The sequence below is a fragment of the Fundulus heteroclitus genome, chromosome 22 (genome assembly GCF_011125445.2).
Source record: "Fundulus heteroclitus isolate FHET01 chromosome 22, MU-UCD_Fhet_4.1, whole genome shotgun sequence".
Lineage (NCBI taxonomy): Eukaryota > Metazoa > Chordata > Actinopteri > Cyprinodontiformes > Fundulidae > Fundulus > Fundulus heteroclitus.
The window spans coordinates 42,204,367-42,276,455 of NC_046382.1; the positions used below are offsets into that span (position 1 = coordinate 42,204,367).

The 72,089-nt window shown below is 42.1% G+C and overlaps 1 protein-coding gene across 2 annotated transcripts; it reads left to right on the forward strand.

Moving 5' to 3' along the window:
- Nucleotides 1-27,800: 27,800 nt before the first annotated feature.
- Nucleotides 27,801-52,396, forward strand: LOC105933292 (cardiolipin synthase (CMP-forming)). 2 transcript variants are annotated; one of them, XM_036126234.1, is made up of 26 exons: nucleotides 27,801-27,864; nucleotides 28,036-28,158; nucleotides 28,299-28,364; nucleotides 29,795-29,877; nucleotides 29,968-30,117; nucleotides 30,282-30,379; nucleotides 30,457-30,655; nucleotides 34,371-34,456; nucleotides 35,261-35,406; nucleotides 35,510-35,584; nucleotides 35,667-35,805; nucleotides 39,117-39,147; nucleotides 39,296-39,433; nucleotides 39,552-39,612; nucleotides 40,746-40,826; nucleotides 41,209-41,404; nucleotides 41,511-41,724; nucleotides 43,860-44,069; nucleotides 44,183-44,259; nucleotides 47,075-47,198; nucleotides 48,694-48,831; nucleotides 49,392-49,521; nucleotides 49,621-49,706; nucleotides 49,949-50,017; nucleotides 51,347-51,438; nucleotides 52,279-52,396. In XM_036126234.1, exons 1-26 carry the CDS (start codon nucleotides 27,801-27,803, stop codon nucleotides 52,370-52,372), a joined length of 2,970 nt encoding a protein of 989 aa, XP_035982127.1. In that variant the 3' UTR covers nucleotides 52,373-52,396. The 2 variants fall into 2 exon arrangements, with proteins under 2 accessions (XP_035982127.1, XP_021177278.1); XM_021321603.2 differs by lacking the exons at nucleotides 27,801-27,864; nucleotides 28,036-28,158; nucleotides 28,299-28,364; ... (15 more) ...; nucleotides 44,183-44,259; nucleotides 47,075-47,198 and adding an exon at nucleotides 47,669-48,079.
- Nucleotides 52,397-72,089: the final 19,693 nt, after the last annotated feature.

Here is a 72,089-nt window from a genome sequence, read left to right on the forward strand (position 1 = left end):
CTGGCATCACTTTAATCTGCAAAATTACGCATTTTGCGTCGCTAGAATTGCCTCTGTGGCCTCGCTTGTCACTCTTGTGTAGCACATGTGCGTAGGGATATCATATAAAATCTGTGGCTCGGCCTGACACATTCACTTTTAATGTGACACCTTAAGACTAAGCACTTAAAGCACTTTACACAAGAGTCACATCCACACCAACACAGCCACGTTATGCACCCACATGCAGGTCTGCAGACAACATGCCCAGGGGCTAATCAACATTTGGCACGGCCAGCTCAGATCTGACTGCAAGATGACTACTCAACCCTCTAAACCATAGTGACTTATGGTCTATGATGAGTTAGATATGAACTCTGGATAAAGCAGCCATTGGCTTTTTGTAAATTGTGTTTAAGTTAAACTTCAGATTAGAATGTAACTTTTTTTTACTGCTTTGGAAGCAGTTTAACTTTCTTCCCTTGTTTATTTTTTTTATTTTCACCATTATTATACTTATTTATATCACCTTTTGAAAATCAGTTTATACTCCTCATTTCACTGCAAATGAAATCTAGTTTTATTACTTCTACCGTCGAAAGCAATTTATTCTGAAGAAGCGTGAGGGTGAAATAAAAATCCCTTTACGGGCAGAAAACTCCTTCCTCTTGATAATCTATCAAGCAAAACCCAAGGCGCTGATTTATTTGTCAGAGTTCTCTTTACTGAATCACAAAATAACTATTAGCTCTAGTAAACAATAACACATATTGCCCCTGTTTATTCAATAAAACTTCAGCTAAAATGTACATGCGGCATTAAATAAAATCTAAGCATATTTCCTGCTCACAGTGAACATAGGAGGATATAAAACAATCAAACATGCTGCTCTAATCCAATTAATCAACTGATCAGCTGTAAGTGTGAGCACTGATTCAGATGTCAACAATTTTTTTCAGAGTTTACTGCGATTACCCATTAATCAGGGAATGCTTTAAAAACTATGAAAAAATTAAATAAAAAGAACTTCTTCATAGTAAAACTATTGCAACATTTGAGAAATACTATATGATTGCAAGTAGTGTATGAAAAGTGTTATTCTGCTCAGAAAAACACTGGAGAGGCTGACAGTGATTTATATACCAGCCTGATAGCAGGTGGTGGTTCTCCGTTTGTTACCAGAAAAATTCTGACATATCAACGAATGGTTTCCACTAGATCTCTGAAGGTGTGCTGCTGTACCTGGAATCAACACGTAAGTGGCGATGTGGATCCTGAATGTTTATGCAGCACATTTCACATATTCTATTATCTGGGGGATTTTAAGAAATGCCTTTATTGTATGAGGAAAATCGTGAAGCTCAAATTAACACCTTAAACTGGTCGTTGTGCTCCACAAACCAGTCCTGAACTATTTCTTCTTTGTTGCAGGCGAAATGATCCTGCTGTGTGAGGCTACTCTAAACCTACACACTGTAAAAAGCAACGTTCAATTCTCATCAACTCGTTGTTTATATACTCATTTTAAATAGGTGTTTATGCTTAAAATATTGAAGCATAAAACTTAAATGAGCTATAAGTAAGATATTTACTGTAAAAATCAACCTAAATCATTCGCATTAGTCACCTGGGATGAAAGGAACATTCCCTATAATCAATCGGGTCCTCTATATTAACAATGCCTTAGTCACGTTTTTCTCCTTTTAAACCTAGATGTACGGTTTAAAATGACTTCAGTTCAGCAGCCCGTGTTTACTTCCTGATTCCTGAGCCAATCATATGAGAATTCCCAGGATTCCCAACACAGAGCGCAGCATTTGGTGTTTTATGTTGGCAAAAGAGCAGCATCCTGAAAACATGGAAGCCAGTAAGAGAAGCGGACCAGAAATAGAACAGAATACATCATATACCTGTCCTGAACAAGTAAAAATGTAAACACGCTAAACAAACTCCTTAGGTTACGACCTAAATTGCTCCCATCCAGCCGTGCTGCAGAGGGTATTACGCAAAAAATTGTGACAATAGAAAAAAAATTATTATGCCAAAAGCACAGCTGGGGGTGAGGGATTTCATTTCACATACTTTATTCTATTCATCTTATTTGTTTCTATTCAGTGGTAAGTTCCTGTTTTGTACCACTTTAGAATAAGGATCCCCTTGGCTAATAAATTGTTTGTTGATATGTTATTAATTAATCTGTAAACAATTCATAACTCATAAGTTGTCATTATGAATTAGTTAAGGGTGGACAAGTGAAAACTGACCAGTTTTTTGCCAAATAGTAAGCTTAATCTGTTCAAGAATATATTTAATCTAAAGTTGGTTATAATAAACATTTTAGACTAAGTGACTACTTTGTAAGCATAAACCGGTCAGTTTTGTCTCTTGCTCACCCTTAATTAATGTATAATAAACACTTAATGAGTAATAAAGTGTTTGCAGATTAATTATTAACGTATCTGATAGGTGTTTGTTAGTGTTCGGTTCTCTGGCACAAAAGTATAATGAAATCAGCCCTTAAAGGGGTTTGGAATAATAAATTATAGGTGTTGTTAGCCTTGCTAAACTTGCAGTAACAGATGGTGATCAGGTGGGAGCTGTTAGCTTTCTCAGTGTTTTCTTTGTTGACAATTAAACCTAATAATGTGTATTTTTAGAGCAATCATATACCCCCCGGGGTATATGATTGCTGGATCAAACTGAGCAACACACACACACACACACACACACACACACACACACACACACACACACACACACACACACAAATCCTTACTGAGGCCCTGGCCCTGACTTCCATCCATTATCAACCCTTTCTATGGCTTAAAACCAGACCCTAAACCTAACCTTTACCAGTACATACCTAACCCTAACCTAAATTTAGTTGACACCTTAGTCCTAAACCTTAACCCCTAGCCCAGAAAAAAGCAAGGCAGAAAAAAAAGGTCCCCACTTTACATCAAAGTCCTCATCTTGGTGGTAAAATATGGAAAATATGTTCTCATTCAGCAGCAAGTACAAGTATATGCGCACACACACACAAACACACACACACACACACACACACATGCAATGTATCGGTATAATAATGGTCCATTTGTGGGCACTAAAAACATAAATTAATTGGGATGAAAATACAGACTCACTGCACCTCTGAGGTAATGTAATAAGAAATGCAAGCATGTCCAGTCACTGTACAAAGGTGGGTAAAGGAAATATAACATGTTCGTTATAGCACACGTTTACAAATCAAACATCATATCACAATCTCGTTAAACAGGAGTTTAGGGTTTCTGGTCAATCTTGAATCTGTTCCCTTACAGAAAGATGTAATTTAAACTCGTTGGAAAGTAAATATATCCTCAGGGTAGTGGAGCTAGTTAGATGTACTTTGACCATTTTAGCTGCAATAAGCAATTTAAAACAGTTCCAACTGAAAGAGTTAAATTCATACAGCTGCTGCCTTCACCCCTCCAAACCACAATAGGGCACCAAAACAGGTAGAGCCAGCTGTGATTACAACTAGGTCCATTGGAGAGGTCCTTGTCATGTGGGGAGGTTTGGATCACAGGGTTTTTCTACTGGCCATTTAGGATTTTTACAACCCGAGTAAGAGCTCAGCTAACATACTAAAGAAAGTTAGATTGATTTCTTTTCAATGTTGTACCGAGCAATGATGTCCAGGTACAGGGGAAGGGAAGTGTGCAGCTAAGTGTGAAACAGCTAGGAGAATATCTTGTGTTTCCATATCTCAGAATCATCCTTCTCGTTCAGAAAATGCCTAAACTGCTAACTTCGAGTTGGGAGTAAACCATGTTCTCAAGTGGAAGAGCTTTTTGGACCCTAACTCTGACACTGAAAGGGTCTTACAGAAAGACTGCTTTGATTTACAACCAAATTTGCTCTGATACCTTTAAACCCTCCTGAAAAGGTATACGACACCCATAATCACGGATGAAATTAGATTACAAAATTCAAAACATAATTGGGCTGCTAAATGATAAACTGGGGAGCTCAGCTATTTTCAACAGACTTAGGGTTTAGTCATTAACACATTTGCATTGAAAGGAAGCAGATGAGGCAGTTTGAGAATTTGGAAAGGATGCCTTCCTGATAGCTCTCAAGGAAACTGTTTTGGATGTTTTTCTACAAAGCAAGCTGAACAGATCGAAGACTTCCTTGACATACTATACATTAAGGATGGCTTTGAAATACTAGAGTATATGCTTAGTTAACTTGCGAGAGAGATTTCTGCCCAGACTGCTGCCTCTATGTTCCCAGCCCTCCATAAGCCTTAGGAAAGTGATGGGTGATTTGTGAAAGAGTTGAACAAAGTAATTCAAAGAAGAGTAGATGGAAAAAATGGACTAATCTTCTTTGGAATTTAGTACTGCGGTGGGAAATAACAGACAGCAGTCAGACAGAGAAGGGATGAGTGTCAAGGTCCTTGATTGCTCTTTTCTCTGTCCTTAGTGAAGAGACTGAGATGACTGTGAAACACTTTTTAATACAAGCATTGAAAGAAAAGAAGGGAACAAAGCTGTCATCAGTGTAATTTGAGTTCAAGCTGAAGAAGCGCTGCAAGGGAAAGGGAAAAAAAAAAAAAGTCCTTGACATTTCCATCAAACTGGATTGAAGAAAAGGCTCGCTGCTGGCACAAAGCGGCAGGTTTTAGTTTCGTCTGGTGTCTTTATGCATATGTTACCCTCAGATAACCGTTGAAGAGCCCCCTTCTGTAATTATAGTCTGCTGGCCCACTTTAAAGGCAGAAATGTCATTTGGACTTGACAGCAGATTGCCAAAGCAGCTTCTCCCAGACCCTGAGTGTGGGCTGCTTCACAGTCTTCTTGTAGTGATCGTGTTTGTTTAGTCGTTACATCATATCTAATTTTGGGTGTTTAAGGCGGTGTGGGTTGGTTGAAGGTAGTGTGCAATCAACCCACCTATTTGGCCTGGAAGATTGAGCTTTGAAACCCTTTTTTTTCCCATGATAAAACTGTTAAATTAGCTGCTATACACCTGAGCCACCCTTGATCTTTTAAGCCCTCTTTCTCTTTATTCTTTTACCAAAAAGTCCTGGACCTTCAACAAATCAGGGACAACATCTGGATGTGTGAAAGCAACCCTTATTTGGGTTGTCATGAAATCGCCCCATCACAAAATATCCACTGAAATGAACTAACAATTCATAGTGATGTTTAGGGCTGATCCCCCTGCTCTTATGGGCCACGGCCCCTTCCCTTGAATATTATTGTGCCACTGTAGTCTCTTCTTTTGATCTGCTGTAGAGGGAGAAAAAATAAACAAAGTACTAATAAATGCTCAATAAATCTATGAATAAATACAGATTTCTTTCCATTTTTCATGGTTGGTAGTTCAGAGTGACTTGGTCATTTATTAGTTGGCAAGCAGAAAAATTGTGGGTTCCTTGTTATAGATTTGTATTGTTCTTAATTTTAACATGTGAGAAACTTTATCCCATATAACATAATTCTATATAAAAAAGATTTTTATTTCTTCAACTGCATCTATGGCACACATAATCTTGTTTATTTCCCTCTTTTCTGCTTTTTATGACAATATAAAGCTACAGAAAATATGTTATAACATTCAGCGTTTCTACTGAGACTGAAATATATTTTTGCAAAGACTAAACAGAAGACAAAGGGTCTGGTGTAACGGTTTAAGTTACTATTATATAACATAGTAATAGTACATAATCGCCTTACGTCAAACACCGTTTTCTAGAGTCAGTGATTGGTGTTGATTTTGGTGTGCCACCCCAAGATTTTTTATGGCCCCACGTGTGCCTCCCCCTGGGAAAAGATTGATATCATATCTCTCCTGAAAATGTATTTTGATTGTAAAACACAACGTTCAGATAGATACATACATACATACTAACTTTGGTAGCAGTCTGACCCACACACAGAACACAGATAGAAGGCAGTTAGTTTTAGCGATATTTACACAGCTTGACAAATCATATAAAATGTGGGCGGAGCTCGAGGAGGCCTCGGACAGACCCGAACGGGATCGGATCTGCGAGAGGGAGAAGAAGAGATTTTAACTGAGAAACGGAGCAGGAAAGTGAGAGGGGAAACCGATGCTTACCACCAGGTTCGTAAGACCTATCTGGGGGGAGTGGAGCGTGAAGAGGAACCCAGCGGTGGGATTACACTACCGGCAGATGACTGAGAGACAGGAGGGCGACTGAAGGCGGAGAGGAGCCAGAGCAGCCACCGAGGGAGGGAACGAGGAACGTCGTCTGCCAGAAGTCTCAGGTAACGGTGTTTAGGGTAGTGGTAGTGGCCTGAACGAGGAAACACTCTGAGTGGAATCAGAGGCTGGCACCTGGAGCACAAAAAGGAACAGTTAGCAGCAAAAAATGAGAGGCTGCCATCTGACAGTGGCCACAGAAGCATACCACGGGAGGTATGTTAACACACTGGCGACTTCTGGCTCTCAGATCGCTCCCTTTAACTCCCAGCCCTCAGCGCTGCAACGAGCTGCAGGTGTGAGGCACGCCCACCTGTCAGCTGCAAGTCATCTGTGGAAGGAGGAGAGGGAAAACACAACAAAAAATAGGGCAGATCTGCTTACTGCACCGCTGAGCCCTGACAATATGCATGTGGCATATATATATATATATATATATATATATATATATATATATATATATATACATTCATATAACGTGTTCATTGATAAAGCGAGCACGAGAAACTGGAAAATTACCAAGGGCTCAGGGAAGAACTGGACAGAGCCTGGAAGGTGAAGACAACATTAGTGACAGTAGTGCCCGTGGTCATCAGAGCACTCTGAGCAGTAACCCCCACTCTGGAGAAGTGGCTTCAACAGATACCTGGAGAAACATCAGACATCTTAGTACAGAGGAGCGCAATCTTAGGAACAGCTAAGATCCTAAGAAGGACCCTCAAGCTCCCAGGCCTCTGGTTGAGGACCAGAGCTTGAGAAATGGAGAGCCACCCACCATGCATCTTATAATCTGGTGTGGCATTTATATGATTACCATACTTGTGCTTACTGACCGATTTTATGCGGTACAATGGGCTCAGAAAATTTGTTAAAATGTGTAAGTACAACTTTGGTAAGCAACAAAGCTGCTCAGCCCAATGGATATTCGGAGCATTACGGTACACTGTGTCACTACCTGATCAAGACTGCCTGACTATAATGTTGAAACTAGAAGAGCATTCAGGTAAGGCAGCTCACGCCCGGATTACATGCTAACAACAATATACCAAGTAAGTTAATTCAATATAAAAGTTAGGTTTATTTTGACCTTATGTTACAAACAGGGCAGTTTACTCTAACTACTCTGTCCACCTGAAAGAGATGGATAGCTCTCATTCTCATGAGAGTGCCGTGTACACGGAGGGGTGGAGTGATATTACACACTTGGGCAGAATATTTAATGTGCCTCATAATCCAAAAAATGTGGTGCATATATATATAAATTAATTTGCATGTGTTAGATAGATAGATAGATAGATAGATAGATAGATAGATAGATAGATAGATAGATAGATAGATAGATAGATAGATAGATAGATAGATAGATAGATAAAAGTGAGATTAGCACAAATTATACCCTTACAAGAAAACTACTTTTTTAGATGGATGGGTGTCACAAAGCTAAACCCTGGCAGAAAGATGAACGTACGTATTAGGTTTTTCAGGTTATTTCCTGCCGTTGCCATAGTGAACCGTGCTATCTGCATTCCATTGAGGGCTTTTTTCATTCTCACTCTTAATTCAGGGTTGATAGGACGCTGAGTTTAGTTACCTGATTGATATCACATGTTCTGAAACCGAAAAGAATGACTGAGAATGACAGTGTGAGGTAGAACCTTTGAGAGTAGCTGCTTTCTACTCAGGGTAGCTCGGCCGTTCTTTCTGAAATGGGGCACAGGTGTTTTTGTTACTTATTGTTCCTTTATGTAAGGTCCACTTAATCCAATTTACAGTGCACTGTGAAATGTATTTTGTAAGTTGACAAGACTTTTTACTCAGTACACTGGGACTACTTATGTAAATAAAGCATTTATGTTTGACTCAAACAATCAGCAGCTCACATTAATCAACTTCTTATAAAGTCCTGTGCTCTCTAACATCGACTTATTACAGACTTGTAGCTCTCACAGAAATTGATTTTTTTCAACCTCCTTTTTCTGAATACACAATGTATTGACTACTTTCAGGATGGAAGGAGCATTTTACCCAGAATAACAAAAAGTGTTTCTGAATAGGATTACCAACTATAGCTGAAAACTGAATTTTACAGTGTAGAGTTTACTTGCTGTCTGCTCACTGCAACTTGTCTGCCTGTTTCTTTACACCATCCTTGTTTATACCTACAAACTTTAGAATAAATAAATAAAGTTTGATTCTGATTTACCAGAACACTGTCTTGAAGATCCAAGTCTTTGGGGAATTTTCTCTGCACACTGTCAAAACAAAAGTAAAGGTTTCATGTTAGGCAATCCTCAAATGTTTCCCTAGTGGGACAAAATTCCTCCTCAGCAATAAAAAAAGACTTCTCACTTTTCACAACTTGTTGTCGGAAGTTGTTGCTCCAGGAGTTGGCCAAATCAGTATTGAGCCAGGGTGGTTTGGACAGATTTTGTTTCCCCTTAAAGGGGACCTATTATGCAAAATTCATTTTTTGCATCGTTTTGTACTTCAATTTGGGTCTTTACTGCTACTTGAAACAGTCCAAGTGTTGTTTTTGCATTAACCAAAAGGTTTGTTAGTGTCTGAAAAACATCTAGATTATTACATCACAATCAGCGGGCCCTGCCCCTCACTTTGTAACTCAAGCTCTGCACATTACCAAAAGATTTCAACCGAAGAAAAGTTCTGTCCCTACTGTTCGTTGCAAAGTTCCAGACGACGGAGATGTGAGTATTTAATGTGTCTCGTGTGTTTTGTATAACTGCTCGACATGATCAGGATTAGTCATTTAACACAAGCTATCGCTAACAATAGGCTACGGATCGCCCTGTCTGTGTAGAAACCTACCATGCAGAACCTCTTGATGCATCTCTGCTGGTTGAGCAGGAGGCTCTGCTTCTTCTGCTTCTGACTCAGGCTCACAGATGTATGGTTGCACCATTGTGCATAGGTTTTCAGCCATTTTAATGTGTATAAGGTGTGAGTGTAAATATTGAATTGGGGGCAGAGCCAGCTGCAGCTGATTTGAATTAACAGGAACCCTAAAATAGGTGAAACTTGGGAGGTGAAATCTCATTATCTGAGAATGATTTTGTGCAAACAATGTAATGAACAATGTTTTGTATAGCTCATAGACCTATCCTAACTTGTTTAAAAGGGAGCATAACAGGTCCCCTTTATTAAATAAAAAAAATATTTTAAAACAGGTTTTTGAATTTTACCTTTTTATCTTTAATAGTATTTTTAAGAATCTAAAACACTTATGTGTGACAAAGAAACAAAAACAGAAAAACAATCTGAAGATGGAAAGTATTGTTCTACAACATTATGTGTACATTCTCTCATTAAGTGTCAACGTTCACTAGTTTCTGGAGAGAAATGCCACAACAGTTTGGCAGTTCAGTCGTCTTTTGCAGCAAAGTTGCGACAGCCAACCACCTACACACATGCTGCTCCACCGGAGACACCATTGATCACAGGGCTTTGTGCTTGTTGTGGGGAACCAGCTTGTATCAACCGAGGAGATGTTTTTCACACAGTAAGAGTTGCACAAGTGTGTGCTACAGTAGTACTGGAAAAACAAAGAGTCCTGTAATCTGCTTCAGAAATGTTAAAATCATTTTTCAAAATGCTTAGCTTACAAATGATCACTGTGGTTACTTAGGAAAGATGCAAAGGTTTGACTAGTTCTTCACGTTGTTTGTAATGAATGTCAGACAAAAGTGTAACTAAACCAAGTAAAACTACAAGAAAACCTCATGTGGCTGCTAACTAGTTTAGCCACAAGGGAAACAATAAGCCATAAAACTCGGGACAGGCTCTGTGCAACTGTTCGAACACATACATAAACAACATAATCACAATCCTGGATCATTTATCTAAACCTAGCCGTAATCTTGACTGACAAAAAATAGTAAAAGAAATGTTTGTTTAACTTTCCCTAAACTTCTGCTGTCTTACGCCCTCTGTGCTGTGCAGCGCTTCCTTTACATTAAAACCCATATCTGCCAAAACTAAGTCTAATGGAAGCAAGTGTGATAAAAACTTACTATTCTCTGTGATTAACTCCTCACTTGTGCGGCCTCTCCACCCATTAGAAATAAAAAAAAAAAGATCCCACAAATGAATTTGTGTTTTACAGTTTTCATTATCACATGTAGGTCCAATGTTACCACCTTCATCCAAAGACTGGGAGTCATTTTCTGGTTGTATGTAGTCTGTGACAGAGGATGCTTCAGCAGCAGGAGTATGTGATCTCATTGATGCTTCTATTGATTCTGGCTGTAGTCTTCTTTTTTAGCTGCTTGTCTGATCAAATTTGTCCATTAACAGCTTCCCCCTCTTCTGTTCTGGTGACGGCACATGCTTGAAAACTGATGGTACATAGTCAGGTGAAAGTGGATTGTCGCTCTTCTTGCCTAGGACACATGATACATAATTAGTAATAAATCAGTTGGATTACTTTTATATTATTAGGCAAGCATGGCCTTAACATATGCCTTAAAATAACAATGTGATCAAAATACTCACTTGCCTAATATTTCCGCACACTGTACAATGAGAAGTGGAAGGATTGACTATTCAGTCAGGCACTGTACTGGATTATACATAGTGTAAAAGTTGGATTAGGCCTATGCAGGCTGCTGATTTTAAATGTTGCCAATTTTATTTACAGGAAAAGTCATGATCACTAAAATTTTGGTTGTTTACTGTGCAGGCCTTTATGTTATTACGGAAATGTTTGCCTGCTAGCCATGGGCGTAGGTTTGATTTCAACTTTGGTAGGGACACTGGTCTCAAGTTTCATTGGTTGGATGTCATTGGTCCTACGCAATATGCATGCCCCTATTTTTTTATACTTGACGTGAGCATCAGGGGACATTTCGTTTAAAGAGAAAAGCAGCTTTTTTTGCTACATTAATACAAATTTTATAAGCACTATATATATATTGTATATAAATAAAAAGCTGCTCCTTAATTTGTAATTAAAATCAATTAGACATCACCTGAAGCACTGAAGGGCCAGCTGCTTCACCTCCAAGCTGCCCTGCATCATTATTACTGGATATCTGTATTTCCTATAATCATATAATGTTACTATTATACAAGTGTGTTTTTAGTATTAAAGGAATAAATGTAACACAACCTTTTATATCATCCTATGATACTTCCTGTCTGAGTGTTGAAATAGCTCCTTATGTCTCTTTTCTTTTTTGGTGGTATCATCTACAATCACAACACTAAGCATGAGCCTAAGTTTATTCAAATATAAAATCGCTTTTAACAATTGTTAAAAGAAAATATAACACTATCTTATCCGTAATGTAATAATATCCAAAATAAACAGCCAGATTCAAGCATTTTTACCAGACACTAATGTTTGTACTAATTTACTTATGGACTGTGTGGAAATCTATGTAAAATCAAACCAATGTGTTCCTCTGTTTGTACTTTATCCTATTTCTAAAAGTAGAAATAGTCAATTAAATAGCATTATTATTATGTGGAACCCTAATTATGCTTTCTAAACAAAAAATAGCAATGTTTAGGCACCATCTCGTGTTGTTATACTCTATAAAACGAATAACACCTGCTATTTATATCTGAACCGAGTTAAAGGGATTTACATTTCTCAGTATTTCTCAGTAAGGAAAGCTTACATTTTTCCAGCAGTCTTCAGAACTCCTGCCTGACAGAAAATTTAGTTTTATAAAATAAAAAAAGTTTTTTGTTGATAAAATGTATTATACTTCTGAATTAAATATTATTTTAAGATGCTAACGTTGGTTACTTACATTTCTTAAGTTACACAAATGAAAACTACTCTCTCCTGCTTCTTCTATCGCCTGTTATAGCGTAGATAATATAATTTTTTTTTTAATTGGGACTAGTTTCGTAGTCTAATATTCCTTGTAGTAACTGCAGTATTCTAGCGTGAATTAAATTTAAATTTCGCACGGCAAGCATGCACGCACATGCACGCAGTAGAAAACAGCCAACCGGGGAGAGAGAAGGCGGGGCTTAAGGCAAAACAACCAATGAGAGTGGAGTTAAACAGCAGCGGAACTGCGAGAGGAAAATAAGCGACTGCTGTAACAACGCTGTATTGTAAATTATAAACATGTTATTCACATCGAATTATTGGTAGGGACAATTAGGTCGGTCCAAAATTTTGGTAGGGACATGTCCCTATGGTCCCTATACAAACCTACGCCCATGCTGCTAGCGTTAGGAAATAGCTCTGGCTACAGTACTGTTGCACAACCGCGGACAAACCATTTTTTTCTGCATTGGCAAATCATTACCATAAAACTGTAGACGCAAAAATGTGATGCAATAGCTAGCAATACTGTTGTAAAAGCTAAAGATAATGTACATTCGCCTGATATGAAATGTTCACTGTACAAGCACAAAGCATTGAGTGATGGGATCCAGCGTTTGGTTCTCTTCATCGTGCTCTGAGCCTGTTTAATTTTTCCCTCCTAACAGGATCTTTAGGGATGTGATAAAATGCTGTTTCTTTTAACTTCCCTCGGTGGTTTGTGCCTCCAGGGGCAAAACACGAGTCAACACGTCATCTCCAAGGAGCTCTATAGGACCTAACCGCATCATTAACCCAGCATGCATTGCACAGGTGAAAAAATGGCGACATCCATCGGTGAAAAAACGGCAGCAACATGTTCAATTAATCATGAATCCCTTTGAGGTTAAACTGAGGTTTAGACTTGAAGCTAACTGGCTAAGCTACCAGGTAGCTCTCTTCATTGCTGAATTTAATGTGTTTGAGTTGTGTTTTAAGGTAATGACCATAGCTCTCAACTCTCACGCATTGACCGTGTGACACACGCATTTCATCAATTGCACACGCTCACACGCATTACTTTGAAAATCTCAATCTTACAATGAAAATCTCACTCTTGAAACGCACGCGTTCGGACGCTTCGCGTCATGGCGGAACCAATTTGCGGTACAATGGTTTCCGCACGTCCAGTAGTAGAGGGAACACAGCTGCAAGGACCGCCGCCGCGCAAACAAGTTTCCCTCATCCAAAGTGAAACACTTCTACGGTCCGTGTTGCGTGCGAATTAAATGGTAAGTCGTCATGTTTTATTACAAACTGTAACATGAAAGCAAACTGTCGCCATTAGTAAGATGTGAAGTAAGACAGTAAGATAGTCCGTTTAAAATAGTGACCGTCTTGAATCGACCAACAGCACCCCCCCCCCCCCCCCCCCCTCCGGTCGGACCGTCTTGAATCAACCAACAGCCCCCCCAGCCCCCCGTCGGACCGTCTTTAATCGACCAACAGCACCCCCCCTCGTCGGACCACATTCTCACTCTCAACTGTCGTCAAAAGTTGAGAAGTATGGTTATGACAAACTTTATAGCCACTAGGGTTTTAAACACTGATAGGACGTTAGTGTTTGTGTTTCACGGTCCGCTCATTAAACTTAAAGGTACAGTGGAAGATTTCTCTGGAAATGTATGTAAGAAACACCCACGTCCCTTTTTGAATAACCACTAGTGCAGGACCATCTTACCTACTCCTCTTCTCCTCAGGGGGGTCGCGTGAATAAAATCTCCCAAATACAATCCGGCCTTATATCTTTCTTCTGAGGCCTACCTCTTCTTCTCATAAACTTGTAAGAGAGTTTGCTTCTTGCAACTCTCTCCGTTTTCAAAGTATACAGTGAGAGCAGCGGCGCTAAAATGAATTGCTAACACCATGGCTAACTAGATACATATAAACTAAAAGTGTGAATGCGCAGCCAGCAAGCAAAACTCTCAGAGTAAGATTTTAGTTCATGTTTTAATACTCCCAGATGGATCACAGAGACATTTTGGATAAAATAGATCTTTATTAGTCTGAAAGTTCCAGGTGAGAGGAAGAATTATATCTAGGGCTGGGCAACGATTAAAATATTTAATCGCGATTAATCGCATAATTTGCCTGATTACTCGCATTGTATTTACAAACTCCAAGAATGAATTCAAAAGTAGTGTAAAGAGCACTTTTATTTTAATGTTCTGTTGCCATATGAACAAAAGTGTTGTAACATTTGTAGCACTTATCAGTAACACATATTTAGTGTAAAGCTCAACTTAAACATGTAAAACAAAAAATAGCAATAATAATAAATTAAAGCTTATTGCCACTGACAGGGAATTCTCTTTATGCGGAAAAAATCTACCAAAAACAGGCAAATTCTGAGGTAACAGCAGGGAGCAGCATTACCATTTTATGTTCAATACCAAAGTTTAACTTGGCAGTGTATGGAGACAAATTTCTGCCAAAACGTTGCACACAAAAAAAAGTTTTGCACAAAAATAAAACTTGTTTTGCACACAAAAAGATATGTTTCACACAAAAAAAATTGTTTTGCAAACTGTTCGCCAACCTTGCACTCAAAATATCATTTATAAGTTTTCCTCGAGCACAAAACGGTCTCTGCTCGCACAAAACAGCCTCTGCTCGAGTACGAAACAATCCCACTACCGCTGCGGTAAATTTGAGCCAAAAGTCACGTGATGCATTGAGTTGTTGTTGTTGTTGTTCAGACTTCCCGACAGCAGGGGGCACACCCGAAAGAAACTGAAACGCGCCGGTTTGGCTGAAGAAGAAAACGTGACATCACAGCTAACAGCATTAGCACCCCACAGGTAACTTTCAAAGCTTTCCCGGTGAAAAAGTAATAGCTCACTGATAGATCATGTAAGATTTCAGTTAAAGGCACTGTTTAGTTTTATCTCTGATCTAAAAATGCTGTGTAACGGACTTTTGAAAAATAACGTATTTAAACCATGATTTAACTCTCCTTTCAGAATTCAACGTGTTTGGAGAGACGTGTGGTGCGCAGGAACAAACATATACAACAATGTACTGCACTCAGGAGAGGACAACAGTTTGCTCGAGCTGTCAAACATGTTAGATAACTTCTGTTGTCACTATTTATTTATCCCAAGACTACAACTAAGTTTTCACACCATCAGCAGTGGCTGAGATGACCATTCACTCAGAACTGAGAGGAATCTGACACTCAGTCAGTTATGGGAGATGGGAAGCATCCAGCATGGTGTAGTAGAACCAGAAATCACAGAGGTAAGATGGATTTTTTTGTGTGCGTGCTATTATACAGTTTCTCACAATGCATATATTTCAAACCAGAAATGAATCTTTCTGATCATTCCAATACAACAAAACATAGAATACATCAGAGAGGTGGCATTGAAACTGTTTTCTTTGAAATGTGTTTATTATTAAAATAATTAATGGATTTTGGAGTCTTTTTTTCAATCCTTAGCTCCATGAATTAAATTATATTCAGTAAGTTGTAGCAACAGAATCATGGCCTCTTTTTTATTCTCTATATATTTCCATCTTTCTTGCAGGGACTCTGCCTGCCTCATATTGACAGTGGACTGCTGGATGACCCACACTGTGGGGTCACTATTCCTGAAACTGGCAATGTGTTGAGCCCCGAACAACTGGTAGCACTGAGGGCAGCCATGGATGCACTGGGACATTTTTCAAGTAATAAAATCTAGCCAGGAAAATGTAACTAAGTTAGTGTATTCACTGAATAAAAATGTAGAATTGCTAGGATTGTGATAGTAAATGTGTAAGGTACTGTATAAACCTTTTGAAAATGCTGAGGTTATTGAAAAAAAGGGGCACATGGGGCTGTTACTAAAACTGAGGATGCAAACATTGTGAGACAATTAAACAGTCCTTTATTTTCCACATTGCATAATAAACATACCCTTTGATAAACTTTTCATTTCCAATTCTTACCAATATTAATCAAAGTGAATACACCTTTTTCACAAGGATTGCTTTTATTGTTGAAATTAAGACTGAAAGAACTCCATTAATTCTCCAAGTTTTTCCCAGTAAACAGTCCATGTATTAACAATAAAACGGGCTGTATTAAAAAAAAACGGGCTGATGAAATGGATGAAGCCAAAAACAGGACTGAAAAACAATTTCTGCATGTAAGACTGTCAGGAAATTTAGAACAATCTCAAACCTGGCCTTTTTTTTTCCTAACCTTTTTTTTTTTTTTAGCCTAAACGGCTCCACTAAGAGCTATGAAGGACATGCTGCAACAGTTACTGATCAAAGTAGTTAATACTGGGAACTAAAACGGTTACATATTAAGTTATTTTTTAACAAGCCCAACTCCTTGTGTGTTTAAAGATTCCATCAAATCCTGAATTGTTCAAGTCTTGGTAGTCTCGTGATGGAAGTCGACCTGGTAGACTACCAGAAATTATGTAGGAGCCTTCCATCCAGCCCAGAACTTTGATGGCCTTCACCTCATCAGTGGGTGCTGGAAAACAGATATGTGTTATTGTTATGTAAAGGATAATACTGTTAAAGAAAAAAATAAATCACCACTTCGATGAAAACAAACTTTTCAAGAAAATATCTGCTCATGTGGCTAATTCCAGCTGTGGTTTTTGCCATGGCCAAACCAATTTTATTAAGTGCACAACACATATTTGCAATTGGGCACAGATGACCTCATTTTTACTTTGAAGAAATTAAGGAGTTAGAAAGGTAGTGAGATATAATCTAGATCTGCTACTATATGCTTTACTTTTAACATTCATATTTATGTTAGAAAACGCAATTTTTAATTAATTTCCTTACCAATTTTCATATAATCAATATCCACTCGTTGCAATTATTTTAAATTCATTAAGAATTCGTTTTGCACATAAGCATACATGCATTGGTTTGACAGTTTTAGGATAAATTACCAAATCCAAACACCAATTTAGATTTACACCTATAAGAACAATAGACAGTCATTTGAAAACAACACAAAAACCACATGATAATCTGTTAACAATGCATTTACCTGGGTTTCCACTCAGGTACTATTTATTTGACACAGCACAGTAAAAGCAGAAGCCAACCACAGTGGCTGCATTACAAAGCAAAAGTTGTTTTAGCATGGCGTTCAACCTAAGGCAAGCTTTCATGTTATTTGCTCTAAAAAGTAACATGGTTCCTTACTGTAACACAGCAGGGCCTTTAACTGAAATCTTACATGATCTATCAGTGAGCTATTACTTTTTCACCGGGAAAGCTTTGAAAGTTACCTGTGGGGTGCTAATGCTGTTAGCTGTGATGTCACGTTTTCTTCTTCAGCCAAACCGGCGCATTTCAGTTTCTTTCGGGTGTGCTGTCGGGAAGTCTGAACAACAACAACAACTCAATGCATCACGTGACTTTTGGCACAAATTTACCGCAGCGGTAGTGGGATTGTTTCGTACTCGAGCAGAGGCTGTTTTGTGCGAGCAGAGACCGTTTTGTGCTCGAGGAAAACTTATAAACGATATTTTGAGTGCAAGGTTGGCGAACAGTTTGCAAAACAATTTTTTTGTGTGAAACATATCTTTTTGTGTGCAAACAAGTTTTGTTTGTGTGCAAAACTTTTTTTTGTGTGCAACGTCTTGGCAGAAATTTATCTCCATAGCAGTGGTTACAACTAACTTGTTTCTGTCATATTCGATGCTGGAAGAACTTTAAACTGAAATGCTTGCTAACTCGATATGCTTGCGTTTATTTGACGTTAACACGCGTTTTTTTGTTGTTGCTTTCTCGCGTGCATATAGTGAATGGCAGGGGAAAAACAGGCAAAAACACATGGATACTTTGAAACGAGAAGCGACTTCACCGACGGCGTCGATGCAGACCCCCCTCCCCGCTCCGCTCCGCACAAAACTTGTTCCGTTCGCCAACTCACCGCCTCGCCTAAGCAAATTCCTGCGGGAAACACCGCCTTCCGCATGTCGGCTTTGTTTTTTTCCGGCCAGCATTTTTCTTCTTCTTTGAATCCGGGGTTTGGCTGACAGCGAGGTTATTGGCGCATTATCGCCACCTACTGTTCTGATTCAAACCCCTACACCGCAGCAACAGACCTTCACAAAATAAAAGCATGTGAGCAACATGCGTTAATGCGCGTTAAAGAAAATATCGCCGTTAATAGTCTAACGAGTTAACGCGAAATTAACACGTTAACTTGCCCAGCCCTAATTATATCTAAACTGAAGGATCTGTACGGTTCTCAGTCTGACTTTCTGCCAACAAATCAACCTACAAGTCCTCCTTTTATTAGTAAAATGAGCAAAAAAATGTTCTCCCTCAGCTGAAAGTAAAATAACACACACACACACACATACACACACACAGACACACACTGAATGACATATTTCACCTCTGACACACTGACTCTTTCAAGACACATCAATCGTTCTGTCGTGTCAGCAGAAGCGACACGCGTATTGAACTTTAAAGCCTTGAGCGCCAGCTCAAGAACAAATAGCTGAAAAATGAAATCCTCTTGTTTGCTTAACTCTTTTGGATCCCATTGATCTGCTCCTGATTGATTATGTCGCCATCAAACGCCATGCTGAGAGTCTGCGCCTCTTCATGTTCTCCAAATCCATCTCTCGGCTGTGATTGTTTGCCCCTGAGCTCCTGCCATCAACTCGGCTTTCACGATTACTCTTATGAAAACACTGAATACAGACGCACCCCTACACACAGGATGGCGCTTATTTTGGTCTCTGCACAAAGATAACACTAGAGACAAATTAAGGAACATGTCAAACTTTTTTCATTTAGTTACCTGCTTCCACTACAAAGGTTCTTTCTGACCTTTGCAGCACCCTGCTGCAATACAGTTGATCATCTGTCTCCTTTTTCTTGTGTGTGCACCCTGGACTATTACTACTAACTACTGCAGGCCACACTGGTTCAAATATTGATTTTTTTCCTCTCTGTTCATTGTGTCTCTCTCTATCCCATCAGAACATGTGCTCGAAAAAATGTTGAGATCGCTCGGTTTTCTGTGTGAGAGCAGGTTTTAGTTTAGAAATGGTCTAACTTTTAACAACACGTCAAGCTACTTTTTTGTGTGTCAAACATTTTGAGCCCTAGCACTAAAATCATTTTGAATCCATGACAATCCATGAGAATCTTTTCACTTTGATGAATTCACCCAGCCACCCAGGAACTTAATTTGCCAATGTATCCTCATACAGCGCCTAGTCACAAGCAGGCATGATCAGTGCCTTCATACCCTTGGTGTTTACAGCCACAGACTCCAGTTTGTTTTGACTGGGATGTTACATAATAGAAGGAAACTATTAAAACTGTGGTGAGAGCTTTGTTCAGTCCACTTCACTCTGACACCCTAGTAACAAATCCCAGGCAACCACCTCAGTATGATTTCAGCTGTTTGGTGAAGGCCTCACAGATTCTTTAGAGAACATTAGTCAACAAACAGCTTCAAGGTAAGGCAAATTTATTTATATAGCACAATTCAGTACAGAGACAATGCAAAGTGCTTTACATTATTAAAATATAGGAAAATAAAAACAGAATAAAAGCAAGTTGGAATAAAATGTAGAAAAATTGAGACGAAATAGAACACGGGAAAATGGAAACTAAAACCAAATATTAATGATTTTAAAAACAGCTGGACTACAAACTTAAATTCATGATGTTTTAGCTAACAGTCTAACTAGAATCAAAGGCAATCCTGAACAAATGTGTTTTAAATCTTGATTTAAAAGAACTCAGGCTTTCAGCACTTTTACAGTTTTCTGGAAGTTTGTTCCAGATAAGTGGAGCATAGGAACTAAATGCTGCTTCTCCGTGTCTGGTTCGTGTTCTGGTTCTGCAGAGCAGGCTGGAGCCAGAAGACCTGAGTTGTCTGGAGGGTTTATACGCTGATAACCAAGGAACACAGCTGACTGGTCAGGGAGAAAGTACCCCAACATGGCTGCCCTGTTAACTGCTATTTACTACTGTTAACTATCCAAGGTGACTCTGTAGGAGCCACAGAGATGATCAGATCAAGTGGGAGATCTGTAAACATGAGAATCAATAGTGGTGAAAATTATACAAGTTCTTTTTTTACAAGTACAAAACTGGAAAGTGCTTTGTGCAAAAGTATTCAGCCACCCTAATCAAAAATGTGTTAAACCACCTTTTGCATTTATAGCTGCAAGTCTTTTAGGGTACGTCTCTACCAGCTTTGCACATCAAGCAACTGAAGTTTTTGCCCATTCTGTATGCAAAACCACTCAAGCTCAGTCAGATTAGATGGAGAGCATTTGAACAGCATTTTTCAGATCTCACCACAGATTCTCAATTGGGCTTAGGTCTGGACTTTGACTGGGCCATTGTAACAAATGTAGTAAACCATTTCATTGTAGCCCTGGCTTTATGTTTAGGGGTCTTTTGCGGACTCCAACATGTTTTCTTTTCTGTATTTAACTCCATTAATCTTCCCATCAACTCTGACCTGTACCTCCTGAAGAGAAGCACCCCCAGAGCATTATGCTCCCCGATAACTACAATGCTCTTTGCATGTTCAGATTTTGCATAATTTATGTGAGATTTCCAACAAATCTTGTGATCGGACAACACACCCAAACATGTGATTTGATTAACTCTCTCTTTGTCAGTATTATCTACCTTAACTTGAACTTGGATGTCACTTTTCCAATTCCCAAAGTTTTTTTTTTTTTGTTCAGAGTTAAAGACTTACTTATTTCAGATGTGGTGACCTCCAAGAGCTGTTGTATAGAGTCTCCTGAAAAAGGATGCTTGTGTCATCAGCAAATAAAATAAATTTTAACTTTTCTGAAACCTTAGATATATCATTTATATTTATAGTACAATACTGCTGGTTATTTAGATGGAGGAGTGGCAACATTGTTTAGTGATTCACTAAAGTGTAAAAAGATGTTTCTGGTAAAATTAGACTCTTTTGAATATTTGGCTCTCCAGGTAAAGAGCCCAGTATGTTTGCGGGCCTCCTAAGTCCAAATCAAACTTTTTAAATTAATTTAACAACCTCCTATCTGTGATATGTGTTGATAATGACTGTTTAATTATTGTAGGAGACTTCAACTTTCACATAGACAATACTGAAGACAGAGGTACAAAAGAACTGTGTGACACACTTAGAAACTTTGGTTTAAGTTAACACGTTAAACAGCCAACGCACAAACAGGGACATATTTTAGACTTGATCATCACTAAGCATTTCTAAACATTTCCAAGGTCAATGTAAGTGATGTTGCCCTATCTGATCACTTTTCTGCCTCATTTCCAGTGACTCATTTAGCCAAAGGGACATCGTAAGAAAACGCATCTTTAAAGGACAATGCCACGTAAACTTTTATCCAAGCTTACTCTGATACTTCAACCTTATATTGCAACTCAGTAGATGAGCTTTTAGATAATTTTCAGTCTAAAGTCTCAGATATTATTGACTGCTTTGCTCCAATTAAAATGAAGGTTGTTTCTGGGAAGAACAAATATCTATGGAGAAAGGCTCCAGCAGTTAGAGGTGAAAAAAGGGAGTGTAGAAAAGCTGAACGCAGGTGGAGAAAGAATAGACTCCAGGTTCACTATGACATCTATAAAGAGAGACTTTACAGATGTAATTTAAAACTGAAAAATGCAAGGGAATCTTTCTTCTCTGAGATTCAGTCAAATAAAATACAAAAAGAAATCGTTCACCAGCTAAGTCCCTCCTCCTGCTGCCTTGATGTTCTACCCACAGCTTTGTTTAAGAAAGTTTTGCCTGTCATAGCGTCTGATTTGACTCAGATAATAAACACGTCCCCTATTTTTTTTTTCATAGTAGGTACACCTGGTCTGGCGTTCTGTTAACTGTGACATCATCCAGAGAAGACGGCTCACCCGCTACTACCATCTAATGTAGAACAGATTACTGGATCAATGTGTGCTTCTGTGCTTTTTTGTTTCTCTTGTTGTGTCTCTGCTCTGTCTTCTCTAACCCCCAGTCAGTCGAGGCAGATGACCGTTCATACTGAGCCTGGTTCTGCCGGAGGTTTTCCTTCCCGTTAAAAGGGGAGTTTTTGTTCCCACTGTTGCTTCATGCTTGCTCAGTATGAGGGATTGCAGCAAAGCCATGTACAATGCAGACGACTCTCCCTGTAGCTCTACGCTTCTCCAGGAGTGAATGCTGCTTGTCGGGACTTTGATGCAATCAACTGGTTTCCTTATATAGGACATTTTTGACCAATCTGTATCATCTGACCCAATCTGAATAATATGATTGAACTTGATTTTGTAAAATGCTTTGAGATGACATGCTTCATGAATTGGCGCTATAGAACTAAAATGGAATTGAATTCAATTGAATTGTCAGGTGTTTTTCCCCAGTTCCTTAAAACAGCATATATCAAACCACTGTTGAAAAAGAACAATTTAGACAAATTACTATTGCAGAACTACAGGCCCATATCAAACCCCCCATTTATCAGTCAGATTATTGAAAAAACTGTTTCAACAGTTAAACACCTTCTTAACAATGGCCAGCCGCTTTGATGTTTAAATCATACTAAATCAAGAATAAAATCACATTTGTTTAGAATTGTCTTTGATTCTAGTTAAATTGCTTATTTATAGTCCAACTGCTTTAAAAGTCATTATTTACTTTTAGCTTCTAATTTCCCATGTTCTATTCTGCTTAAATTTTTCTACATTTTATTCCAACTTGCTTTTATTCTGTTTTTACTTTCCTGTGTTTCAATCATATAAAGCACTTTGCATTGTCCTGGTACTGAAATGTGCTATACAAATAAATTTACCACACACACATATATATATATATATATATATATATATATATATATATATATATATATATATATATATATAGTCATTGATTAGTTTTAGCCTGGCCTTTTGTGTTACTTTTCAGTTCCTCCTCCCCTTCTCACTCAGCTTACCCTTCACTCCCTCTGCAATCAGTCTCACCTGTTATGGTAAATGGACTGAACTTATATAGCGCTTTTCCAGTCATGCTGACCACCCAAAGCGCTGTACACTATAGCCACATTCACCCAGTCGCTCTCACTAACACATTTATACACCGAGACGCAGCTCGGTAGGCAATTTGGGGTTAAGTGCCTTGCCCAGGGGCACATCGACATGTGGCAGGGGGAAGCTGGAATCGAACCCACAACCTTCAGATTGCCAGACGACTACTCAACCCACCAAGCCACAGTCGCCCTGTTGGACATTAATTAGTCAGAACTCACTCCACCTGCCAGCCTCCCTACATAAACCTCCCTCAGTCTTCTCTTCCCTGCCAGTCTGTCATCAGACTCCACTCACTCACTCACTCACTCACTCACTCACTCGCCTGTCAAGCTGATTTGCACTGCTTGTTGTTGGAATCTTGCCACCTCTGTTTCTCAAGTTAAGTCTCTGCCTGCTGCTGGATTCTTCCTGTCTCACCTCTGAGTCTCAAGTTCACTCTCTGCCTGTTGCTGGACTATCTGCCACCTCTCTGCCTCAAGCCCTGCTAAACTGTTGTATTTACCTGCCTCACCTGTGCTTCAGCTACAGCAGTGGTCCCCAATCCTGGTCCTCGAGGGCCGGTGTCCTGCAACTTTTATTTGTTACTCTGCTTCAACACACCTGAGTCAAATAATAAGGTCATTAGGAGGACTCTGGAGAACTTGACAGCACACTGGGGAAGTAAGTCAGGTGTGTTGGATCAGGGACACATATAAAACCTGCAGGGACACCGGCCCTCGAGGACCAGGATTGGGGACCACGGAGCTACAGGGTTATTCTGTCACCTCTCTGCTTCAAGCCTCTGCCTTCTGTTTGATTTACCTGCCTTGTCGTCTGGATCTCCTGCTGCCTCTGTTCTCCAGTAGTCCTGCTCCCAAGAACTCGTATCGGTCTGTCAGCTCCTGCTCACATCTACATCCCTATTCCAGTTCAGTCCTGCCTCTCTGGTTTCAAAACCATCTTTCTTCAATAAAACTCACAATAAACCAAGCTCTGTGTGTGTGGTGTGTCCGGGTCATCAGAACAAATTCTGACGTGTGTGTATGTATGTGTGTGTATATATATATATATATGTGTATATATATATATATATATATATATATATATATATATATATATATATATATATACAATCATTTCTCCTGTATACCCCCCTATGGATAGTGCCACTAAACCGGTCATGCTGCAGCAGTTCCCCACAGTTTCTCCAGATCCTTTCACGCCTGTTAAATGAATTTAGATGAAACCTGCTCTCATCTGTGAAAAGAACCGGGCTCCAGTGCCAAACTCTGGTGTTCTCTTTCAAAGGCTCATGAAACTCCATGGTGCTGAGCAGTGAGCACTGGGGCTACTAGAGGACATCTGGCCTTCAGGCCACCTTCATAAAGTCAGTTTCTAATGGTTTGTTCTGAGATATTCACGCCAGCTTCCCACTGGGGGGTCACTTTGTAAGGATCTGCCAGTACTCACCCTGTTCCTCCTTGCTCAGAGGAGCAGGTACCAGTCCCACTGAAGGCTTTAGCACCTCCAACGGCCCTTCCAGCTCTCCTCTGAGTAGCCTCCATCTGTAAAATCCTTCCTGTTTACAGGGTCGTCTTATTGTTGTCCCTTTAGTGCAGCTGTTGTTAATTCCATTAACAACAAAACAGCCCACACTGATTAACAACCACGTCTACTACAGATCAATATTACACACACTGAATAATGATCCGTGTTGATTTTTTGAGCAGTGCACAAAAGCAGAAGAGTTCAATACTTTGAGAATGTCATTATGAAAATGTCCAGAAGATGGAGCCAGACGCCTTCATAAAATATGGATTTCTTTTCCTATCTACAGACCTTCAGTTCTAATGTGTTTTTTATGATTAAAATGTATTGTTGTAATAATTGAAATCGAATCATCAGACAACATGATACTGCAGGTGTAGGAAAACATGTCAAATTGACAGTTAGCAATATGCTGTTCAGCTGATACTGAAGTAAATCTTCCTGCTTAATGAACGCCCCAAAACTCAGACCTTCATGTAATTTGACTCATTTAAAAGATATGTCAGCTTTAATCAGCTTTATTTGCCAGGTATGTGTACACATATGAGGAAGTTGACTCTGGACCGTACAATGCTCACAAAGTTCTCACATTTATAATACTACAATTATGCAGTAATAAAAATCAAAGAGTCTGCAGTATAGAGAACGCATATAAACACGCTATAAACAATCAGACTCCCTGAGACAATAATGTAACGGTGCAATGAGCAGAGTGCAAATGATGCAGGATTACATATTATTACCATTGTTATTATTATGTACATGTTGGAGGTGAAGAAGGAGAAGAAAAGGAAGAAGCTTACATATCTGATGATCCGCTTTCAGTACACAGCAGAAACAGTGGCTATTGTCATTGGGTCACAGGGGTCTGAATATGGAGCCAGATGGTGGTGGTGGTGTGCACTGATTCAGTACTGGAAAGCAAGTCAACAGAATATAACAGAGAGGACATCCCTATTGAACTCTACAGCCTCTACAAATACATTAAAGTGGGATTGACACTGAAGATCATGCAGATAGATTAGCAAAAAGGGCATTAGAGAAAAATCAGTTAAAGTTCCACTTGGCAAAGGTGAAGGAAAAGCTTTGGTTGGCAAAAAAGGAATAGAAATTTGCCACAAAAAAAAAAGATGGGATTAAGATCAGAAAGACCGAGAGTGTAAAAATAATGAAATATGTAATATTAAAGAGTCAAAGAGATGGAAACAGAATGGAGGAAGCAACCATAAACAGAATGAGGGCAGACCATACAGGGCTAACAGCCCTTTATTTAGAATAGGGAAAAGGAATACTGTCAAATGTGAGAGCTGCACTTTTAAAAACATACAGGATAGGACGAGACATAACTAGAAACTTATGGACGGTAGGTGGCGGTATGCGCCTCATTGTTGTTTGAACTGGAGCCATAAGCCGAGAGAAGAAGACGCAGAAGCCTGTAGTCAGAGTGGAGGGAACTTTGACAGGTTAGCTAACAGAAACGTTTGGGATGAAGCGCTTTGTGGTGAACTTTGGTCGCCTGTCAGAGACATTACAGAGGCTCACTGAAACTAACCGGAAGCTATAAACGTCCTCCTCTCATGTTCCTTCCACTTTTACTTGTTAAAATAAGGTAATAACCGATGTTTCTTGACCGGTAGGCTCTAACTGAAAACAAGCGTTACAGACTGACTCTGTAGCTGCTAGACTATTATAGCAACTATCCAGAAGTCCCAGCATTTATTTCTGCTTTAACATTTGACATATAAATATATATATAGGGAACTGTAGAATATCCAACAAGCTGAACTAAAATCTAACGTCAAATACATTATATGGGGTGTTCTTTTCTGTTGAGCCTCGACTCTAAATATGGAGAAAGTGATAAAGGGCCAGAGATGATGTGCTCTTCAGACTCCTGATAAGTAAAGTGCTTTATTTGTTAATTATCACATAGAGGGATGGAGGGTTAGCCTGGGCACGAAGGTCATATTAATTATCCAGGTTTTACAGGCTGTAGTGCTAAGAGCTGATCTGCCTTCAGGCTCACAGTGTCCTCCTGTGGGCTGTGGAATGTTTACTAGCCACAATATTCCATCAGATCAGGGTGCTGGGGGTGGCTCGGCTCCTGGGGGCCCCGTTCTTTCAGAAGTGTCTGTAGAAGGCGTCCAGATGTCTGTTGGAGGTGATGGGAACGTCTGAGCTCTATGATTGGCCTGGGAGACTGAATATCTCTGGTGAATCGTCTGACGTATCCATTATCAGACTGATAAGCTGATGTAGCGCAAACAGCCGTCTTCAAATGATGATTTCATTACCTGCGGCTAAAGGCCATCCGAACTAACCTGCCTTACATGGAAGTATCGCCGCCCTGCTTGTTAAAGTCCCAAATGAACGGAGGGCTCAGAAAGGAGGCTTTCTGGAATGGGAAACCTAGACTGACTTTGAGCCTGTGGAGTGGCTCTCATCTCGTCTTTGATAAAAAAAAATGTTGGGTCTATTTTTAAAAGCAGCTCCGTGCCAGAAAATGGATCCATTTCAATGTATGGTAGCGTTGCTGAGAACCAGAGTTGGCAACTATTCAGCCAGAATTATGATGTAACTTCCCAGATGGCTTCATTAAGTGTCTGATTCTCAGACATTTAACCGAATAGTAGCGATGATCTATGAACGGTATACGTTTGGATCCGCATGCATTATGCTGACCTCTGTGGATTACAGGAGCTCTACCTCAAGCTGAAACGTGTGCACCAAGTCTCCTAAATGTCTTCTTTTATAGCTGTATGACCCTGAAAACAGCCCCAAACATTTGGATGTTCTTGCCGATTGTGATCTAAACTTCGGTGTGGTACTGGGGGTGAGTGGCCCACCTGTGATATGTTAACAGGTAAATTAACTCGCTGACAAAGCAACAGGGTAACAAGCAAAGGATGGTCCGATCTGGACATAATTTGGGCAAACAGCTGCCCGGTACAACCAGCAGGCCTCCTCCATGCCACTAATGCAACCCTATCAAACTCCATCAGGGGATGGCGGGCTTGGCTGGTGCGTCTTTGAGCCGTTCTCCGTGTCCCTGACCCTCACCCGCCGTTTTGACGGACTGTCAGATGCTTGGGAAACCGCCTGATAGCTCTTGTGGAGTCACTAGATGCACCATCTCCTTCCTGACGTGACCTATTAACAAACCCAGTGTGTGTGATGTGTTCTTTTAAAGGTTTTTATAGAGCCTTCCAACACAATGAGTGCAGAGGGGTCCCCGAGAGGCTCGTGGAGAGGTGGGAGCAGAGGATGGAGAGGATCTGGTAACGGATGGAGAGGCAACGGCAGTGGATGGAGAGGAGGAGGAGGAGGAGGTGGAAGTGGAGGCAGTGGATGGAGAGGAGGAGGAGGAGGAGGTGGAAGTGGAGGCAGTGGATGGAGAGGAGGAGGAGGAGGAGGTGGAAGTGGAGGCAGTGGATGGAGAGGAGGAGGAGGGGGTGGAAGCTGGAGAGGACAGGGAGGGTGGAGGAGATCGTGGAGAGGTGGCTCAGCAGCGACAGGAGGAGGAGGAAACCGGGGAGGAGGGTCAGGAAACCCGGCTTTCAGCTCCCAGAGAGGTGAGCCACTGTATTTAACAGCCATTTCTCCTTCTGACGTCGTTTTTGCTAGGTTAGAATAAATCAAATGTCCTTTCAGCCTTGAGTTTCTATCCAGTGTGACAGTGAATGAGCTCATGCAGACTGCTGTACTGTTTCAGCGCCCATCCAGACTACTCTCGATGCTCTGTGTCCATACAAGGGATGGGCTCTGTACTTCACAGAAGGTATGTTGAGGGATGTGGGATTATATAACCGAGGGCTGTGCAACAAAGTGACTTTTATAGGCTTGCTGCCAGCAGTGCCTCGTAAAGCCTTAGCGTTCTTTGCAGTTTTTCACATTTTGGGCGTCCCAAGTTTTCCCACACACACAGAGCTCAGTGGATCTGTTTGGATTTTTATGCAATACACAAACAAAACGCAGGGCATAGTTGGCAAATTCAAAGAAAAGGAAATCTTTGCAAATAAAAACTCAAAGAGTGCCCCCCCCCCCAGTCAGTGTGTTGTGGGGTATGTCTTTGCCAGCTTTAAGCATCCTAACATTGCTCTGATATGGATTTTGAAATGTGTTTACATTTGTAGGTGAGACCACATTTAATCCAGGGGTTCCCAAACTTCTCCTGGTGGGCCCCCCTGTGATTTAAAAGAAAGTTTTCTCTCCCCCCTCCAACCAATCGTTTCTACAGCTGAACAGAGAAACGCCAACTGCAGTAAAACCTATAACAATAATATAAACTGCAATCTTCTTTAAATCACAAAACTACCACTTTTGAAGGGTTATTGTTTTTAAGTTTAGCTGCCTGTTGTACTGCGTAACTGAATTCAACATTGCTATCAATAGGGCTGTATGATAAATCAATAACAATAAATATCGATCGATAGACATATATCGATGATAGAAAAAAAGGGTCAATAAAAACTTGAATGAAATAAAAGTTTGCCTTCCTTATGCATTTTAGCCATGTAGGCTAATATTACAATCTTTACATCCTCTCAACCAATCACAACCACAGACCCAGAAATGCTCCGTCACAAAGCTCCGCCCCCTTCAAAGAGTTCAGAGAGCACACATTATTTTTTTATTTTTTTAAATATTCAGTTTTGGTAAAATGTTGAGTTTGAATTCAGTGTTTGTGTGTTCTGTATCTAAAAAGAAGTTGCTAAGCAACAGTATAAAATAGCCAGGGCTGCACTTATAATATATGTTTTCAATTTGTTGATAATTATTGATATCGGTCGATATTTTTATTTTATCGATATGCTTTTTTTCTATGTCGTCCAGCCCTAGCCATCAATATATAACTTTTAAATAACCTCAAAATTGATAATTTTTCCTGTCCATTTCTACCATGCCCCCCTGCAATTACACTAAGTCCTCCCTAGGGGGCGTGCCCCCCACTTTGGGAACCACTGATTTCATCATTTAATACTAGTGAGTCTGAATGAAGAGCATAGAGCGTTATCTGTGCAGACGACTTTAATGACTTTAATGACTGATTTTAAAGTTACACCGGACCCACAAGTTCTCGGTTTAGTAGAGCTGGTCTGCAAAGAAAAATATTTTTCATGCAGCAGCTATACAGTGTTAGTGTGATACTTTTATTTGTTGCTAACTTTTCTAATGTTTGGAATGTGTTTTTTTTTTTTTTCTGCTAAGGTTTCATAGAGAGCTCGCCCAGCGTGGAGAAGATCAAAGTGTTTGAGAAATACTTCGTATCTCGCATCGACCTGTACGACAAAGTCAGTCACGTGTTGTTCTGCTGAATGAAGGGGGGGGGGGGGCGTTGGGGTGAACAGACGAGTCAAGAGAACGGTGCCGTTTGTCCGCAGGACGAGATCGAGCGTCAGGGCAGCGTTCTGGTGGACCACGCAGATCTGACTGGGGACCAGCGTGTGCGTGAAGCGCTCCCTGACGTCGTGACAGACCTGCAGGAGCAGCCGGAGGTGATGCTGAACTGCCTGGGCGTGGCCATACATCAGGTGAGCGCCAAAACACACGCTTGTTTTTTTTTTTTTGCCGCCATAGCGTGTGACGTAAAGGTGGTTCCAACTCTGAAATTCATTCACGCGATGAATAGAAATAGATTTTAAGCCATGCAGTTGGCGAGGCTGGCGTTACGAGTGTGTGTCTGTGTGTGACTCAGGTGCTGACCGCAGATTTGGAAAAACAAGCCGCTGAGCTCCACGACGAGGAGCTTCCTGTCGCTACGCCAATCATCAACATTCCTCATATCAGCGTGAGGTAACGGCCACGCCGAGGAGCAGGAAGGGCTTTCGCCGGCACCAGCCCCCCCGCTGAAGAATCCCTTTCCCTCACAGGTTGTACAACTACGAGCCGCTGACTGCGCTGCGGACGCTGCGGGCCAGCGTGTACGGCCGGCTGGTGTGCGTGAGGGGAACCGTGGTGAGAGTGAGCAGCATCAGACCTCAGTGTACCAGGATGGCGTTTAGGTGCCAGACCTGCGCAGGCACGCTGACCCTACCGCTGCAGCATGGAAAATATGCAACACCCACCAAGGTGTGCTCACACACTTCAGGGACCTGGGGTCGGTTTCACAAGTTTGCTTACAAACTTAATTCTGTGCAACAGGACAGAGTTTTACTTCTTTTGCCGCGTCTCAGTCACAGGGCAGCATTGGCGTAGCAGCATAAAGCTTAAGCATTGTCAAAAGGAAATATCTATTGCCTGGTGCGGTGTTGATAATTAATCATTCTGAGCAACAAAAAGGCATTTTAAAAACCGCTGACGCTGTAATAGAGAGTTTGTTTGTGATGGACTCAGTGACTTCTAGGTGCTCCAATCATCAGCTCTCCTCTATCGTGCTTGATAGGTGGTATGGGCTGTTTGGGTTTAACCAAATGTGGTGCTGAGGGTTATGACCAAACATCTCTGCTTTACCTCCTCTGTCCAAATAATGTTTTAGAAGTCGCATGGCGCATCCGATACAACCTTTCTGTTCGAAAAAATAAAAGAACTCTTGTCAGAGGCATGTCAGTGTGTTTCTAATCTGAATAAAGCCAGGTGCATACACACACACATTATGATCGGGTTAATTGATAGTGTGCCCATATAAATGGTACAATCCGATGATTTAATCCGAATACTTTTTAATCCGATCGTGAAATTTTTTGCATGTAAACATAGAATCAGAATCAGAAATACTTTAATTATCCCAGAGGGAATTAGAGAGTCACCGTCTCTGCAATTTGGTTCAGCATTTCTTGATCAAATACTAACTAAAAGTGATATTTCGTATATGCTTGACATCTATTATCCACCCATCCATCGTCTTCTGATCATCTGAGAAAAAAAAAGGACCTCTCTCTACCCGGCGACACTCTCCTGCTCATTTTGGGGGATCCCAAGGTGTCTTCCTCCGGGTCTTCCTCCAGGTGGGACTTGCTTGGAAAACCTCCAATGGGAGGCAACCACCTCAACTTACTCTTTTTGTCTTTTTTTGGAGCAACAGGTCTTCTTTGGGCTCCCGCTCAGTGACAGAGCTCCTGAATACAAGAGAAGCTCATTATTTTGGTCCTGACCCTTATGTCTTGCTCATAGGTGAGGACCAGAGAGTAGACAAATTGTAAAATCAAGAGCTTCACTGTTGGATCAGCTGTGACACCGCAGAGTAAGGCCGGCAGTAGTGCGGATACAGCACCAGTCCGTCTATCCATCTACCCTGCTTTCACTTGTGAACAAGACAGGTAGATCCCTAAACCGCTCCACCTGAGGCTCTTTGAAAAGACCACGAACATCAGGGACATGCGGTTCTACCAGGGCGGGACCGTCCTGCTTGGATCAGTTAGAGTAAACGCCACAAGTCAGCAGAATTGCCATGTTCGACTGCTTAAACCACACATTTCTGCTTGTCCAACGGCCATCTAAATCCTGTCCAATCGTAGTAGTTGAACACCCCTTGATAAAAAAGTTCTGCCAGAACATGGTGTTGAGAACATGCAGGGAGACTCTCAAAGACAGGGCTGAGAGAACAAAATGACGTCCTTCGCTGCGGGAGCGAGAACAAACGTCTCGTTTCTCATGGCGTAGCAGCCTTAAGATCAGACTCTTATTTCAGCTGTTTGACCCACAGCAAGGCACTGCTTCGCTTCATGCTGACGGTCATGGCCTGAAGACGACAACAGAGCCGCATCAGCTGCGAAAAAAAACATAGATAAGACGCTGAGGTCCCAAACAGACACCCTCCTCCCCACGACTACGCCTAGAGATCCTGTCCAAGAACACAGATCAGTGACGAGGGGCAGCCCTGGCAGGGCCCAACCCGCTCTGGGAAAAAGCTTGACTTGTGACTTGTGCCAAGAATGTTGAAACAGCTATTGCTCTGGGCTCGCAAGGACTGCGTAGCCCTTAAAAGCAACATATCATGTACTCCCCTCAGCAGCTGTGCTAGGGCAAAGATCTGATCCATTGATCCAAGGCCAGAACAAAAGCCACAAAGCTCCACATGAAACAATCAGCCTGCCACTCCTTTTTCAACACCTTGGTTTAAGCTTTCTGAGGAGTGTGAGCCTTCATAGATGGAACACACTCAGCCTATTGGGAGCACCTCCCCAGCATGGTCCCAGCCAGGTCTCCATGTGACGTTAAAGAGGCCCCATATCAAGAATCTTTGCTGTCATTATGTTGTTACCATGATGAGATTTGTAGTAAGATACTGGCTCAGATTGAATTCAGATTACACATAACACACAGGCACAAGACATAATGTTTCCTAACTTTTCTTTTTCTCCACAATATGTCTACAAGTCTCTAAGTATTTACGTATTTAAGCCACATAAAACTGTAAAAGATTCCCTGAATCAAGCTGGACTCCATGCATGTAATTCTGTTCTCTGGTTCCAGAATCAGCCTTTAGTGCAGTGCTTCTCAATTATTTTCTGTTACGCCCCCCCTAACAAGAAGAAAACTGTTCGCGCCCCCCACTCCTCACCATGACTATCCATCCCTGCATAACATTTTATCCTTATTAACATTAAAGAAAAAAAGAAAGACATATGGTCAAACTTTCAAAGAATAACTTTATTAAATCGTGTTTTAAGAAATTAAAAATAAATAAATCCTTGTTTAAACTGTAAACATGTTTGACCAACTAATTGCACCATTGCAAAATTAAATCAGATCAATAAATATTTAATAATTATAATAACTAATAAACTACAAAAACTAAAAAAATAATAACTAATATATATTCAGTTCAGCAACATTAACTCAGGAGCACAATATATAAAACACTTGAGCCTACAAAACCAAAATGAATTAAACAATTTGTGCTCATTTTTTCTTTCTTTTTTTGATCAAAATGAGGAGGCAGTATCAGCTCCTCTGCTATGGTGTGGGGTTTTTTGCACTGCGCAATTTGGTACGCCACCTTATATGATGCTAACAGTGCTCGGTGGTTTACTGAAGTAGCCTTCACAAAGCGGGATAACTGTTGGCAATATTCAGCACGTTTTCGCTGAAAAAACTCTAGCGGCTTATCGGTGTGATTGGGGTGTAACATATTTAGGTGACGCGCTAATTTATTTGGCTTCATGCTGTCCGCTGCGAGCATTTTTAGACACAGCAAACACAGCGGTCTTTCCTCTTCTCCAACTGTAGTCACCGTGAAGCCAAGCGCTAAATACGCTTCGTCGTATTTCCTCGGCTTAGCTTTCGGGTGACTTTCTTTTGTCTCATTATCTTTGTCTCTCTCCGCTTTCCTTTTCATCCCTGTTAAAAACTTTTTCATGTTGGGGGTTGTTATGTTGAATAACGGAGGCTGTAGACAGAACGCAGACGGAGCTTTCTGTTGACTCTACACTGGTAACTAAGGCAAACCTGTAAGTCGTAAAATGTTGCACTGTCGCAAATGTGACAAAAGTAACAATGAGAGCGCCACTGCCCCTACTGTAGTGGATGCGCAATTACACTTTATACTAGTACGGCCAAAAAAAAAAAAAAAAAAAAAAAAAAGCCTGTTCCCCAGGGTCACACGCGCCCCCCCAGGTATTGCACCGCGCCCCCCCTAGGGGGCGCGCCCCACCATTTGAGAAGCACTGCTTTAGTGACACAGTTGTGTGTGTGTGTGTGTGTGTGTGTGTGTGTGTGTGTGTGTGTGTGTGTGCGTGTGTGTGTGTGTGTGCGCGTGTGTGTGTGTGTGTGTGTGTGTGTGTGTGTGTGTGTGTGTGTGTGTGTGTGTGTGTGTGTGTGTGTGTGTGTGTGTTTTATCGCGCAGTGTACCCAGCCTGGGTGTCGAGCTCGTTCCTTCATCCCCCTTCGCAGTTCTCCTTTCACAAAAACAGTAGACTGGCAAATCATCAAGTAAGTGGCTCCTGATTACTTGTCCGATTGAAATGTGTTAAACTGTTGCAGAAATCTTTCAGTCACTGCAGACTTTGTGGTGAGACGTAACAAGAAAGCAGCTCAGCAGATTCAGGCTGTTCTCAGGCTTGTTTTGGTTGTAAACTCTGGAAATAACGTGGCTGTTGTGGATGTGGTTGAAGGGTTTCATGAGTTATGTTGAACGCAGGTCACACTGCTTACATTTTATAAAGTATTCTGGAGCGTTTGCCCACTAAATGCAAAGATAAAATTTTGAATATTTAAAAATAGGCCGGCATGTAAATCAGGCACATTCATTTTAGGAACCAGAAACCTGTCTAGAAATAATGTAATAATGCAGTTACAATGACGTGGAAGGCCACTCGGGAACAGAAATACGGAGGCTGCATGAGAGTGAAAATCTTCAACACAAATCTTGACTCTTTTCAAACATTTTAGAGACACATCTCATTTTCATAATAAAAAAGTCATTTGTAACAGAAAAAAGAAGAGTTTTAAGCTGTTGGTTTAGGCCCACTGAGAATCTAACAGGTACTGCTGCTACAGACTTATTGATGTAAAACGACAAAAACTGCCTGAAAACACAAGAAAAAGAGCAGAAACATTTGAGAGGAATAAAATGAATGTTTATGGTGAATTCAGGAAAGTTACCGTATAAGGTTCATTTCCATATGAAATAGAAGAAATTGACTTTTGTGTTTTCTTTTATTAAATCCCACAAACAAAATGTAATGCATGCCCAATCGGTTTGTCGAGCTCTTGAAATGACGTTTCTTGCCTCAGGGTGCAGGAGTTGATGGGCGGCGAGCAGAGGGAGACTGGACGAATCCCTCGCACCGTGGAGTGTCACCTGACCTCTGACCTCTGCGACAGCTGCGTCCCTGGAGACACAGTCACTGTCACAGGGATAGTCCGAGTCATCAATGACGGTAATATTTGATCATAGCTACACCTGATGGATAGAAGACAGTCTCTGTTCCCGTGTACGGGATAGTTCCACCCAGAAATGAACCATCTGCTGTCTGACTGCAGGCAGTTCCAGAGGAAATAAAGATCAGTGCATGTTTCTGCTCTACATCGAAGCCACTTCAGTCAGTAACACTAAAGGTACCGTCAGTCACCTTCTTGATTTGTGCAGGATTTCTCTCTTAAGAGTTCAGCACGGATTTAATCCCAAGCGATTGTTTAGGTCAGCTGTCTAAATCTGGAGGCGAGGGGTCTGGAGGATCAAGAGAAGACCGGACTGGAGGAGAGGAGTTCAGTCTGAAGGAGCTCTATGCCATCCAGGAGATCCAGGCGCAGCCAAACTTGCTTCGCCTTATCGTACAGTAAGTTGCTCGCTCTGTCGAGGACCTCTGACTGTGTTGTGCTGTGTAGCATTATTTTACTGGTTACCATCACATCAAACAAAGTATTTTCCAAAGTGTCGATCATGGAATGGGCAAAGCTGCCTGGCTCTGCGGTACTCTGTCTTTTTTCCAACACTTCTGTACAAAACACCGGGCATTTACTGCCCTATGGCAATCGTCGAGGGACATTTAACCAGCATGTGTAAAACAGGAAAACATGTTTTTTCTACTCAGCAATGATGAAGACGATCTTTTATTTATGCTTTTCTGGTAAGAAATAATGCACATTAAATGTATTCATTCATTTATTTATTTAACAGACACAAGTTCCACATAGACACAATAAAAAATAAACACCCAATAATAACACAACAAAGATCTTAAAAGACTTTCATACCAGTGCTTCCACAAAAACGACTGATAGCGTTGTACACTGACTGAGGGGTGTGACATCATTAAAATAAGATTATTCTGTGAGCTACATGAACATAAACGTATACATCGGGTTTTTCATTAGTACCTAGAATGTCATGACCTGCATTACAAAACATTTCACTTGCCCTACTGAACCTGGGTTTCTTGAGCAGGATTCTTAAGGAGTCATAATAAGCAACCTTAAGCTTCTGCGTGCTTCTCTTTTTAAATCTCCACCACAACAGAGCTGTGGTGTACAGTAAGTTTTACATAAACTGATCTTTACCTCATTTCAGCACATCCTCAGCAGAGGGTTTGCCTGTGCAGACAATATATACAACAGTGCCTGATATCACTGATGTTACAACAATAAGTAACCCTAAACGTCATGATTTATTCATTTTCTTAAAGAATGATGATAGAGGAGAAAAGTGACCTGCAGAAACACTCAGCACTGTGTTCCAGGCTTCCAGCAGTGTTGCCACGTCCGTTTCTTATCAGCAACTTTGGGCTTGTTCATCTATACTGTTTACAAGGTAGAGCTAATAGAGCTGGTTGCTTTCTCCTGCAAAAACTGGCAAAACCGGAGTGGCTTCCTGATGCAAAGTTTTATTTTTATTTTAAACGCTGCTGTCGGGGCACAGGGATAGAATATTATTCTACTAAGCTTCCACTGCTTTGTAAAAGTTTAAAAGTCATTCATCCTGACCTAAAACAGCTATCCCGTCAAACAGGCAGCTCTGTGCATGTTGTGTGTGTGTGTGTGTGTGTGTGTGTGTGTGTGTGTGTGTGTGTGCAGCAACTTTTTTCTGAAGACTTATGACACAGACTGAGTGGCAGCCGTTTGTTAGTGGCTAGCGTTAGCCTCCTCAAATCCCCTTAACAATGTTTGTTTAATGGAATATGAGTTTGCGTGGCTAACTCTTTGGTTAGGAAGCCATTGTCGCCCCTCCCACCCGAGTGGTGAAAACGGGTCACCACTCGGGTGTTATCTGCTAGACTGTGTCCAAGACCGTCCATGTGTACATGCTGCCTTGAGATAGCTGACCCATCCCCATAACAATCCCTTTATCCATATCTATGTATGTCACATCTCTGACGTACATGGTGCCTGGATGAATCATCTGTTATTTTCCCCATAACTGCTTTTAGCAGCTTTAACAACCTGTAGCTTCATGTAATATCCAACACAATCAGATGAACAATATGATAGTCAGCAGGAATCAAAGCCAGAACAGTGCGTACACATGGCTTTTCACTGCTGTGTCCAGTACAGCAGCTCCCCTTAAAAACACTGCAGCAATGGCTGGATAAGATATGAAGATGTACAGGAGCTAATGGAGCTATCTGCTTGTTTTCACTCAGCAGAATGAAAACAGTGATCTGTGACTGCTGTGGTGGCTGAGTGGGGGGTAGATTTATTAGAGTCTTTAGTTTGCAGAGCTTAATGTTGTATTACAGACAGGCATACACAGGGGCGCCAGTTTCAGGTTCATTAGATGTGAGTGTGCGCACTTCATGGTGTTTACATTTATTTTTTCTAATCGGGTAAAATTACTCAGCTCTGAGACACGTTTTTGTTTTTTTAAGTTTAGGATTTAACTTTTTTCTATTTTATAGTACTTTAATAACAACAGATAAACTTTTCTGTTTTGGACTTAACATAACGCAAGACCTGTATGGATCTGTTGAGTTTAAACTAGATGAAATGTTAAACGTGTCATACATTTTAAAGTAAAGTTAATAGGGGATAAATTGTGAGGTTCTCGTTAGGAAGCGGTTTGTTCCTCTGTTGCAGTGAGGCTTCCTTTCTGTTTCAGATTAGTAGACGGTGGAGCAGTGGTGGCGCAGCATAGAGCGTGTGAGTCGTGTAGGGAGGCCTCGGTCCTCAACGCGGCTGTCCCTGGTCCACATCTGACCCGTGGACCTTTGCCGCATGTCTTCGCCTCTCTCTCAGCCCTGTTTACCAACAGTCAGCTTACAAATAAAGGCCACTAGTGGCAAGAAAAAAATAATAATAAAAGGAATGCTTGTATTCAGCATCTTTCTGTAAAAAGGGAACCAACATTAAGTTATATTTTCTTGGAATTGGTGTATTTGTCCTTGATCTGAGCAGCAGGTGAATGATCTACCAATGGAATAAGATTTTTGCGCTTAAAATAGGAACAACTCATCTCCATCATCTTATTTCAAGTCTAATATATAGAATTATCTTATTATAGGGATCAAAATACTCATTTCATTAGCAGATAATCTTTGCCTGCTCAAATTAAGGGCAAATACGCTGATTTCAAGAAAATTGTACTTACTTGTAGTTCCCTTTTTGCAGTCTTGTTCCTTGTTCTGGTCCTACTGACCCGTGCCCCTACAAATGAGGCTCTTATGCAAATGTGATTTATCTGTACTCAAAGTTCTTAGACACTCTGACCAAAACCCAGAATACAATTTTATTTAACTGTTTCCTAGAAGCAAATAGGTGTAGAATAATTAAAGTTTTGGGGGGAAATTTGCAATTTCAAGACTTGATTCTCTGTCCCATGGTCCGTATATCTTTCTGCTGTTTTTCTTTTCTTTCTGCTCATCTCTTTGTCCATCAGTCATCAAAATAGCACCAGATAACAACACATAACAGTCTCAATTAAATACAGTCATACAGACAGACATATTTAAAGTCAGTTAGCTGTTGTACACGTGTTTTAAATCTTGATCAGCTGTAAATTCCAGATTTGCTCTGAGTTCATTTTTGACTGACGGCGTGCAACATTTTACTGCCACTAATCCGCTGGCAGATGCAAACTCCTGACGTTTCTCCTTCAGTTGAAAAGTAATGTTGATCTTGTTTGTTTGTTTTTTCTGTTTTTTTTTACTTCTTTCAGCTCTTTGTGTCCTGCCATCTACGGCCATCTGGTGAGTTCAGACTGAAATGAGACGTCCTGGATGTCAGCTGTGCTGCTCTTACTCAGCTCATCCTGGGTTTTGTTCTTCTCTGTCAGCTTCTCAGAAAGCGTTTTTCCCCCTCACCTTCTAATAAATTTATTTCCCTGTGTGTTGGCAGCTGGTGAAAGCTGCCCTTGCTTTAGCGTTGTTTGGAGGCAGACAGAAACACACAGACAAGAACAGTGTCCCAGTCAGAGGAGATCCACACATCCTGATAGTGGGAGATCCGGGACTGGGGAAGAGTCAGATGTTACAGGTACGGAGGACGAAGGGCTTTGGCCACACTCAATGATCCCTTCATACCAGCAGTGACTGAGATGCTTGTAGTGTTAATAGAATTGCTGTGTTTTCTGCTTTTGTTTTTCCTTTTTCAGGCGGTGTGTAACGTGGCTCCCAGGGGAATCTATGTATGTGGCAACAGCACCAGCACCACAGGTGAAATGGCTTAAAAACTGTACCGTCACAATAAAAGAAAAGTACACGCCTTTACAATTCCAGGCTTAACTTTTAAGGACAGAACATTATTTGGTCCTGTCCAGATTATGAAATTATTTGAATCTGACCACAAGTGTATAAAAACAAACAACAGATTTTAGATTATTTACTGAACAGAATGATGCCAAAATGGAAAACCCATGTGTGAACTATTAAGTGCTCTGCATGCACTGATAACTTATAGATCCACCTTTGGGAGCGATATCAATGCGTTGAAGGCTGTTCTGGGATCTTTGTTCTGATCCGTTGTGTTTGGAGTTCTCTGAACACGGTACCGTTCATTCTGGCCAAACATCTCCGCTCTGGTGTCGTCGGGCTGAAGGACGTTGTTCCAGAGGTCAACGCCAGAGGTGGTTCATTCTGAACTAGTTCTGAAAACCAGAGTTGTGCTGCCATTTTGTTCTCAGACAGAGAATTTCCTAAAATAATTGCAACCCTTCTAGAATAGCCACATTGTTTGTTTTCTAATCATCCTATCACTGCCTTCAACCTTTAACACTCTGAGGCCTGAAGAGTCTGGAACGGAGCTCTTGGAGTTGATTTACTCGATTTCTGAGCTTTGCATGGTCTGACCTTGCTGGCAATGATTAGCAAGTGTCTTTAAATGTTTTCTCCTTATGAATAATCGTCCTCTCAGCAGAATGATTAAAACCCTTCCAGAATGGAGGAGTAGCAACAATAACATTCCCAGAGTCACATCTGATCCCTTTATTTTATTAAAACACGCCTTTGTGCTCCGGGGCAGAAAACAGCCCAAAAGCAGAGCGTTGATAGCGGTGGCCTCAGCTACTCTCCCTCCTACATCCTGTGGAAGCAGCAAGCCTGTACTTTGTTTCTCCCACACACCTCGTTCACTCTGCCTTCATCTTTGTTTAATGAAAAATGGCCGCCACGTAAAACCTGTTGTATGTTTTATCCACTTGGTAAAGAAACGGGCAGTTTTTTATGTCCGGTAAGAGGATGTACTTTCTTTTTCCCATGACTATATCTTTTTTATACACTGTATATTGTGTATGTTCTGGTTACAATATAGTCTGGTTGAAACTGTAACATTCTGGGGTTTGTTTCTGTAGGCCTAACAGTGAGTTTGTCCAGAGAGGCAGGGACAGGAGATTATGCTCTGGAGGCCGGCGCCTTGGTGTTGGCTGATCAAGGTAGTAAAAATAGATGTATTCACAATGTTTTGTGCATCTTGAGCCATCGTGATATTCTTAATGTATGGATATAGAGATATATACGGTAAATATAATTTAATGCAGTTACAATTTCTCCACTTTATGTTACTTATGTGCTTAAGTAGTCTATTCAACAGGTAAATCTTATTTTAGAATAGTATTTTTGTTTTTGGGCTCTGACAGCAGAAATAAATGTATTGCAAAAACCAAAAAGATTATATTGGTATTGAATTTGTAAGTATTTATTCTTAATAATTGCTGCAAACTATAAGGTCAGAGTGTTTGACTATATATTGCCCATCACTAGTGGGCAGTGTGGGTCTCAGATGCACTTTGTGGCTCCTGCTTTCTCTACTTTTAGGCCTGTGTTGCATTGATGAGTTTGATAAGTTGGGGAACCAGCAGCAGGCTCTGTTGGAAGCCATGGAGCAGCAGTCAGTGAGTCTGGCTAAAGCTGGGATCGTCTCCTCTCTGCCTGCCAGAACATCTGTTGTTGCTGCTGCTAACCCCGTTGGCGGCCACTACAACAGAGGGAAGACCGTCTCCGAAAATCTAAAGTGAGTTTGCTCAGCGGCCACCAAGAAACGTCAGTCCTGTCTGCAGCTTCTGGAGGAGGACGTCTTTGCAGACGAGCTCAGTTATTCACTAGGTGTGTGTCCCTAGAATGGGCTCGGCCCTCCTCTCCCGCTTCGATGTCGTCTTCCTTCTTCTGGACATCCCGGATGAGTCACATGACCGCCGGCTGTCAGAGCACGTCATGGCAAACAGGGCGGGGAAAGGCAGAGCCAGCAGCGCTACGGTCTGCAGGACCAGCGATGACATGGAGACCTCCATCCTGCTGCAACACTCGACCCTGCCGCTGTCTGAGCGCCTGCAGGTAAAACCGCTCAGCAGTCTGACCGCATGGCACAAACATCTGGCCTTCATTTATCAGCTCGCTCCAGATGTTCCTCCCCTCACTGAAAACGTTCAGATGTGACATTTCAGAGGCCCGTTCGCTCTGTTGGGAGGGAGTTATGGGGATTCTGCATTTTCCTAGTAAACATCATGCCACCTTTTTAGTTTGGATATCTGACTGAGCCTGCACTGCAAAAACGGATCTAAAAATAAGTAAAATGTTCTTAAAGTTAGTGTATTTATCCTTGATTTGAGCAGGTAAATTATATTATCTGCCAATGGAATGAGTATTTTGACCCCTAAAATAAGATATTTAGACATCCTGCACTTGAAATAAGATGATGGAGATGAGTTGTTCCTATTTTAAGTGCAAACATCTTATTCCATTGGCAAATCACCTTATTTACCTACTCAAATCAAGGACAAATGCATTCATTTTAAAGAATATTTTACTTATTTCTAGTTCCGTTTTCACAGTGTGAAGGTTAAGACCATTCAGAATCAGAATTATGTTCACTGGCTGAGAACTGGCAGATATGTGTATCCGTGCCATCTGCCAGGAAACTAACACTGCTTTTCAGATAAAGAACATTAAAGCTATTATTGAACAGGAAACTGGGATTTGTACGACATGTCTGTGGTTCGTTTAAGCTGTGAGGGAGAGAGCAAGGCCTTAAGCAGACACCAGGAAGGCTAAACAAAACCTTTTCTGAGCTTTCAGCTGCCGTCTGTCATGGAACATGATGGATTAGAAATGTTGGCAACTATGTTCATATTTTCTAGGAAGTACTGTTAAATGATAATGCTAGCAGTTTTAAGGCTGCTTCACATGGCAGGATTTTTAGCCCGATTTTTTCCCCCCGATCTTCCTCTTCCGACAGGCTCTGACCATCACCGTGGCTCTTAAGATAATCTTACGAGATATTCCTTCCTTGTGTGGTGTGTTAAAAGTGATCTGGACCGCCCCGACCTCAAATCAGGGATATCCAACATGTTGGATTGTCTTGGCTCGATATCCTAGCGTGTGTGATGCCCCCCGAGGATAAACGACTTGTTGAATGTGACGTGTAGCCAACCAGGAAGCGCGGTGACGTAAACCCTGAGGGGAAAAAAAAACGGCTCACCTCCACATCTACGTGCAGCAAACATAGAACCCCTGTTCTCGCTGTCTCCACTGCTTTAACCAACGCCTTTTCTTGTTAGGATTTTTTTCCCTATTAAAATCAGTCCACAAAATATCCCCATTATTCTTCCTCGTCGTCCATGTTTATTTTCTCTGAACTCACGTTTGATCTCGAGAGGCTTCACAAGATTTCCCGTCTGACACCTGATTGATCCTGAGTGAAATGTGTGTGTGTGTGTGTGTGTGTGTGTGTGTGTGTGTGTGTGTGTGTGTGTGTGTGTGTGTGTGTGTGTGTGTGTTGAGATTGATGTTGACCGGACACAACGCGCTCTACGAATAAACCTGTTCTAGCTAAGATTCTTTATCATTACGTGTGTTGTCTCTCAGGCTTTGAAAATATACCAGCTATTTTAAAATCCTGCTTGTGAATCAGCCTTTACTTGCTAATATAAGATGCTATATTTGTTTTTAATTGTTTGGAAAAGCCTGTTGTACTTTCAGGCAAAAGTTGATGTTTCCGATGCTCCAAAAAGCTTTTGTTTCAGCAGCTGGTGTCAGTCCAGCTGGATGTTTAGGAAGCTTCTGTAGACCTTCTGCTCTGATCCAGGATGTTTCTCTGTTTGCTAGTTTTATTATTTAAATCGCCTTGCCCAGTCACAGGGTGGCAGCTTTAATGGTGACTAGAGGAGCGGTTGAGCTAGACTGCTTGATCCCAGACTTCTTGTTGTGGAGCTCGGTTGTCCTTCGTTCTTCTCCAAATGTTGCTGTTTCTGTTTAACACCAGAGCGGGGTGTAAGCTAGACTGTAATGGAGGAATCCTGAAAGGCGGCTTTCATTTTGCAAAGGATGTTGATTTTATTTCTACTCTTTGCCTTCTATTGAGAAATTCCAACACTGAGCATTAGAGCAGAGAGGTCGGCTGAAGCCTAACCGTTCCTTAGTATGAGTGTTGATTTTGTTGGGTTTTGTCTTTGTGCTCCATGACCTACAAGGTTCCTGCAAGCGAATCGGTGGATGTGATTCCAGCGTGTTTGTTGAGGAAGTACATCAGCTACGCTCGCCAGTACGTCCGACCCACGCTGTCTCCTGAAGCAGCCAAAACCCTCCAGGACTTCTATCTGTCGCTGAGATCCCAAGGCCACTCGGCCGACGCCACGCCCATCACCACACGACAGCTGGAGTCCTTAATAAGACTCACTGAGGTGGGCTTCTTTTGGGTTTAGATGATGATGGTTATAGTATACCTGAAAACATCTTCTGCTGAACTCCCTGAATGTGTTCTGGTCTTTTCTGGTGATTGTTTGCCTTCATGCAGGCAAGAGCCAAGTTGGAGCTCAGAGAAGTGGCGACAAAAAGTGATGCTGAGGATGTGGTGGAAATCATGAAACACAGGTAACTGCGGCAACGGCATCTGCGTCAGGAGAGGAAGAGAAGGGACTATAACAAGTCGAATGCTTTACTTCTGTGTCTCACTGGTTAGCCAGTTAAACAAGTTCACCAATCCTAAACGCCTCTTTCTAAAGGTGTTCATATCCTTTGAACTTTTTTCTTGAAATTTTATGTGACCAAAGAAACATCTGGAATGCGTGATGTGTATTTGTCTTCAGACCCTCTGAGTACAGAAGGCTTTGTGAATCCACGTTTTGCTAAACTTAAAGCAACAAGTTATTTTGGGCAAACCTTTAGCAGCTTTGTACATGTAGAGACTGACATTTCTGCTGGGCTGCAGCTGGGCCATTCAGTTTTAACCTTTCCATTGTAGCTCTGGCTGAAAGTGTGGGTGGGTTGTCTTGCTGCAAGGTGAACTTTTGCCCACGTCTCAACCCTTTTTGGATCTTCTTTCTGGACTTTCCTGTGTTTAGCTCAAACCCTCCTTCCATCAGCTCTGAGCAGCTTTGCTGTACCAGCTGAAGAAACGCATCCCCACAGAATGATGCTTCCACCACCATGTGTCACCACGGAGATCTTGTGTTCAGAGTGATGTGCGCAGTTAGTTTTCTGCCCTACATAGTGTTTTGTTTCACAGAACCACAGGATTTATACTGAGGTTAAATTACACACAGGTTTGGCCCTGTTTGCTTATTACAGGACTTTTAAAGGCAATTGTTTGCACAGGATTTTATTTAGACGTATAAGAGTAAAGGGGGTTGATGCAAATGCATTCCACACGTTTTGTCTCTCTATTTGTGAAAAAGTTGGAGAACCATGAACTATTTTCAATTCTCTGGTTGTAACATGAGAAAATGTTGAAAGGTTTAAGGGCTATGAATATTACTGCAGTGTAATATTTCATTCATTTGTTGTCAAATCTCTATATTTTCACAAAGGCATTGTTAAATGTGGCCATTTTTGCACTATTATGTTTGAAGTAAAAGCAGGATTGTTTCTAGAGTTCAGACCTGTCTAGTTGTGCATTTTGCTTTGATGTAAATGTCTCTGCTTGTGTTTGAAGTCTGGCAGATACATATTCAGACGGCCTGGGAAATCTGGACTTTGAACGCTCTCAGCTTGGCGCTGGCATGAGTCAGCGCAGCGCCGCTAAGCGACTAGTCAACGCCCTCCACTCACACGCCCAGAGGACCAATCAAAAGCAGTTTGACCTACAGATGCTTCGATCTATAGCCGACAAAATGAACATAAAGGTGAAAAAATCCTGAAAAATGATAAATTAAAAATAAATTGGTTTCTGATACATCTGGTAAAATCTGATCCTAGCTTGTTCTACAGTTCTCATTCTCTGTTTGCTGTAAACTTTATGCTGTTGATCCCTTCCAGGTGATGGATTTTCAAGGTCTGTTGAATTCCCTCAACGAACAGGGTTTCCTGCTGAAGAAAGGGCCCAAGTTGTACCAACTGCAGACCATCTAACTGCTACACTACAGAAGACACGGTTTACTCAGTGTTCAGTCAGCTATCTGTAAATACACCAAGGGTAAAACCTCCATGGGGACAAGATTCTCTTGTAACTAGAGGGAAGGCTGATGATCTCAGGAAAATTTAACAGTCTCTAAAGACGGCAATAAGTGAGGTAATCCAGTTATAAACTGCAGAATCTGACAGCAATCCATGTCTTTGGCCTCAGCATAGCTGCAAATGTTAATAGATCTAAAAGGAAACGGTAAATATCACAGGTGAACTGGATGAATATATGTCATATATATATCACTAGATTTCAAAACAACTCGCCTGAGACTGATCCTAATTCACTTTATCACTTTGTTTATTTGTCACAAACCCAGGTTCTCAAATATGAGACAGTTTACTTAACTGAGGAGCTGTGTATTATATTTTACACACCGCTGACTTTACAGCACAAACGATTCACTTTAATAAGAAGGTAATCCACATAAACTCTTGTATCTGTACAGTGTTTTTATTGCTTAGAAGCTTTAATTACTCTATTTTCAAAAATGTAATTTGTCTTTAAGTAGATAAATGTGTAAAAATGTACAACTATTGTTTCTGTTTGTATAAATTCAACATATGGAAAAGTATAACCTAAATAAACATATTTCAGTTATAAACTAATATTGTCTGTATCGATCATTTTCTTTATGCGACACTTTATTTTGAAATGGGTTTTTAAAATACTCTCATTTTGTAAACAGCGAGTCTGTCCTAACCGTTTGTGCATAATTTTTATAAGAAATGTTTACCTTTAACTATTTTAAAAATGTTTACTTTGTAAATATACAATAACTACAGACGCAAAACCTGAACTATTTTGAAGCCCACCTAAAAATGTTTTAAGACGCCGTGTGCCGGATCCGTTTCCGGTAACATGGCAGCCTGCTTGCCCATCTTGCCCTCGCGAAGCTGCCGTCGGAGTCAGTAACCCACTATGAGCGCGCGGGGACACGACACACGGGCAGCCGGTGAGTAATGCGAGCCCCTGGAAGATGATTGCGACGTGTCTGGGTCGGATTTCTGCTCCGCTGTTTCGCAAAGCGGCGAGCATTCCTGAGCGCTGGACGGGCGTGTGTCGGCTCGGGCCCGGAATATGGCGGCTCGGACAACCACCTGCCACGGTAAGCGCGAGGCTCACACAGCCTCGGCTTAGTGGCTCGTGGCTCTTCAAGCTCAAGTGGACGGACTGCCGGGGCGCGTGCTTCAGCAGGAGCATCCAGGGAGGGAAACGGCCCGGACTCGCGCGCGGATCCGAGCTCGTGCACCGAGGAGGTCTCGGAAGGTCAGCAGCCGCTTGGAGACCGCTGTCGCTGCCCGGAGGGCGAGGACTCAGCAGCAAGAAGACCGAGGAGGCGCCTGACAGCCCCGCAGCAGCGGACAAGGACACGGTACCGGGAGAGGGACTGTTCAAGTTCAAAGAGCTGGTGAGTCCCAACTAATGGAGGCGAACATAGCTGCCAAACCTCCTTCTTCAGGCCACAGAGCTCCTGCCAGGGACGTAGCTAAGCCACCAACAAGGTGCACAGACAGCCGGTACGGTAACAACCCCATTAGACACAAATGCCCACGCAACAGTATATAAACGTTATCATTGTTGAATAATTTATATTGTTCTTGTTTTTATTTATTTTTATTGTAAAAGTAATGCATTTCGATGATATCCTTTTGTATTTGAGCAGCAAGGTTGAGCTGAAGAGACGATGGGGAAGTTTAGGCGTCTGTCTGCTTGTCCCAGCCAACAGTGTTTTCTCCCAGCAGGGTAGTTGATCTAATCTGCATATCGGGGATAAGCATTCAGGGAAGAGACACTGTTGTTGATGTGGCAAACATCTTCCAGATTGGACTGGAGGTCCCCTCCGCTGAGTTAAGGTCCTTATCTACAGGTCTAGGTTGCCATAGATGACTAAGTCTGTTTCGTGGTTTATCACGATGCCACTCAATCTGCTGATTTAGAGGCTAATCGGGATCTGTTTTTGGACAACTTGACCTTGCTGCTGGTTCATCTCGACCTCCTTTCGGCCCAGATGACGTCTGCTGAAATAACCGCTCCGGAGAGGGACGCGCTCTCCGTGAGACGCGCTCCCTCCTCAGTTTGCTGAAGATATCGCTGGAGGGAGGGTCGGCTATAAGAGCGCTCCCCCTGCCTGTGCCACGTCTCAACGGGAACGCAGACCTGAGGAGGGCACCTCCGCCGGACGCTTGGCCTGGACGGGATCCGGCTGCAACTGGTCCAGATCAGAAGGTCATGGCCTCGCAGAAGGGAAGGAGGAGAGCACCGCTGCCCATCGAGCTCTTCACACCCAAGGTGCTCGAGTGGAGGACCCCGGCTCGTTTGGGTTTATATCGTTGATTAGCGGGGCTAGCTTTTGCAGATGTTTAGTTAGTGTCTGTGACAGGAGTGGGGTTAAAGGTCGCGGATCACTAATGTTTCATAGGGTTTGTCAGAACAGTAAGAGAGTTTTAGTTGTCTGAGGTGTTTTTTTTGTTGTTGTTTTTTTCAGAGGTGTCTGTAGGGAAGGACCACCAGCAGTCATAGGGATCAAACAAAGAGAAAATCCTGCTGAGCAGTAAAGTTTTAGGGAGGAGTGTGGAAGAGCCGGGCTCCTCCAGGTGATCTGGGCTTTTGGAGCCATTTAACTTTGACTCTTTATAACAGCAGAGAATCTCCAGCTGGGACTTTGATGAACCCTGTTTCCCCCAGCAGTGCAGCTGCAATGTTCTCTTATTTTTGCTCCTGTGTCACCAGAACTCCCTGGTTATTAAAAACAACTTTCAGCTGATAGGACTGGACCAAACGGAGCTTCGTTGGTGCGCCGCTGACTGCCTCCTGGAAAGCCTGCAGTGATGACGGATTTTTGTTTGGTGTTTCCCTCCGTGAACTCCCAGCTCTGACCCGTTTGCATCATCTCCTCTCTGCAGTACGAGAACCCGTGGACCGTGCCCAACCTGCTGTGCGTGTGCCGCATTCTGCTGGCCCCATACCTGGGTTACCTGGTCACCCAGCAGCACTTTGACCTCAGCCTGGCTCTCTTCACCCTGGCTGGAGCCACCGACCTGGTAACCACTTTGTCTTCAGTCCCTTGTTTATGCCAGTCAGGGATTCTAACCAGCCTGTCCACATATTTACCTCCTTGGTAAATTAGGAAATAAGGCAGTGGTTCCCAAAGTGGGGGGCACGCCCCCTAGGGGGAGTTAATGTAATTGCAGGGGGGCATTGTAGAAATGGACTGGAACAACGACCAATTTTGAGGTTATTTAAAAATGATATATTGATGGCAATGTTGAATTTAATTACACAGTAAAATAAGCAGTTAAACGTGAAACAATCACACTTTCAAAGTGGTAGTTTTGTGATTTTTAAGAAGATTGTTTTATTGTTATAGGCTTTTCTCTGTTCAGCTGTAGGAGAGATTGGTTGGAGGGGGGCGGGAAAACTTTCTTTTAAATCACAGGGGGCACTAAGAAAGGTTTAGGAACCACTTGGCTAGAACCCGCCCGACAACATGAAGTTGGTTGGTTGTTCGGCCCGTCAGAACTCTGCAGCTCTGACCCGATCTGTCCGCAGCCTGAAGTTTCTGCTGAATATTGTCACGTCCGTGTCTCTGCTCCCGTTTCAGTTGGACGGCTTCATCGCCAGGACGTGGCCCACCCAGAAGTCGGCCCTGGGCAGCGCTCTCGACCCGCTGGCCGACAAGATCCTCATCAGTGTTTTATACGTGAGTCTCACCTACGCCGAACTAATCCCAGGTACACCACCCGCCCGCCTCCCGCTCTCTCTGACTAACGCTCCCCGAGCCTGACGGCCGCGCAGCCGCCTCCAAGCTAACGTGTCGCCTTTCGTTGCAGCTCCGCTCACGGCTCTGGTGATCTTTCGAGACGTTGGTTTGATAGCCGCCGTCTTCTGGGTCAGATACAAGACTGTGCCTCCGCCGGTGAGCTCTGCCGTCATTGGCGCCGCCTCAACCTGGTTCTGACGCTACACTGTTTGATCAGCCCTTCCTGTCGTCTTCTAGAGCAAAGAGCTCCACGCCTTGCTTTTATTACCTAACCTTCAACGTCCTTTGTCTCGTGCAGCAGTGTTTGTGTTTGTGATGTTGATGTGGAAGCTCAGCAGAATTATGACTGCTGGGCTTCAGCTGCATCTCCTCACCATGTGGTGTTTCTTGTCGTTCAGGTGACCCTCAGTAAGTTCTTTAACCCGTGCTACACTACAGCCCAGCTGAAACCCACCCTCTTCAGCAAGGTGAGCCCTCCATCGCAGTTCCATCACTCCGCTTAACTCGCTGTCTGTTTTTATTCCTTCTCATTAAAGTCAGCCTGGAGGAGCTGCTGAAGCTGGCACCAGCGGTTCATCCCTCCTTAGCAAAGATGACTTTGACTAAAAGTGTGGCTGTGACCCGTCTGAGGCCTTTAATCCAAAACCTTTAGTGCCTTCTTTTTATGTCCTCCAGCAGCTCCTCTCCGTCCGTCCTGTGAGAGGGAAAGAACCGCCGGTGCCCAACTGTCCAGGCGTCTGTAGCGCTGGACGCTCATTACTGGAGAAAGTTGTGTAAATGAATCAGGCAGCGGCAGAGAATGGCAGCATTTAAAACATAGATTCCCTTTAGTGGATCAATGTCATTTCACATGATGGAATATGGATCTAATGGATCTCAGTTGAATGTGCCGCTTGTTGCTGAGTAGTTTCTCTGAGGATGAATGCTGAGTTTGTTCTGGGCCTCTTGTTGGGTAGAGTGGGTTTAGAACCAACAACTTCAGGGGGTTTAACCAGCTAGGTGGGAACTGAAGGTTACATTTGTTGGGGATTTTCTCTGGGTCCAGATTCTAAAATATAGACTCATGGAGAAACGATCCTGAGAAAGTAGTAGATAAGCCCCACATTTGGTGTAATGCTGTGTGGGGATGTGGCCTTCCCAGTGGGAACAGTGGTTGTAATGTGTTTTTACTGCTGGGTTCCTGGTACTGACCTGCTTTTTAAGCCCAGTCCGTGTAGGTAGAGACCGTTCTGATGTTTGCCATGTAATCAGATCTCTGCTCTGGGTTATTGTCCTGATGCTCAGTGGTCTGTCTAGTTGTTGTTTTGCCGTGAAGTTGCAGAAGTCATGGTTTCTGCTTTATTTCGTCCACTTTGTGCAGAGCAGCGACGGCAGCTGAACAGATTACACAGCACACAGCAAAACACGTTTCCACCAGCTTGGCGGTTCTGCTGAGAAGAGTGCAGCTGTGCAGTCAGACCTATGGCAGCGGCTCGGTGCTGGTGTGTGGGTGCCCTGCTGTTGGCTGAGGTGTTAAAGCACCTTTCTGTGGGGCTGTGTGTAGAAATGCTGTAACATCTGTAACATCTGCAGCCACCTCTGGCTTTCACCTCATTGGAGTTAGAGAAAGCCATTCAGTCATGACTGCTACAACCCCACATTCAGGACATTTAATGGCTTTCTCGTCCCTGCCTGATTAACCTGAGACTAGTTAACAGGAGAACGTCTCATCTCCTGAGCAGAGACCAGTGAAGCTAGTTTGTGACGGGGATCGGGTGAACACAACAGAAGTTCTCAACCTTTTTCTTTTTGTTCAGGTCAACACAGCCATCCAGCTGTGCCTGGTGGCCGCCTCTCTGGCTGCTCCGGTCTTCCAGTTTGCCGACAGCGTCCTGCTGCAGTGTTTATGGTAAGCACCACACACCGCTGTCCCCCTCCTCCCGCCGGGTTCCTCGTCTGTAGGAGGAACACGGACCAGAGACCAGCAGAACGCGCCGCCGGTGCCAGACTCCTAAATGTCAACTCATCTTAACAAATCCAAATCAGATTTGAGACGAGCATTTTATCGTTACTTTGTGACCTACGTTTGAATACTGAACCCAGTGAGAAACGGCACAAAGAAGGGAAAAATAAAGTATAGATAAAGCAGCAGGAATGTTAGTCCTAGGGACGTAACAATCAGAACGAGACGATGAGACGAGAAGCCAAAGCACGTTTTCCTGCAGTGAAACATTCATCATATGCAAGCAGAAACAGCCTAAACGTTCCTCTTTTTATGAGGATACGTAATGATACGGTTTGGTGATCTATTCCGTTTTATTCTGAACAGTTAAAATAACAGCATGTACTAATATAACAGGAATGGATGTTGCACCTTCATGCTGAGGTCTGCTGCAGCCTGCAGACTCCCAGGACCGTATCTTCAGTTTTGTTATCCGTTTTCAGTTTGGATCAGAGAGACAAACGTTTCTCCTCAACACTAATAAAATCAGTTAATTAAATTAGTAAAGTAAATTTAAACTTGAAATGGTTGCCTTTTTTATTAAAGAACTTTAGAGAAACATGTACTTTTCCACCTTTGCATATGAATGCCTTGCTTCTGGAACGATGTGTGCTTGGCACCACCACTAGGGGCAGTAGTCCATCAATCAGATAATTGGCTAGAAGTGTTTCATAATTTCTCACTACATTCACAACCTGAATTAAAACTGCACCTGAACTGAAACCTGTCCCGTTTATGATGTTGCAGGTATGTAACAGCTGTGACCACAGCAGCATCCGGATACAGCTACTGGCATTACGGCCGCAAGACTGTTCAGGTGCTGAACACCAGGTCTCCATGACGCCCGCCACCACCCCCCGCCACGCCCCCCCCCCCCGCTGGACGCCTGTAGGATCCCAGAGAGAAATAGAAGCAGCTCCTGCAGGGACACCGGCCAAAGCAAATGTAGAACGGACAGACAGACAGATGGAGCGTCGCCAGGAGCTCTGGAGACGCTTAGATGTGACGAGGCTTCACGGGTCACCATGGCGATGACGCACGGAGAGCGAGCGAAGCCGCAGATGGTTTATCGCAGAGACACTGAAGCGGCGGCCGTGCCAGCGGGCGCGTCCAGAGCCACGTGCACAGATGGAAGCTGCAAACATACATAAAAATAGAGGCTCCGCCCACACCCTGACACGCGCACGTCCGCCCATCTGGCCGCACACTCCTGTCCTTCCTGGTGCGTGTCCTCCAATCAGCAGCCTGCGCCGGCACCCAAACCGTTGTCCCGTCAACGTCATTTTTGTAAGCCAATGATTTGAGATTTAAAGAAATAGAAAAGCCGCTCCGCTGTGTGTTGTCGCTTTACTGGACGTACGAGCCGTCTTCGTTGTGACGAGCCAGAACTCTGACAGCTGAGCCATTTACCGCCAGCAGGCAGGTTTAAATAAAGTCCATGAAAGGCAAAGACCTCCCAGGTCCTGCACGTCCTCTTCATCCTCATCAGTTACTAATAGAGCGTCACAGCCTCCAGTTGGTTATCTAGGCTATTAATGGCCACCGTGTGCTGTTATTTCATCAGCTTTGGCGTCTGCATAGGAAGACGCGTTCACTTGTTATCCTGGAGGAGCGGACGTCTCATCTGCTCCGTTTAGGCCAGAAAAAAACAAAGGAGCTGTGTAAATGTTCGCTGCTTATTGGGATTTCTATCTCATTTGGTTTTAATTCAGCAAATCATGTTAAATCTCAGCCCGTCTAGAAATGTGAGATCTGAGGGCATCTTATTTCCCTGTTCAGCACTCTACCCGTTTCTTACCAGAATCTCAGCTTTTAGATGAAGCGCCACGTATCAGTCGGGCCGCGGGGAGCTTTTATTTTCTTGAAAACACGCCTCTGGTGCTCGTTCCTGGTCCTGCCTCCCGTTACACAGGAACATTTTAGGTTTGCACTCTGGTGCTTTTTACTTTAACCATGGTGGAGGTGTGACGTGTTTTTTTATTTTTTTTTTATTTTAGGTAATCAAGAGTACTTAGTTGTGTTCATCAGGTCTCTCTTTATTTGGAGTCATTACGTTTGTTTTTCCTTAAAGCACCAAAGCTACAGGATGGATCTAAGCAACAGGTAACATTACCATCGCATTAAACGAACAAACAGCTTCATTCAGAAGACTCAGATGTATTCACACACAATTAATAGTTCAATTAGAAACTTTTTTTAAACATAATTCACAGGTTCATATTTCACCTCAGCTTAATCGTTGTGGCAGTTCTCCGTCTGAAAGGGCGCTGCTTTAAAAAATGGCGTCGGAGCGTCCCTGTAGAGACACCTGACAGGGATGTAAGGAACATCAGCTTTAAGCTAAACATCCTGTAAAAGAAAAATGTAACTGCCATCATTTTAAAAGATTCTTAAAAGGCATCAGCATCCAAACTTTCCACGGCTCATTTAAACTGAAGGATTCTTCTGTACCTGCTGCATAACTTTACTGTGATGTTTGGAGTTCCTGGCAGGAAAGGCGATCGCCTCCTGGAGTTGGCTGCCTTGAGCTGCCACTGAAACATTTTCTCATCCAGTCTGTGACCTCTACTGCAGCTCTGACCCTCATCACTGTAGGCGAGGGTTCCTGTTTGTCCTGAGGCCTAAATTACAACATGAACATTTGATAATAATCTGCCATCTTTATATCAAGTCATCCTTTAATCATTTAAAATTTTGTTCAACATCAACAAACTGCTTAAGGCTGGTTTATAATATTTAGAAAATTGCAATTCAAATGCAACAGCAAAGGAAAGCTGGTTATAACGGCACATCTCTAGTTCAGAAAGTAAAACTGATACACAGTGGGGAATATTTCAAGTCTTTATGTCAAATGTTAGGATTATTTCTTCCAGGTAATAATACCCCAAACTTATTCCATCAGGTGGGTGTTTTAAACAGAAATGTCCGGCTGCTGATCAGAACCTGGTCGGCGCTCCTTTTCCATGAATCACTGCATCAGTGTTCTGGCCCAGCCCGTTTGCTGGCCAATCAAGTACGGTACCGCTGTGGTCACTGGACCAGCTTTTGGTACCTTTGGCAGTGTGGGCCGGTACCAGGTCCTGCTGGGAAATGAATTCAGCGTCTGCGTACAGCTCGTCAGGAAAAGGAAAGATGGAGAGCTCTAAAACGTCCTGCTAGAGGACGTGTTGGTGGACTTGAGAAAACCCAGTGGACCAGAACCAGCAGATGACACTGGACCACAAATCATCCCTGGCTGTGGAAACGTCCCACTGGACTTCCAGCTCTGTGGATTCTGTGCCTTTCCTCTCTTCCTCCAGACTCCGAGACCTTGATTTCCAAACCAATTGCAGAATTTGCTGGTATCTTAAAATACTTTTTGACCACTAAGCATCGGTCCAGGTCCTTTTCTGCTCAGCCCAGGTAAGATGCTTCTGACGCTGACTGGTTCAGGAGTAGCTTGACATGAGGAACATGACTGGTCCTGGTTGCTGGCTCACTTTTTCCTCCCTCAACCCTCTGTGAATGTATTTAGTTACAGAACTCTGAACAACCGGCTACCTCAGCAATGACCTGTGGTTTCCTCTCCTGGTGAAGACTGTCTTCTGGACATGTGTCCAGTCAGCAGCGCTGTCCATGGTGCTGTCTCCTACTGACCCAGACTGAGGGACCTGTAGAGCAGGGCTCACCAACCTTTTAGAAACTGAGCTGCTTTGTCGGTACTGTCGTATGAAGGGCTACCCGTACTGACCTTTGAACTGGAAGAGTCAGAGCTCACCTTACGTATGTAATATAAACATGTTTTTAACGCATTTATCATTTTATGAATGTAAGAACAAGTATGATTAAAAAGGAAGAGCAACTGAATAAAATAACACCAGATGCAGATCACTGGAGGGTCGTGCTATATTTTGAACATGCTTGAGGGCACCACATGTGGTCCTGGGGGGCTACGTGGTGCCTGTGGGCCCCATGTTGGTGACCCCTGGTTTAGAGGCTCAGAAAACTTGCAGGTGTTTGGAGTTAATTAACTGGTTAGTGCATGACACTGAGTTTCAAGCATGTAAACTTCTTCCCCATATTCTAATTCTCTGAGCCACTGAGATTGGGCTTTTCACTGCCTGTAAACCAGAATCCCTAAAATAACAGGAAAGAACAGCCTGGCATATTTCACGCCAGGTGTAATGAACCTGTTAATCATGAGTTTCACTTTCTCAACTGAATGACCAAAAATATTTAACTTTTTGTGATTTTTTTTTTTTTACCTAAAAAAAAAAAGCGTACCTGTATGCTCTACAAAAAATAACTGAAAATGACTGAAACCTGTTAATGCTCAATTTCTTAATCACTGTCTTTTTTTTGTTGTTTTTTTGTCGCTGTAGGTCATTTGACACCTTGGTTTGGAGACACATTCATGTGGTTATTATCATGAAGCCATAGCTAAATGAACAGGTTATAAGCCATGAACCTCCCATAATCCAACAATGTCCCTGGCTAATAACCAAGCGCATCCTTCCATAGTAAAACTTGCTCAACAGCTGCTGCCGCAATTCTCAGAGCAGGAGTCCAAGTCAAATCTTCTAAGTCTTTTATTCTTGTGACTTAAAAGCAACTAGCATCAGTCTCGAACTCTAGTCTCCACATTTGGTGAGCAGACAAGCAACTTTGTCCCAAAGTGGTAGACCATGTAAAATCACGGAGCGGCGCTAGATGTTCAGATGCATTGTGCAAAGAGGTCGCCCACTTTCTGCAGAGCTAATATACACACAACTCCAAACTTAATGATTAGCCGGGAACATTCAGGTCTTACTTCACCAAGTGCGATTAGTGATGTAAGGTGGTAAGCATTAGATGCAGTGTTGTCAGTCACAGCACTAGGCGTTAGAGGAGGGAAGAACGCTTCTGTGGAGTGACAAATCTGTGTCTGGTAACCTAGTGGGCAAGTCCGGGTTTTCCATTTGCATTATTGTGTTGTGTCAAATGTAAAGTAGTGTGCAATTCTTGCCGTTCTTCAGGAGTTGGGAATCAGCCTCTTGGTTCCAGTGAAAGACAGTCTTAATGTTTTCATCATTCCAAGACATTTTGGACACTTTCACACTCCCAACCTGGTGAGAACAGTTTACAGATGACCCAGTGCCGTTCCAACATGACTGCGCTCCGGTTCACAGAGCAAGCACCTTAAGGACATGGTGAGTGAGTTTGGGGTGGAACAGCAGAGTCTTGATTTCAGCACCTTCAGCAAGAGTTAGAGGGGAGAATGCGAGGCAGGCCCTGGTCATCCAACATTAGTGTTTGACCTTGCAGATGCACTTGTTGAAGAACAACCTCCAATAAACACACTTCTACACCATGACACGGCGTCTCCACAAGACCTGAAGCTGCCATAGCTAGAAAAAAGTGGGCTGACTTTACATTAAAGCCTATGGATTAAGAATGAGGTGCCACTCTAGGTGTGGAAAGACATGTGACCTAAAGCACCTATTCATACCGTTATCTGGGAGTGTTTCACAATCCTTCTGGCAGATCTTAAACCGCATACCAGAAGAAAAATAGAAGAATGATATAACCAGTCAAACAATAGGAAGGCTACACCCCCCCCCCCCCCCCCCCCAAAAAAAAAAAAAAAAAAAACAACACACACATACCTCTATTTGACAACTGTGGCTCTACACAAGTTAGACTTTAGACTTGAAACAGTGTCAGTGAGGATGTATTCCTTTGGTCACATTTCAGCAGAGCAGATTTCCTCATCCCAGCTAAATTGCTCCCACTTGTAGTTCAGTGTAAAACCAACTGATTAGTATTTCTTGGCCTAAAGCTTTGGTTTGTCAAAATACCACGATTATACCTAGCACATTGAGACTACAGAACCTTCTGCTTTATGCCAACTGTTAAAAACATTTAATTATGCGTTTGCTGTGTAGAAGTCAGAGATGTTCTCCCAACTCTTGGTCAGTCTCACCTAGAAATCCATCTGTTCTGTTCCAGCCTCAGAGGTTTGTTGGAGAACATTAGAGAACACTCAGCAACATGGAGACCAAGGAACACAGCAGACAGGTCAGGGAAGATATGGAGAAGTTTAGAGCAGGCGTAGGTTATAAAATCATAGCCCAGGCTAGGAGAGCATTAATCAGAGCTGCAGCCCAGAGATCCATGTTAACTCTGGAGGAGCTGCTGGGATCCTCAGCTCTGCTCTGTAGACCCATCCGTCTGTCCATAGTATTCGAGATGACCTCCAACCAAATATGGGAAAAACACAGCTGTGATCTTGTGTCTGACATCTTACACTGAATGAAGGATATACAAAAATATCAGATTAACTGATAAATGAAACTTGTGCAATAGATGAATACATGTTACAGACTTCATGTCGTACCCTTCTGGTCCCATTGAAATCTGAAGGTGGTTCTCCGCTGTAGGCCTGATTCTCCCTGTCACACACACAGCTTGCATTTATGCAGCCCCCATCATATTATTACTTTGCTGAACCACCTTTCACTATAGTAAAAGCTGGATGTTTTTCAGAGTTTGTGTCCACCACCTTTGATCACTCCTCTTTGCAAAACAGCCTAAACTCCATCAGATTGCATCTGGAAAGAGAAGAAAACACCACAGATGCTGAATTAGATTTGAGCCATTTTAACATAGGAATATGATTTACCCGGTTACCTCCCTTTAAGCCTGTGTGCTGTTGCGATGACCCAAAGAACTGAGATTTTGCACAGCTTTGTCAAGTTGTGACCCAGTTTCAAGCCTCCTTCCAGGGTCACCCTCTTGTTAGGTCCTCCAGTCGTCAGCTCTGACCATCTTATCCTGACTTATTCCCTGCGGAAGGTAACAATCCTGCGAGGCACTCTAGAAGTGGGAATTAGAGAAACCAGTATGCCCGCGGCCCTGAGACCAGCATTCTGCTGCCCGCTGAGGTTTCCCCAGAAAGGAACAGCAGTCAGCCTTGCTGCTCAGCGCAGTCAGTCGTCTTTTAACACTCACTGCTTAGATTAGAGGCCAAGCGGGAACGTGCTGATGGGATGGGGGTGCTCCGTGGTTGTGGGTGCTGCTAGTGGGACTGTGAAAGTCCTCTGTGGGTATGAGTGGAGTTGAGGGAGACGTGTGAGGCAAGCTGTTGGAGACGTCTGGATGTCTGTGATGAGCTCAAACCTCCGTGCTCCAGTCTCCAGCCATATCTCAGCCTCTGATTCTTCTCTTCTTTGAACCCTGCCATCCAACTTTACCACCTCCTCACCCTTGGTCAGTCCTTTTGAAACTTGGATGCTTTTTTCTTGCAATAAGATTTCACATGTCAGACTCAGTGTAATCCTCGTCTCACTGGAAGCCAATCAAGTTCAAAATTACTCAGATGCATCTGAAAGTATTTAATAGCCTTGATGGAGCAGTAGCTGCTTTGTGAGTCACTCTCAGTAGAGTCATTTTGATCCTGTCAGCCTTTCCCAGCAATGTCAGAGTACAATTCCTTAAGCAGAGACGGAGAGTAGGAAAAACATTTCAATCCGTCAGTCAAATAAGATCCGGCATGCCGACACACTGAGGAGCTGCAGAACTGAGCCGCTGTCTGAGACCCTGCAGCACAAACACGCCGGGTTTCAAACGACATCATAGCAAGAATCAAAACACCTTGAAGGTTTTCTAACCGAGATCCTTGATATCGTAACAGCGATGCAGGAAATAATGATTTCACACTCGTGGCAGAAGAAGCTTTGTTCCATTTTTAATTGGCTAGAATGGCTTTTTCTACGAGCAGGGATCCTCTTGGGGAACATTTGGCGCTCCGACTTTGAACCCAGCACACTTTAAAGGATCTCCCAAGGTCCGTCTGATGGTTCGATAATCTCCGGCTAGTTCTTCAGCTGCTTCAACAGGATTTTAGCGGAGGAGCCGGCGAGGTCTTTCACATTTCACTGCTCGGCTCTCCAGAGCAGGCTTTAGATCTGTTCCCTTCTGTCAGCGCCTCCCTCCAGCTACCGTCTCCCTGCCTTCAGTCGTTCTTCCATCAAGCTAGACGAATCCTGTCTCCTCCACACCTGAGGAAAGCTTAGCTCTGCGGAACACGGTCTCAGGAGACTTTGATCCAGGCTATTAAGGAGAGCTGGAAATAATAACTCCAGCCTAAAAGATGGAACGGCATACAGCATGTCTGCAAGTGTGCCCGCTGACATGAAGTGAGGTATTTCTCAGGGTAACGCTTGTTTCTAGTGGTTACGGCTTCCCTCACCTGCCAACCTGCAGAACTTAAGAGCATCACTTGTGGTCTGAGGATTATTAAGGAAGCTGAATCTTCTGCAGTTTGACTTCCTAAAGTTCTGGTTGTTTACAGTTTCCATGGAGGACGTTTATCAGGACATACCTCAGTAGATCTTTTCAAAAAACTTAAGTCCATCAACTAAATGTAAAAACTTTTGAAAGTGGCCACATCTGCATTCTTTTCATACGATGTAATATAACAACTTTCAATTCAATTTTATTTATATAGCGCCAATTCATGAAACATGTCATCTCGAGGCACATTACAAAGTCAAATTCAATCATATTATACAGATTGGTCAAAAAATGTCCTATAAAAGGAAACCAAGTTGATTGCACATATATATATATATATATATATATATATATATATATATATATATATATATATATATATATATATATATATATATATATATATATATATATATATATATATATATATATATATATATATATATATATATATATAGAAGGCAGATACAAGTAGTGAAATCAGCCAGAATACATTTCCATGCAGCACAGGAATGAGGCATCTTTTCTGATTCACGTTCACAATAACAGAACTTAACTTTTTTCTGCCGCATACAATATGGCGGTGATGTTGACGTGCGAACCTGCGCCCTATGACGCGTCTATGTATATGATGTCTGTGGGTGTACCTACTATGAAGAAAAAAAAAAGTAAAAAAAAAAACAAAAGTTCTCAAGAAACATGTGAAAATAATGTGTTGCATATGAGTAAATCATATGTTAATGTATGTTTTCCATACATGTTTTCAATATCATTTTCATATATTAAAAAACTATGGTTATTGCACAGTGGAGAATTTAGCCAGAGATTCTTTATCCAAACTTAAGTGAGCTAAATGGCAACCATCCACTTTTCCACAGGCGTTCAAAACGCTGTAAATGCAACTCAGATAGGTAGACCATGTAACCTCAGACATTGTCCACAGCCCAGGTCGACTGTATGTCGGCTCCTGAACATGCATTACTGTAAATTATTAAAACAAGGAGCTCATTTTGGGTTTCTGAGCTGGTAAGAAAACTTTCTAAACACTTATTAATGTAAGAAATGAAATTGCACGTCAGTGAACAAAATTTACATTTGTTGTAATGCAAAGCGTTGTGCAACACCTGTTATCACCTTTTATCTATTTTGGTAAAAATTTCAAAATAAAAGTTCTGCAAGCGTCGCTATAATGCGAAAAAACAGCCAAGTGTTGATATTTATTCTCAAGTATAATGTTCAATTTATGTCACGTGTTTACCATGGGACAAGTCAAGAATACTTAAAATACTTCTAAAACATTTGACAAAAATAGGAAATTTAACAATCACCTGCTTTTTCTATACTATTTCTATATCACTTGGGTTGTAGTGTATTTATGTCTTACATTTGTATTTTCTGTTTCTTGCATTAGTTCAGTTTCACTGATTATTGGCCAGTCATATCAGTTTGACTTTACATTTTTCCACCAAGGATATTGTATGTGAAATTACTGTCATATATTGTTCGGATAAATACCCAAATAATATCTTTCATTTTGTACCAGCTTTAGCACCAGGTTTTACTGTCCGAACGATTACGTACAAGTGTCCACTAAAATAGATCCAAACTTTCTAAGATTCATATCTATCTTTTCCAAATGGGCAGGTTTAAAGCAGGGTTGGGGTATAAAACTGTATCCCAAGTTTTGAACATTTCCAGAACCACTGCTCATTTACTACAAAATGGAAAAAGCAGGATAAAACTGCCCACCTTCCAAAGCAGAGCCCACTGTGGAGGAGCTGCAGACATCCACAGCTCAGGAGGGAGAATCTGTCTTTTTGAACAAATCTGGCATTCATGGAAAAGTGCAAGTAGACATTCATAATAACACATTGTTGCAGTTTGCCAGAAAACAAAGCCTACAGATCACCGACATCACCCAGATCACATCGCCCAGCATGGTGAAACATGGTGGTGGCAGCATCAAGGTGTGGGGATGTTTTCCTTCAAAAGCTACATGGAAACTGGCCATAGGTAATGGTAAGATGAATGGAGCTAAATACAGGCCAGTTCTGTCATTTAAACAAACTTAGCAGCTGCTTATTACTATAGACCGGGTCAGAGGTTCACCTTTCAGCAGAACAACATTGATAACCATCTGTTTGTTTTTGAAAACTCTTCTTACCGCATACCCAACCTAAAGCTCGTTACAATAGAACCTCTCCTGCTGAGGCTATTTGCCAAGCTTTCTTCCTTCTATTGCTGCAACATGCACACTTAGCAGCCCGTGGTGTCTACCTGCTTCTCTCCCACATCCTGGCACGGCAGTAAAGAAGGGGGTGAAGAGGTTCTGTCTCACGGTTTATGCAAAGAGAGAGGCTGAAAACAGCAAAGGTCTACAGACAGGAGTCGAACCTGGGCCGGCCGCATGGAGGACTAAGGCCGCTGTACATGAGCCATCTGTGCTACTCCTGTGCTACCGCCATGTTTGCAATTATAAAAGCAATTATATTTGGTTGGCATGGCGGCTTAGTTTTATTTTGGATAGAAATCTATTCGTTTTTAAATTATTGATCAGTCTGCTGCTTTTTTTGTTTGAGATTTACAGAGAAGAGCAGCATCACTGGTTTTCTGGAGCGTTTGAAGTTCAGCTCCTTCCACTGATGGTTCTGGCGAACAAAATGTGTTGCACCGGATTTAAGATTGAGAACCCAACGTAGGATTTACATTTCTCTGCTTGGAACCTGACTCGCGACTTTGGTGGAAAGACTTGAAACTAACTAATGACTTGCAAAACAACAACAACTTCGTCGATTCTTAATTGTACAAAGAAAAAGGAAACTTTGTATGATTTCCCTCTGCCTTACCTTTAGTAGAACAAATTAAAAGGCCATAGGAGTCAGAGGTATTCCGGGCCAACCTTGTGTGACGCGGTAATCAGTCTACGCACACTGCTCTTTATCTCTAGCATCCCTGCTGGCAGTTACAGTAACTCTAGCTTCAGCCGACTAGGTTCAGTTGGAAGGAGGAGACTTGAGTAAGACAAGTGCAATTAAAAGGTTTTAGAAAGCCTGTTATCAGAGCTGTGAAGGATGCTGCTAACCCACCATCTGGATGCACTTAATCTGTCTGAGACGCCAACAGGCGAACATTAGGGCATTTTCCAGTTGCTACGCAGACTTGTGAGTGTTTTCAATGTGTGTGTGTGTGTGTGTGTGTGTGTGTGTGTGTGTGTGTGTGTGTGTGTGTGTGTGTGCAGGCAGCTCCGAGGTGTGACAGAACACGTTGCAGGTCCGTAAACCTTCAGAGCTGCCAGAGGTTCCGAGCCAAACTTCACTTCAAACTTGACCGCTTACGAAACTCTAAATCAGAGTGGTTATAGAGCTCAGAGCGGGCCTACACTTCTAAAGCAGCACCAGTAAAAATCCATATGGGTACTATAGCCATGCACAAGCACACACACACACACACACACATGCACACACTTTCGTCTTTTCAGGTCCTGAAATAGCTTTCAGCCTCCCACTCCCCCTTATATAAGCTCCCAGCACGGAGATCCATCCGCTGGTAAAGGCTAGGGTGTGTGCAAAGCGTTCGTGTGTTGCAATGCATGTGCCTGTTTGTGTGTGCACATGTGCGCCTCTGCTTCTGTCTGTGCGAATGCCAGTGTGTGGGCAGCAAGAGTGTCTTGATGTGTGTGTGTGTGTGTGTGTGTGTGTGTGTGTGTGTGTGTGTGTGTGTGTGTGTGTGTGTGTGTGTGTGTGTGTGTGTGTGTGTGTGGAAATATTTTGGATGCGTTTCTTAGACGAGTCCTGCTGGTAACTCGGTGTGCAGCGCGTTACATTGCCTGTCCTCGGAGGAATTCTGGCTTTAATTTAACGACTCTTGTCTTATTTGTGCCGTTTTGACCGTCATCCGTCGTGACAGCTCAGAGACCCGCTGATATGACGAGAAGGGAGTCTTTAAAAGGAAAAGAAAAAATTCAGTATCCAGCACCAACATTCAAGACGAACAATGAAATGAACTGGGACACAAAAATACAGCACCTTTCATTTATTTCCGCGTTCTATCACAATACGGCCTTGAACTTTCAGATATTTAGTTGACGACAAAAGAAATTAATATATAACTGGACGGTGGATGAAAAAGACGTTTCAAAATGGTTTACAAATGAAAACATAAAAAGTGTGGCATGCATTTTTATTCAGGTCACCGGATTCAATGCTTTGTATCTACTGCAGTTCTTGGGAACACAAGGCAAGTTCAGTGAGATTGGGTTGCAGCTTGTCTGTAAACTTCCATTTTTTTTACAGTGTGGCTGTAGATTTTCAGTTAGATCGGCCTGTCAGTTCGGTTCAGGGCAGAAGTGTCTGTGTCATGAGAGCCTGGTTCAGGCATTACTGATGTTATAAGATGTGTGAAGGTTTATCCCGGGCTCAGGAGGCTGGGTCCACTGTCAGTGGTAACTGGGCCAGAACAATCTGGGGTCTGGTCTGGGGAATCCAGTCCTCTTTAAGCTAATCCTAATTGGTCCAAACAATCCCCAGCTGTGTGGCACACCTGGCAGGGACACCCTTTAATCAGAGGAGGTAACACTCACACACGTCCTTGTTTAATGTACATAGTGAGGACCGTATCTTGACTTCATAGACTTCCATTCATCTCCAAATCATTCTGTGGCCTAACCCTGACCCTGGCCCTAACTCTAACCATTACCAGCATATACCTAACCCTGACCTAAGCCTAACTGACACCTTAGTGCAGTCCAGTTCTCGAGGGCCGGTGTCCTGTAACTTTTATATATGTCCCTGGTCCAGCAAACCTGAGTCAAATAACCAGGACATTAGCAGGACTCTGGAGAACTTGACTGTTTACTGAGGAGCTAATTCAGCCATATGATTCAGGTGTGTTGGACCAGGGACACACCTGAACATTGCAGGGCACCAGCCCCCAAAGCGTGACACCCCTGCCTTAGTGCTAAACCTGACCCCTAGCCCAGAAAGGTCCTCACTTTACATCAAAGTCCTCACTGTACTAGTAAAATGGACAAAAAAATGTTCTCGCTTAGCTACAAAAACGCGCGCACACAACCCTAAAACCGGCTTCACACAGACTACGTTCAGCGTACACTCCGTCATCCATCGCAAAATGTGTTGTATGGCAGTCCGGGTGTGTAGGATCCTGGCTACAGGACGTTAACATGTTCGGATATGTGTGTTTTTGCCCTGTTTCTGTGGTTGTAAGCCATTCTTTTTTTTCTTTTTTTTTCATACAAACCGTTTTGACTATCATCTGACTATCTATCATTTTCTCTCCACCCCCAAATTATACACTACTTTGTATCCCAATAGGATACATGAGATACTGGTGCTTGAACATTTTTGTGAGGTGCTATTGCACAAGAAGCTCTTCTTTTCTCTATGCTGGTGAAGATTCTCAGTCATCCAGGTCATGGTCATTTTCTCTTCTTTATTTTGCACCATTATGTTTTTTTTTTAAAGCTCTAAAGTGTGTCAGGATCATCTCGCAAACAACAAACATAACTTTTGTGTTCTCACACTGAGAGGCAACCATCTTTGTACATGCAGGTTACATTTGGGAAGACAGAGCAAACTAAAACTCTAAACCTTATATTAGGTGTAAATACACATCTCAAAGCCAGCTACAGTGAAGAAATCTGGTCCTCTATTTAACCAAAATCTGCTACTATGTTGTCTGTTGGGTTCATAGCAACTTACTTTTGCAAATGTTACTGGAAGGAACAACGGCCCAGATACAAGTGGCTAAAATGAGTTTTTCTGTAGGGTGGTCGAACTCAACACTGGTGATAGAGTTAGGAGCAGTTGAGAGAGGAGTCACTTATCCTGCACCTCATTAGACCTATTTTCCCCACTTTCTTATTTTTCTACATACTTGTGTATTTTGCTGCTAAATGGATGGATGGATGGATGGATGGATGGATGGATGGATGGATGGACGGATGGACGGATGGATGGATGGATGGATGGATGGATGGATGGATGGATGGATGGATGGATGGATGGAAAGGTTTCCAGTTAACTAAAGAAAATTCTGTGGTAGAAAGCTAATATCTGATGTCATTCATCAGATGGACAGACAGATTCATGAAAGGATAAAGATTTTACGGCACGTTTTTAATACAAACAAAATATCTGGTGTCTTTTAGGTCATGTACCATAAAAGTTAATTAATATTCTCATCTGTCTACCATTCATTGTCTTCCACTCGTGGGTCATGAAGGCAGCAGGTCCAGGAGGGAAACCCAGACATCCGTCTCTTCAGGGACAATCTCCGACCCATTCTGGAAGATCCCAAGTCATTCCCAGATTAGAAGGGACATTGTCCCTCTCGCAGGTTCTGGGTCTGCTCTGAGGTGTCCTCGTTGGGGACTCTGCTTGGAAAATCTCCAAAGGGAAGCACACAGATTGTGTCAGAGTTGTTGTAATTCTGCTTTAATGTCTGTTTTATAATGTGTATCTGAAATAACGCACAGAAAATTGCAGAACAGTACGTTTATTGGTTTATCCTGGATTTCTGAAGGAAGCCTTCTGCCCAGAGTGAGATAAAAATGCATTTTAGCATCTCATACTTTCTCTAAGTCCATTATCCATGTAAAAAATATGAGGAAAGCTCTACATGACCACATGAAGGATGGAGACCTAAAAAGGAGGTCCTATACAAACTTTTGTGGCTCTGTATAATAAGTAGGGCTGGGTGATATAGAAAACAAGCTTATTGATAAAAAAAAATGCATATTGATTAATTAACCATATTTTATGTGCAGCTCTGCCTGGACATTTTATGATATTGCTAAATGATTTAATTTTAATAAAGAACACAAACACAAATCTTTATTTAACCAACTTTTTTAACCATAACAGAATTGTTATGAAGAAGAAAAGAAAAATAACTTAAGAGACCTGAGTTATGTTATCAAATACTGACAAAGAATAAAGTAACGTGACCAGTAAAATGACCAAAATAAATTTACCAATACCATTTTATCACAAAGAAGGGAGCCCAGTTTAGCTGCTATACCTGCTTTGTTTTGGAAGAAGCTCCGTAAGATTTCTCCGAAGATGACGCGGAGTGGCGCGGGGCTAAAACGGCTCGCAACAAAACACAAGTCCAAAAATCCAAATAACTAACATAAACCATGGAAATAACTAAAAACATGTAAGCCGTTCAATTTTCTCTGTTCTCTACCACGTTCTTGAGCAGTTACACTGTGGAGCTGCTAAACAAGGTCATTGCCATAGGCTTACCATTTTGGCAAATCTGCCATTTTTATTTATCACTGCGATGTTGTAGTCCAAGCTGAGGGACGTCGAAACTACAAGTGGATAGGTGAAAATGTTCGGTTGTGGGGGTGTATTAACCCACAATATTCCATTACACCCGCCCCCCAGAACACAAAAGAATGGCCGAACAGGATGGAATGGAACGCTCTGTGACCTGGAGGAGGGCGGGGTGTGACGGACCTCATTTTCATTTAAAGAGACGGCCCAAAACGAGTTGCTCTCTGACATACCCTCAGAACTGGGGGGATAAGGGGGGAACGTGGGGGTAAATTAACTAGGAATTCAGACCAAAGCATCGCGGTTCCACTTTATATAGACCACAACTGAATGATTCCAATGTGAAAAGGAAGAATGATATGTCCCCTTTAAGGGTGTTGGGTGAAAAGTGGTGACAGGTACGTGAGCGCAAACAGCATTGTGGACTCATTCCCCAGTTCCTCTTGCATCCTCCGATCGTCTTATTTTGCTTTTGTTCATAATCTCAGGAAATGTCCATCTTCATCTGCTGTGCTGTCTATTCTTCCCACAGAACTAGTGCTGCTCTTATACAGTACATCTAAAGGTCACTTAAGCCTAACTGTAATATTTAAGTCTACATTTCCTGCGCTTTGCTCCAAACACAAACCTATTTCATACTCATGGGCTCTAACCTGTTTTCTTTGTGATTATTTTATACCAGACTAATCTTAACAAAGCAGTTAATTTCTTATATTTGTAAATAGTATTGTCTTCTGCCCTGATTATCTGCATCAGGTACAAAGTCTCAGTGTCATGGCAACACGAGTTTCTCTGCACGTGTCTTTTCCTGCACTCAAGTGTGAGTGTGTAGGAGGCAGCAGGCTGGTAAAGCAGGCCTCTGCATCAGTTTATCATACATCAGTGTGCGCTGTGTCGTGTAAGCGTTCAGGTCATTCAGTTGTGAGCTACACATCAAGTGTGTCGAAATCAATAGTTGCCAGTGCTGCATGTTGACAGTCAAACAGGTGTGTGGCTGGTTAATGGCGTGGTACACATGCGTGTTGCAGGTTGTAGTCATGCCAGTGTTGACATTTGAATGATTCTTCAGTCAGTCGCAAAAGGCAAATAAATCTGGCATGTTTTCCAAAATGCTAAACATTTCAATTATATAATCGGCACTTATGTTTACACACGTAAATAAAGGGAAATATTGTGCAACACCACGTTGGTTTGGCAGTTAATAAGAGCCAAAGAGAATTGTTAAAATGGTTTATAATTTTAAACAAAATGACCAAGTCGGTGCACCACCTGATTATCAGGAATTTATCCAAATGGCCCTCTGTGTCTGTCAGTTATTGCTCTATGAATATTAATAATGAACAATAGATGAAGGAGTAAATTTGTGCACTGATGTTCTCAAACAGCAAGGCCTACACACATTTACAGAATAAACACAGAAAACTCCTCTTCAAAATATAAGAATTTAGTAATATAATACTTCATTGTTGCACCTCCGGATCGAGTCTATTTGTGATGGATTGTGATGGAAATGCGTCAATTTCTGAAAACCAGATGAGCCAGACAGGAAGTCAGATGCAGGAAATGTAAAGCGGATCAGGTAATATTTCTAAATAAAGGAGGGAGGGGGCAGGGCTGTATGGATGGCAGAATAGATTTCAAATTTTGGATTGCTAATGGCGATGCATTTTTGCTTGAATAGACGAGCGCACAGGAAGATGGTAAATGTGAAGCCAGCTTTAGTCTACACCTCTACTAATCCCGGCTCATTAAGGACAACTCGCTGCGCCTGGTAGCCTGCCCCTCAGCCACTGCCATCAATTTTAATAAAACAATGTTTTAAAATCAAATGCTGAATTAGAATCAACAGTCACTGTTTCAATTGAGTGATGGACTACCAATGGCGGTGAAAAAAATGGAAAAAATAAATGACTCGTCACTTTGGCAGACAAACAGCGGGCATGATGATGTCACATCTGGGATCATCATCTCAGCTAAGAACAAAGCAAAGAGCAGCTGTGGTGTATATCATTCCCTCTAAGTCCCACATGTATTATTAAGTGCTACATGCCGTTCGCAGTGCAAACACAACAAGCTATGTAGCAAACGCAGCAGATCTAATGGTGACTATTGCCTACGATTAGCAGAGCTTTAGATTTGTATTAGCAGGTTAATGAAGACAATTTAGGCCATCTCTTCAGGACCACACGACCCATCTTCTACGGCTGCTTTCAGCAGGATAATACACCGTGTCATAACTGAAATCATCTCAAGCTGGTTTCCAAACATGGCAACAAGTTTAGTGTGCATCAATGGCCTCTAACAGTGACCAGATGTCACTCCACTACAACCAATTGAGGTGTAACAGGAGAATTCACGCCGTCGATGTACAGCTGACGAATTTGCTGCAGCTGTGATTCTATCATATCAATATGGTCCCAAATCTCTTATGGCTATTTCCAAAACGTTATTGAATCAACGGCCAGGAGGAATTAAGGTATTTCTGAAAGCAAAAGTGGGATCTGACATGCTCTTAAGGTGTACCTAATAAAGTGGCTGTGAACGTATATCTTTAATCTTTTTATGATATTTGATGTACTAATATAGGACCTAGTAGATTCTAATGCTCAGTGCTACATCTCTACTCCTACCAGACGATAAACAAGTTATCAGCTTCAAGTTCTTAGAAGGACATTCCAAGATCAGGAGTGACATTTTCTGAAGTATTACCATGCTGCACATGATCAGGTAGGTGGAACGCCACTGTTTATTTGCCGGCTCTAGCAGAACTGATCGTCCCAGCCCCGGCATCTGTGTCAGTTTTGTGGATGACTTGCTTGTCATAATGGCGACAGCATGTACTCTGGTAAAAATCCAAACTCACTGATCCAAATCAAATAGAGCCATTTCTACTGATAGTAAAACGTTTACAAGAAATGTAAACGCTGGGTGTTTTCCCCGGGCAAGTTAGGTTGTGAATCAGGATTCTAATAATACAGTTGTTGCATTAACGGTAGTTTTTTTTTATACTAAAGTAAGGTTAGGTTCACTTAGTTTAAATATATTCTATTATTTTAAACTTCCTTTTGGTGGTCAAAAAAGCCCCATGTAAGGACATTTACTGGTACCCCTGCTGTAAGTACTTTGTATACACCACTTTTACTAACAGGACAGCATTTAATCTACTCATAAAAACATTTATCAAGGTTAGAGAACAAGCAGACTGGGACTTCTATTCCTTCTGTCTTACACCATCTTTCTATAACAAACCCAGTAATGTGGTTTCTGTCTTCCCTTCAGCTCAGCCTGCAGGTTTTCAGCAGGATGTGGGTCTTGATTCTGAGATGGCCATTGAAGGAGGCTGATTTTGGGTCTGGTGAACCATTTCTGTGTTGATCTGGGTGAGTGACCTTTTTCTTATGGCCATTTCTTAAATTTGTGAAGCTAAAACAGGTCACCTACATGAACAGCATGCTCTGATGTCTTTCCCATTTTGAAAGATTTCTCAGAAAAACTATAGGTCTCTGTTTTACATGTATTGTAGTTCTACCCATGTTAAATGGGTAGAACTGATGTTTTTTTATGTTTGATTGATGTTTGATTGATGTTTCTCGACACTGATTAGTTTAACAAAGGCCAAATAAAAAAAAAAAAAGTCATCAGTTTTATCACTTGGTCATTATTAAATTCTACAAATAGCTGTAGCAATTTTTAAAGTTTTGTTAAAATTCAATAGGTGTGAGTAAAGTCAGGCCTAAAATTATTCATACCCCACAGTACATTCAAATTTGAAAATTATTTTCATCAAACATTTGTTTTCATCAGACATTTGATTCTGACAGGAAATTAGAGAAGCATCTCTTAATAAAAATATAAATAAAGTAGCAGATGTAAAAGAGTTATCATTAACCCACCCCTTTATTCTTCTTAATAATCAATGGAAGGCGTTTCTACATTATCATTCTTTTCCATGTTGCATATTTTCAGAAAGAAGTTTTCCATCTTTACATGCAGCTGAATTTAAATAGCCTCCATAGCTCCATGAAGTCAGTTCCTGTTCCCACATCTGAAGTGGTACATGAAATGAAGAAATAAAAAACTGGTACATGAAATGGAAGATATGAATTCATATAGATTTTGTGCCAAGTTCCTGCATATGGGTTCATGTCTCTTGCCGATAGCAAGAACAGCACCGCCAGCTGCAATTTATTGTCCTCCCGTGCCTCCGATATACACATATGGCTTAATTTGGTACAGTATATGAATATATATGTCTATTACCTGCAGAATGCACGTGTAAATCAGTCATCCTGTGGCTTCACGGGATCTCTGATGTTGTCTCGGGGGGACAGCCAAAGTGGAGCGGCACCACGTAGTGTCCTTGTTAAAGTGCTCTCTGCGGTTTATGTGTCCGCTGGCACTATGAACCATGGCCCGGGGATTTACAGCACCTCATTACCGAGCCATCATAAAACCCTCATGTTTGCAAATGTTAATGCTTGTGATTTATATTTAAATGTCATCTTATATGTCACAGTTAAAAGGAGAGTTAATGGCGCGGCAGGGGCAGGTGACGGAAAGACTGACGGAAAGACAGAATGAGCGTTTGTGAGGGAATGGAAATGTATTTGCTGGGACGACTTTTGCTCCTCCATCTTTTTGTTCTTCGCTTGATGATCAGCAATTTGCAATGACGGCTGGCTTGTCCCTAGGGGTGTCTCTGCCATCAATTAATTCTGAGAAGCGCTTCTTTGGCCACAGAGAGGACTGACACTTTCTTTCTCTCTTGAGTTTTTTTGCCACCGCTGCTGATTCCTTGTTATTCTGATTAATAAACTGAAGTGCAGAAATAAGTAGATGTGTGTGTGTGTGTGTGTGTAGTACTAGTACTTACATCTGAGTGAGAAAATATTTTTTGCAAAATTACTAGTAAAGTGAGAACTTTGATGTAAATTGAGTATCTTTTTTCTCAGCAAGAGTTAGGTATAGCACAATGGTGTCCATTGGGGTTTAGGTTAAGGTGAGGTA

What these genes read in the sequence shown, in the direction of transcription:
- LOC105933292 (XM_036126234.1), top strand. Translation starts at nt 27,801, where the DNA reads ATGAGTGCAGAGGGGTCCCCGAGAGGCTCGTGGAGAGGTGGGAGCAGA. An exon ending in CGCTGTCTGAGCGCCTGCAG is followed by an intron (nt 41,725 to 43,859) that starts GTAAAACCGCTC and finishes ATGACCTACAAG; the next exon opens with GTTCCTGCAAGCGAATCGGT. An exon ending in CTACGCCGAACTAATCCCAG is followed by an intron (nt 49,522 to 49,620) that starts GTACACCACCCG and finishes CTTTCGTTGCAG; the next exon opens with CTCCGCTCACGGCTCTGGTG.